This window comes from Dermacentor silvarum, chromosome 10, assembly GCF_013339745.2.
Source record: "Dermacentor silvarum isolate Dsil-2018 chromosome 10, BIME_Dsil_1.4, whole genome shotgun sequence".
Lineage (NCBI taxonomy): Eukaryota > Metazoa > Arthropoda > Arachnida > Ixodida > Ixodidae > Dermacentor > Dermacentor silvarum.
Genome location: NC_051163.1, coordinates 52,736,886 through 52,804,795, shown reverse-complemented (window position 1 = coordinate 52,804,795; position 67,910 = coordinate 52,736,886). Strand labels below are relative to the sequence as shown.

Below are 67,910 nucleotides of genomic sequence, written 5' to 3'. Positions count from 1 at the left end.
TATCTAAAGGCTACGTGATCGCAGACTCACTCAACTTCTAAAAATGAACGGCAATTCTGCGTCACTGCAATATTTGCTAAGTGCATTTGCAGGCCGTGCAGCATACGGTGCAATATGCTTATATACGTGTACAACGGCCAGCGCCCTGAACAGCTGACCAGGAGCAACGCTCCGTGAAACGCAGCGTTTATTTCTGCTTGGCGCACCTTGCCTCTCGCGCTGTTTATGGTGTTGCCGATAACGAACGTACTGTGTGATAAGCGCCGATAACCTTCAAGTGCACGGATACGTTCCATAAACATGGATGCACCTGCCAAATTAGACGTGCGCCGAGCTCTTTTCTCGCTCGCAAATATACGGGGTCGTTTTTTTTTTTTTTTTTTTTTACCATATAGAATTTTTTTTTTTTTACATCACCTGTCGCATATATAGCGTGATTGTAGTACCTTTACTCGATGCAGGATATATTACTCGCACGAGTAATCGAAATGCATAATCGACTTAATCACACAAAAATAACTTATTGGCTTTTTATTTCATTGTTACACCGCTTACGTCACATATTGCAACTTGCACATTGTAGTCTGCGAGCTTAAAAGGCGATGTATCCACTTGGCACAAATTCTAATAAGAATCGCGGTTTCGAGATATGCGTCGTGTCAAAAAGGAATCCATGCTAAAATTTTCCCTCTTCCTTCTTTGTATTTACATTAACTTATTTAATGACTACGGACTTCATATCTCTATCAGTTAACTTTCACAACTCCCAATTACTAATTTAATTCCAATTTATTTTCGCAATTTATGCTGTCAACTATTAATAAAATAGTATTTTAAAAGTAAAAGTATCATCGTCATGATTTAAAATGTCGCATAATGTACATGCTGCGATTTTTACCGAAAATAATTACTGCAAAATAGGTGCTTTCCTCAAATGGTCAAAGCCAACCTCATTGGACTGAACTCACTGGGCCTCGGCACTTTTAGATGCTTTTTGAACGACTACCTCCATTCAAAACGCCTAACAACCTTATCCAGCCTACATATAGAGCCATCGCTTCCCCAAATAAAGGTATTCATATGATATTTACCGATATTGATATGTGTCTTCGCAAAGGTGTTAACGTGATTTGTAAAGCGAGCCGATCACTGGGGCATGCAATATAACTAACCAATAAATGCCCCTAAGCAATATATATATGGAAGCTATCACTTGATTTTGACAACCATCTTTCGATAATTCGCTGCCGCTGCTTCGTTACCACCACCGGAATAGGACACTTCGGACGATGCCCTTGATACCTGCTTTGAGGGCACAATTAATTGAAGATATTGTCGGTGAATCTCGTAGCGGAAACCATTACTCTAATCACAGAGCCACATTACAGCTACAATGCGCGCTACTTTTTCGGACCAGGCGGGCAGAAGATGCAGCTCAATATCCGCAGGGATATCTTGAACGCGAGGACCTGTGCAGGATGATTAGAAATCCCTTCACGCACGAGCAGAACCTAGCGCGAAAGAAGCTACAAAACTAGAAGCAGAGCGCAACGATGTAATTTTTATAACTTCACCACAGCAACATTCGAATACTCGGACGCTCTTCTAATGAGACGATTGTTTGTGATTTTGCGTTCTTCGCCTAAATGGAACTCCGGATAAACGAAACGCATTTTTTGTTCTCTCTTCGAGTTCCGTCTAACCGGAGTCCACTGTAGTCGTGTAAGAGGTCACAAGAAGATGAAGAATTCCTTATAACAGTGTCAGAACGAGGGAAGCATCAGCTTGGAGTCACTTCGGTTGGGGGTCGTTGCCAGTAAGTAAGGGACTAAGGGTTATGCGCTTTTCCCCAAAAATATTCGCATGGCCACCAATTACATACGCAAAGGAAAAAAAATGAAGAACATATAAGGGAAAGGTTAACCTGGGTACACCCACAGCACTTCCGTACCTCAGTTCGCTTATATATATGTATATATATAGTAACAGAATTTTTCAATGGGCCAAGCGTATTTAGAAAGATGAAAAGCACAACTTAGCGGTTATCTTAGGTTTATTTATCCAACAGTTTCAGTCGGTAGACCGACCTTTTTCAAGGGATACAGGAAATTCTTGCAACAGTCTCTTTATATCTTCAGGTGGAGAAGGAACATGCAAAAAAAAAGAGAGAGAGAGAGAGAGAGAGGAAAAGAAAGAAAGAAAAAAAAAACACGAGGGAGAGAGCCGATGGCCAGAGAGATTAATTGTTCAGAACGGGGTTCTTCACGGTGCGTTCATGTCATCAATGGCAGTGGACAGGTATTTCACACGATCCCCGTTGCACGCGCTTTTAAATGACCGACGACGATTCACAGCGCATTCCTGTCAACAGTGGCAGTGGACATGTCGTTGACACGGTCCCCGGTAGATACGCGTGCTGTGTCGTCAAATACATGATTGACGAACACGCATGACATTTTGAGTAAACGTGTAAAAAAGAGAGAGAGAGAGAGAGAGAGAGAGAACCAGCACTAAAACCTGGTCGTGCCAGACAAAGAAAAAAAAAAAAAAAAAACGCTAGAAAAAGCAATGTCGAAAGAAGAAAGATACTGCAAATATATGAATATATAATAACGTGGCGAAATAAGCATGAAAAGAAAATCGAGGCACAGTAATGTGGGTGCATATACTATATATCGCAAGAGGTCTTGAAATCATCTTTTTTTCTTTTACGCAAGAGTGGCAAATTGGGGCATTTGCTAAGTACCTCACGCTGTCCCCGAAATGAATCTGTTCCTCCCAGGCAAATCACTTTGCGAGCGTGCATAAACGCGGGCGCTTATGACACGTCGCTTCCACGGCAATAACCCATTCTGCGTGAGCGGTCATGCAGTGCGCGAGCGATTGCGCAATGCAACGCGCTCTCGAAGCGCGGCTGACGCAAGCACCATATACACGAAGCAGTGCCCATATACGCCACGTAAAAAAAATTAAAAATAAAATAAACTTTTGCTGTCCACCGCGACTCTTGCGCCATCGCTATATACAGCACCGAGGTTGGAAATCATTCTCAATTATGCATTATTTCGACACCGCGTCATAAACACACGTGTACTGTGGATCTTGCGTCGATCAAACCCGCGTCGGTCATTCGTCTTCGACAAAGTGCTGTGGGGCTATTCTGTAAGTGTAATGTCCATTATTTCGTCTGCTGCTTAAGTTCCGATTGGTTGGGCTGGGGTATATACGCGCGTCAGAAAGAGACAGGCGCCCCCAGCCAATCAGCACTTCACCAGCAGACTCCACTAGGTGGAGACTTACAGAATAGCGCCACAGCACTTTGTCGAAGACGAATGATCGACGCAGGTTTTCGAGAACGAACTCAGTCTCAAGCGCTCTCAGAGGATCGTCCTGGCCAAAGTTGTGTGCAATGGCTTCTGCAGAAATAGTATATACAGTTATGGCGCTCAGCACGTCGAGTGTGGTGAACTTGTTCATTCTTAGCGACTCTAGGCTGCTCCTTTCTGCTGTCGAGCGCTGTGCATGGTCGCGAGTTCGACTGACGCCCGATGTGGGATGGCGCATATCGATAAGGTTGGGCTGCAAGTGTTCCCACACACCTAGTTTTCATTAGTATCATTACACGTTAATTAATCCGCAGTAATCCACTGCGCAATCAGTCACTCCTTGCTTCATTTTCTTTTGCGCCTGTCTCTCTATCTGCATGTCTGTACGTCTGTCTGACGGGCGCACCACGCGCGACTCGCCTACCAGCTTGCGTATCAGCCACTCCGTCGGTCACACCGGTTTTCAGCGACCGCTTCATCCATCTGTTGCGTCACAGAGTATCGAACCGGAACTGAACCGAAAAACCGGGTAGAAAACCGTTATTTCTGCTCGATCTAGGATTGAACCGGAACGTTACGATTTTTTTTTTTTTTTTTTTTCACTCCGGAACGAAACCGAAAGAGAAAAAATAACGGTTTTCGGTTTAGGTTGCCCACTTTTTCTGTAGCTTTTAATCCATGAATTACCTACACTCGTGGCTTAACTAGGCTACCTCATTTGTAAATACAAAGCAGCCCTCCCGTGATTTTAAATGTAGCAGCACCGTTAGTACAGTTTTCAGGCTAAGCGTATTGTGTCAGCTGGCAGACTGTGTGTTGTGTCAACGCGACAATATTTGCATCTACTCTGACGCGCTGACTCGCCAGACTATGATGCGTGCAAAGTACCCGAGACACTGGAGCACGTATACTTGTTGCTTGTCCCCAGTACGACTGTGAAAGCCAGACACTGATCTCTTCGTTAGCCCCACTTAACAACAGGCCGTTCTGTGAAAAAAAGTGTTACTGGGCCCTCGAATGGACATATAAATGAAACGAGCCATGAGAGATTGTTTAGTTATAACACAGGCCTAGATTGACTTTGAACACGAACATGTAAATAATCGCATCCTACTGCCTGTCCTCGTTATTACTCCTCAGTCCCCTAGTTTTCTTTTCTTCCCTTTCCCCCTGAGCAGAGTAGCCGGCTGGAGGACACACTGCGTTTCCTCAATGTATTCTCTTTCTCTCTCTCCCTCGATGAAGCTTCGATTCGCATTGATTCCAGCATTGGCGCAATTGGATCTGCATAATTTATTTGTAACGGCGTGCGACCTGAAGAACAAAGAAAAGGCGTGATCTTTCAGTGAAGCTTAGCAGCAGCGTCGAGTTTCTTTTTCTTTTTTTTGTACAAAATAAACTTGTGTTGTTTCATTTAAATATTCTTCGGTTATGCAAATGAACTCGAACCGATTTGAAGTGTTATTTCGTTCACCCCGGAGTTGAACCGGAACTGAACTGTTCTCGGTGAACCAAAACGAAAACCCGAATGAGAGAGAGAGAAAAAAAAAATAGGTTCGACCCCCTGGTCACAATCTCTGCGAGGAGCTTGGGACAGAAAATATTTGACCGGCTTCAAATCCAACTTTCAACTCACCCTTTTCTACAGCCTTGTCAGTTACAGCCAGGGCATCATATTAGCAGAAGTATAATCTGTAACACAGAAGGAATTAAAACAATGGCAAAGAATATGCCTCAAAAGGGCCGTTATCTTTCTGTACAGAAAAGAAAATCGTACTTATCGATGGCTTGAATACAAAGCACGTTATTCGCTTCCGCAATCCGACAACACTTGGGCAAGATAACACCGCACGCGCGGCCTAGCACTGCAAAATTTTATCGGGATTGAGGCCCACTCCATCCTCTTGAAAGGTGTGCACGATATCACAGATAAAAAGTCAAGGCATGCCCTCAGCGTATCCCGAAAATATATTCTTGGCCCATGCAAGCCCAATGTTTAATAAATAGGTTGCCTTGAATTTCCTCCTTACCGGCTTTCTACAAGATACTCAGAAAATATATTAAATGTAGATAAGTCTAAGTACCACGCGAAAAAATACTTTAAAAACATTAAATTATGGGGTTTTACGTGCCAAAACCACGATCTGATTATGAGGCACGCCGTAGTGGGGGACTCCGGAAATTTGGGGTTCTTTAACGTGGATCTAAGTACACGGGTGTTTTCGCATTTCGCCCCCATCGAAATGCGGCCGCCCTGGCCGGGATTCGATCCCGCGACCTCGTGCTCAGCAGCCCAACACCATAGCCACTGAGCAACCACGGCGGGTAAAAAAAAAAAGAATACTTTAGTATAACATATTAAATACTGAATACCTGAGATAGAGTACTAAATACTCAAAGTATTTCGTGCCTTCAAAACTATTTGGTCCTCGCTTCACGCTACCTTCTCTTTATCTTGGTGCTAAACAGTGCAACAAATAGCCAAACACTTAAGACACTGAATAGTAAGACTACACTAGCAAATGCGAAGTGGCACTATATATTGCAATAAATATGCGCAAAAGCAGTAACTATATATACCATTCACCATACGTAACGTATGTTTGAAGTCAAGCCGTGTAAGCACTTCATGAAACGTCGCCTTGGACGTTCTTCCTGGTCAACAAGAACTTGGTCTTCGGTCCGGTCGATCTTGGTCATGTGCCTTGGGCCGGTATTCTGTAGCGATGCCTTATTCTATACTAGTCTTATCATCCACCGCTCACGCCGGCTGATACCATTGATAACGTGAACGGACCGTCGCTCTGACCACTGACCAAGCGCGAAAAGGCATTAGCATCGGTAAGGCATCGCTACAAAATACCGGCCTTGGTGTCCTAGTTAATTTTTCATCTAAGAAAAATGACTACATTGCATTGTAAATGCGGCAAAGGATCAACTAGGCAAGTTTCGAGAACATTTATTGAGTCACAACGGCCCAAGTACAGTAAAAAAAAAAAAAAAAAAAAAAAAAAGTTTGGAATTTTTGACGTCACACTTACGTACAAGAGCTGGGGTTTCGGCGCGCAATTCAAACAATGATACTTTGGCCTTCACTTCAAATTTTAATTATTTTCTAGTAATAAACCTCCTACCACGAAAATAGCAAAAAAAAAAGAGTGTTGAAATAATGCTTCATGAACATATAACTGATTTAGTACCCTTTAGCGTTCCCCTAAGACCTCGATCGGCATCATTCACAACGAAATCTATATAGACAGAAGGTCGGATCACAGCTCAAGCAACGATTACTGTCGAACTGTGTCGGCACTCCCGACTCATCAGTACGCTCTCCTGTCGATGGGGGAGAGAGCTTACCATAGAAAGGCGGTGACGTCTTTGTGTTGCTTGTGTTCCCCCTCGCCTTCCTCCTCACCTGCCCACGAATAAACTCGTCCAACTTCCAGCTTTGTTTACAAGTCTACCCATTGCAAAAGCAAGGACAATTTACTATACTAAATCCAAGCATTTGTACTCGTATACACCGTACATGACAACCAGCTTCCCAACAGACGTCGCGTGCCGTGCCTTTAATAACGTGAGGAGGTTGGACTTTGGTTTGAGTGTAGCTTTTCTTCCTGTATACTGACGCGACGGATAGTCCACGAAGAAATCCCTGCCCACCACCAACACAATACGACGTAACGCAGGCACGTGCCTCACCATCTGGCTCGAAACCGCTGTCTTTGTTAGCGAAGCGGTATGCATCTGGAAGCTCTCGGTCTCGAAAGCCAGAACAGACGTTGCGACAACAAGCCGCTGTGCCTGTATGTACGTTGCGTACAAATATTTGGCTCCAAAACGGCAAACACACGCGCTCGCGCACTCTAGGCATCCGTAGTACCGTATTATACGCGTGTTATGTTCTTTCACTGCTTACGGCAGACGCGCGTGCACAGCCTGTTCCATCTTTTTTTTTTTTTTTTTTTCGCTCATTTTGCGTCTTTTTTCCCGCACTCCGCCGCTATAGGGCGGGAGCCGGCTTCTTCGCACACACACACACACACACACACGGAAACCTTGTCCCACACACGGCAGGATCACGACATCGTCCCGCTGGCTGCTTTCCTGGCCCCAACGGATGCAGAACGCCGTTATGTTTCGCACAGACACGTACACCACACGCACGCCTATCTCCGCGTACGTATGCTAGTGCGCGCGCGCGCGCGCACACACACACACACACACACACACGACGCACAAACAGCGAGCAACAGAGTCTTCACCGGCCGCAGGAGGGAACGTGGCACGGAGGACCTCAACCTTGACCGAGATTTCACCTCCGACCGCTAGGAGGAGAAAGAACTTAACGCCGCCCCTTCGTCGCCGTCGTCCCCCAACCCGCTCTAGCGCGCGGACTGCTGACCTATTTGACGTCATTCCCCGGTCCGTGCAGCAGCAGCGGCGGCAGGCAGGATGATGCAGGTCTGCGAAAGAAACGCTGTCGCGTTGTAGACACGACCGGCTTGGCCGTGGAGTCTGTCCCGTCGAGGTTTGTCTGTCACGCAACCCAACGCGTGCGACGTCTCGCACAAGTTGCGTTACGCAGACTCTATGCATAGGCCTTACTCACGGTCTCCTGCGGGCCCGACCTTCTGCGTATGCGTCATTTGTCGCCGCAGGCAGGTTTTGTGTCTTTGGCAACACATACAGTATGCGCAGTTTGCGTCGATTCCTTTGTGTGGAGTACTCTGCACAGACTTTTTTTTTTTTTTTTTTGCGACGATACCACGCGCAAACCCTTCGTGCACACTCTTTATGAAGTGCTTGTACAAAGTACGTACGCAAGGAATCTAAGTATGGGTGATATTTTTAGGCGAAGCATGTGAACAAAAGAAACTGAGCAAACGGCAGGTCACAGATACTCTTTGTACAAACCCTTTGTACAGACCACATGCAGCGTGGATGGCGTGCGAAGAATGTACGCATGACAAAGTGTGCGGAGCGCCAGATGAGGGGACGGATCCACAGTGTCTGTGAAGACTGTTAGACATATTCCGCTGTAATGTCGAATTTGCCATCTTGGCAGCTCTGCTTGGCTTACAATGTGGCTACATCCTTTCCGATTGGCTCCAGATACTAACATGGCCAAATTCGACAAAATGGCAGAATTTGATGGCACCCAGAACAGCACCACAGTCCACAGGTATATGCTATTGTTTGGTTGGCGATAAGAATGACACGTGACAACCACCGGTAGGGATGTTTTAGTTCATTTTTTTATTGCTATTTTCAACATGCGAACCAAAAGCAATGCAATCAATAGCTCTCGGAAGCGTGGTGCTCAGTGATATGGCACAGGTCCATCTTTAGCAGACTTCCCAAATGGCGGCCAGCGCGCGCCAACTGAGCGTAATTAAAATTAGCAAAACAAAAGCAACTTCTCCAAAAAAATAGTGACACAGAGTTTTAGTACAAGTGTCAGCAACACGTGCTCCACTGCTATTGAAGCACAAGAGTATAACAGGGCTCTTAAGACCGTTCATGGAGCTCTGTACAGAAAGATGCTTCACAGCTGCACTCCCCCCCCACCCCCATTTTTTCTGAATGACAAGCAAATGTGTCTTTTTTTTACAAAGCTCGTAATTGACTCACAGAAAAACAAAAGCACATTTGTGAACGCATATTGACAAAGCAGTAGGCCAATGGCCCCGGGGTGTTGGGCAAGAACGTGTGGAAGGACTTTGACTATTGACTTTTCTTTAATAGACACATCATACAAGTGCAGGCGATGCAATGCGTGGTAGTAAACAATTCAGCAATTTATTTCCCAGTGGAAAACGCCCACAAAGCTCGCACATCAGTGGCAAACTGAAAAGTGAATAAACGGTTATTTCTCATGATGTCAGCGACGTCACGAGAAATAACCTGTGACGTCATCCCCCATGTGCAGCATGGAAGCAAACCAACAGCCCCACGGCCGCAAAAGTTACATTTTTTTTTTAAAGCTCTGTACAGACTCTGCACTCGATGACATTTTGTCCCGTCTATAATCATCAAGCATGCTCTCCACAGCTCCTTCTAATCTCGCAACCTGCGAAACTGTATTTTCCTAGAGTTCAATCTTGACGATTGTCGCACCATCTCCGTCAGTGTGAGATAACTAATCACCGCTGCCAAATGTTGACGCCTGGCACAAGTGTAAATTCGTTCTACGGTCCCGTGGGGGCGGAACGGTCAGCATGCTGCCAGCATGGTCACAGGTGATGGCTGAAGTAAAGCTTCGTACATGATGCAATCGAAAAGAGCTCCAATTAACCTGCAATACTAGCAAGAGCAGCCTTATGCCTACTTGATTTGCTGGCACTTACTGTACTAGCTCTCAGGGTAGCGCACTTAACGATTCATCTCATTGTCACAGCGAGTCTGTTGCACAGCAACAACAGCTCAGCATGATTATAGTACATAAGTGGCACTGAAGTCCCGTGAGAATTGGTTTCAGCTGTGGCTAGTGTTAGGTACATTGGGTGACCTCTTAATGTGCCTTTCTGCACTCGTTTCAGGGGGTTGCACTCAGTTAAGACGGTGAAACACACTGGTGCCCACAACATGAGCTGACTAGCAACAGTTTGAAGTGTATTAACGTGAGGATTGCAGGATGTGAAACTAAAGAATAAGCAAAGAAACTACACTCGACTTCCATGCTCAGCTGCCATTACGAATCAGGAGTGGGCCAGCTTATCTAGCAATGCAATTACACAGACTCAAATCAACTCGTGAGGCACCTGAAAGTTCACAATGCCAGCAGCCTATAGCCATCTACAGTTTGTGCCTCTTGCAATGAATTCGATAAAGTTTTTTTTTTTTTTCTGAACAAAGAAACACGGGACAGCGCATTAAGGCTGTGATGCTTCATGAAATTTGTGTGTATGGTCAAAAGAATATGTGGTCGAGACCAACTGATGCAACAACTGCACAACACAGCAGCTAAGTCTTTCAAATGAGCTCATTTTGCAAGCAAACAATGACTTGTCAACCTCAGTAAATGCAATTTCCCTCTTTTTTCAGCAAAGTGCCTTCAATCGAACTGCAAGATTGTTGTGCTTAGAATAGCTACAAGGCCTTGTACTCGTATGCCTCTTGAAAACATATTAGCAAGGGGGAAAATATAAAAAATAAAACAAGCAGATTTGGCATAACACTGATATCCCACTGAAGCAGTTTTCCACATCTTGTTGCTCCCTACTCAAACACTGATTTCCTGCCCAGTCTAATAACGTAGAGGTACCTACAACTAATTTAAGTTGAGTTCCTATGACCATTCCGAATGGTTTAAAAAAAATGAAACATTGCTCTCAAAATCAGGGTGACCACAGCGGCGTGGAGGGAGACAAATCACTGTCTCTTTGCGGTCATCATGTAATCAGTGATGGCAGCTACACTTGAGGAAGAAGCCATGCTAGATCTCGGATGGGAATTGCTCAATGAAAAGAATTTACCCAAGATTGCATGCACTGAACTTCAAGTCCTTGCTTCAGCTCGACAATTTTCAAAAACACTCGATGTACATCCCTGCCATGGAGTCAAGCATGACTCAAGAATCGGAGGCTTGAATGGGCACAACGCAGGCAAGTAAGCTTGTTTTCGTCTCCTCCAACGTAGTGCACTTGCAGACCTCAATTGTGGACTACAGATCACTAACATATATCTGCGAACCATGTCGGCTGTTAACTACACAATGGTGCACAACTGAGAGTCATTGTAAGTAGCATTAAATGCTAAAGTTAAGTAATCCATTGGTTAGGCTAGTTGGGTTTCTGTACATAAACATATTGTGCTGTGTAACTACAAGGGCAGACAGACAATTATCCTGTCCCTCGTCTTTGTCTACTCTGGTAACAAAGCAGCTCAATATATTTACGACAACGGACTATAAACGTTTGCTCTAGGACTGTCAACCTGAGAACACCAGACATCTGTGTGCGTGCCCAGGTTAAGAAGCAAGAAAAGTCGCTAATGAAAACTTAGACGTGCATACTAATAAAGGTGCTGCATTTTGTACCAGGATCATTAGCAAATAAAATTGAACAATTTGAGGAGACTGGCTGCTGAAATGCGTGGCTTCAGCGATCAACGAAAACCATCGCTTTTCGGATGCAACTTGCTACAGGCCTAAATTGGAAGACGTCCCAGTCACACTTCTGGGGGAACACAGAGCAGAGGTGCAAAGTTCTACAGCGAATATCATGCTTTTGGGACGACGAGTGCGGAGAGAAACTTTGGCACTACTTAAGTACACGGCACAGCTGCAGCCACCCTCCCCAAGCACATTTTGCTGCACAAAATCGAGAAAAATCATGGAGCTACCATTTGCACTGATCACGGAGCGCCTGCCCCTTCCTCCAAGCCACGACAAAGTACATTTAGCCGGACCTTTTTCTTAAACTAAGTGCAACAAACCATGTAAACAAGCATCCTCTGATGAGACACTCGTCAAGTGCATAGCTACAAAGCTGGCAAGAATTAAGGAATGAGCGTGGCGACACGGTGCGTTAACTCGAAGTGTACAGTGTGGCCTGTATTAGTAATTTCAATGCGATGGCTTTGAGAAGGGATTCTTTCTCACAGCATTGAAAGAAACTAACAATAAGAAAGGCTTGTGCTACTCACATGCACCAGAATACATTCTTCACACACTGCACACATACACACACAATACACTTAGAATGTTCCTAAAGAACTCCCGTGCCGACATCAGCTGTACAAGACACAATCACACATTGTAGTTGCAATAAATGCCAGTGTGTAGCTATGAAAGAAAGAGGCGGGCCTCATTAAATAACTTATAAAACACAGCCGGCATAAATAAAGACGCTTTGTGGGACTCCAAAGTACGGCGTTCCATTTGGTGGGCGCTTCTGACTGGCAAACTCACACGGCAACATTACCTTGGCAGCTGCACTAACTAAACTCAACATGCTGCTCGAGCGCTGCCAACTAAATGGCACGACCTTGCCATGTGCCGTCCATCGTTTCAATTCGACTAGGCCTCGTTAGCTAAACGCCACCGAACAACCAACACAGCGAAATCCTGTACAGTAAAAAGGTAGACGCACGTATAGACACGGCGTTACAGATATGTTCTCGTATGCACACAGCATAACCGAGAAAGGCAGAAAGTCGAGGTTGACCTGAAGCAAACCTTTCTTTTCCTGCCTTGCATGAGACGTCGAGCGTCATAAGTACACCACAATATGGCCTAAACAAAACCAGTGGTGCCTGTAGAAAGAATCGTCTGTTCGAGTGCTCATCTCAAAAGTTGCGTGATGCAGGCAACAAAGAAGGAAAGAAAACAGAAAACTTGTGTGATGCCACAGTTAAACCATCACTGACTTTGCACTCACTTCAGCAGTATACTTTCACAATACAAACTTCTTTTGACAGTGAACTCCTGTCGATTAGCATTAGGCTAGTGTATGTACAAAGAAGCGAACTCTGTTTTCAACAAGCAGACGGTTCATGGGATTCTATCAAACAGTGGTGTTAAGCTTTCACTTCATGTGTTTTACACAAACAGTTACAATACAATAGCATAAGTAAAGCAGTACTCTGATGACTTATCATTCTGGGGTTGCCTCCCACAACACCATAGAAGCTTAACTTTCTCCTGTCTAGGTCTTAATAAAGTAAAACCCAACAATCCCGTACCGTTCATCTCCATTATTCAACCAACAGCTGCCAGAAGAAGCTTCCACTAGAAAAGTTCTCAGCGATTTGAACAGGTCTTTTCTTTGACAGCTGCGAAACATCCTAAGCTTTTTTTTTCTTCTACGAATACTCTTGTTACACATTTACAAACACACGCAGCATGAAATTTACATAAGTTACTACAGACAAGCTTTAAAAACACATTAATAAAATCTAGTAGCCAGAGAGCTGCATGATTGAGGTGTCGGTTGTGGCAACAAACCACTGCATACGTGACTGAAAAGGTGCACTTCCGATGAATCTTGAGAATGTGGCATGAAACATCTACAAGAAGAGTATTGATAAGTATGGTTTGGACAATGCTCAATATGAATCAAACGTAGACACCCCACAAGAGGTTACAGCATCTACATATGCCTTCCTGGCCTAATGGTGACTACTGCATGAAGGCGACGATTGAAAAAAATAAATAAAAAATTGACACAACAAAATAAAAAAAAGATGAGAGTTGAAACACAGTTGAAACACAGCGTGACGTCACACAGGTGCAGCCTGCCCTAATGACTCAAGAAACAGAGTAACCGCTATTCCTTGGTAGTCTACATCTTTACACTAAGCTTGTAGTCTGCGCTTAGAACACCAAATCACGCTTTTCATACCGCACAATCCTCTGAAAGATATATTCTTTCGGCGCAACTTTGGGCTCTCCCGCAACTTTAGACTCAAAGTATTTGTGTGTTTCTTTAACTGAAAACACTGCATGCCCAGCGCTTCATTGCCAGGAACAGCATGTGCGTCTCAGCATCCCTTAGTGTCGAGAAAAAAAAAGAATGATGCAGTGGCTAACGATATAGACGGGAGCGGCACAAGCAGCACTTGCTCGTCCCACTTCTGTGCATATCGTTATCACAATGTTTTATTTTTTTTTTTACGTAAATGTTTATCGACTAGCCCAACTCTCAAGTCTGCTTCCCTTACTGTTCCTGACAACAAAGTACTGAGCACCCAGCGTCAAAGAAAGGCAATTTACACAACTAAAGGCTCATTCACACCGGCAACTGACAGTGGTTACGCGACCGAGTTGGCCACAAATGGTTGTTCTTCTCGAAAAGTGACTATTTTGGGCCAGTTGCTCGCTGCTCAAATTTCCAGTCCTGGTACTGCAGTAGCAAAACTGCTTAACCAATCAGATGGGCAGGAACAGAAAGTCTGTATATGCTGATGCCTATTTCACGTGGCAATGGCATTGCACACAGATGTGAATGGCATATCGCTGGACATTTCAGTGTAGTGAGTGGCCGGTGACACTTGCCGATGCAAACATCAGCCACCTTGAGTCACTTTTTGGTCGCCAGTCGTAATCAGTCGCGTGACCTCCTGAAGTCACCGCTGTGAATGAGCACTGAAGAAGATTATAGTTCCATAACAAGATTACACCCTGAAAGGTGCACACCACATTTAAAGGTGTACAAGTCAGTTGCACTCTCATTTCACTCTATGAGGTGCTGCAGCTACCCAAATGCAAGCGCTGCATCTTCTGCCCCTTCTCTGAGCAAGAATGCCACCACTGCCAATGCTGCTTTTAAAAACAATCCTAAAGTTGAATGCTAAATTGGGTTTGAGTGGCAAATTACAGCTCGAAATTCACTTGGTGCTTGTTCTGTAAAAAACAAAAGACTGCTAAGGACAATAGGAGACTAATGTAAGGTTGAAATTCCTATGTTGATGATGCCACAGTGTGATGTCACAGTTTCTGTGCTCGCCTTACAAATTTCGCTCGCTTTTCTGTAATAAAAGTGCCCCCCCCCCCCCCCCCTCCCCAGAAATGCCAGGTTAAGCTTACTTTTATTTCTGAGCAGCAAGTTAATACTCGATTCACATCAATATAACGCAAGATTTTTTAAAGTATAACTAGCGGCTTTAGAAAGCATGTCACATTAAATTTGCAAGCATGCTCTGAATACAGTGAAGCTAGTATTGTTTTCAAAATTTCGCATTTAGACAAACGGCAGCAGGAGGCTTCAGCATCAGACCACCGAGTTTCGCAGAAAAGCCAAATTCAATGGCGTAGCGACACTACAGATGAATGCAACAGGATGTGGAAAGAAAGCAAGAGCTCAAAGCAGTCCAGCATTTACAAAGCCCTAACTATTTGGACGCAGTGGCCCAAAGCACATGCATTCCAAAGCAGCATGTCTTTACATATAGCACTAGCCATTACCCACAGCCCATATTTCTCATAAGGTTGTGATAAATGTATTTTGTTTTAAACCTACAACTATGGCTATGCAAAATTTTTTTCACTGAGTTGCGAAAAGTCGACTCTCACATCATATTCATGGTGGTGTTATAGCCATAAAGGTATGGTGTTTTTGTAAAGGTAAATGGTAACTGTTGGCCCATACAGAATGTTGCCAGAGCCTGTGACATCACAAAGGGTTGCTTCGAGGATTTGAATGCACATTACCAACTTGTCTATCATTTCCCCGTCGCTTTCCTGGCATCACTGAATCCCTACAGTCTGAAAATAGTCACCAGTTTGCAATGTCTGCAGTCAGTACAACATGGCAGTCCCAGCCTGATGCTTTAGTGTTCCTTTCCCACTATTCAGGACAAAACTAGGCCTCTGCGAGTCCTTGTTAACGGCAGACTTGTTCATGGCACTACCTTCTCTCGTCTTCAGGCGTCGTCGTTGACGATGTGACCAGACCAAAGCGATCGAAGGTGCACGGAAGGAACAGCGACAGCAGCAGCAGCAGCAGCAGGGGGTAGGAGGGGGGGCCAAAGCATCCACCAGAAGCGTCCAACCCGCAAGCGAGGCGGAGGCATTCCAAAGGCATTCACTCTGCATGGTTTTGTATGCGCCGAGCTGCCGCACAGGTGGGAAGAAAGGGGACGTAGCAAAAGACAAGCGGTCCCAGCAATTTATCACCTCTGCACGCCACCCTGCGAGGATGAAGAGAGCGTGGAAAGAAAGAGTGGAGGAGGCGGGGAGAGGTGGGAGGAAAAAAAAAATAAAAATAAAGGGTCAGAAAGGTAAAAAAGCAGCCGAATGCAAGCGAGATTTTCAATCAAGCACTTACACGGCACAGTGTAAACAAAAAACCTGGAAGCCCATTACTGGTACAACACGGCGATTCTTTTCATTCAATTCCATTCCTTACTTATAATCCACCGATCATGGCCAGCCAATCACAGTGATAACGTGGGCAGCTTGTGCAACCCTCACAATGTGCAAAAAGGAAAAGAATTTGTAGATTACATTATTGTAGCCCACATTCACTTAACTTCCCCTAATGGCCTTGGTCGGCGGTGTTCGGGCACCCATCAGCCACGGAAGCAATCAGCATGATCATACCATCAACCGCGTTGACAGCCAACTGAGGGCAGCCCTTGCCTAAGAGAAGTTTCGTGAGCGCGGGCCCTGACTTGCATTCAAGAGAGTAGACAGTTTTAGCATTAGCCAAGAGACATACACCTAAACACCGGAAGACGTAGACCAGCAAACAGCACCAGTGCCATGTTTGAAGTGCACAGAACTCTTGTTTGAATGATAGCTTGTATTCTACTCCTCTGCTGCTGTAACATGTTCTAGCTATATAATTATTAACATGTTCACTGCAATGTGGATCACGGGTGGGTCATGGCACTCATTTTCACTGTACGGCTGTGCAGGGCTTTCCTGCAATACGCAAGTGATGTCATTGCTAGAAATCAACGAAGAGAAAAAAAAATTCTTGTTGCCTTTGGTCTGATGCATCATGGCACCATCTCTCTGCCCCTTGAGGAAGTTTCCTAAGAGCACACAACTCCCTGGTGACTCACGGTTGGATCACGGAGCACCAGAGGAATACGACAAGTGACCCACCGATGGGTCATGGCACACAGGAATCGAGACATCAAAAATGCTGCCACAGTGAACGTGTTAAAGATATTTCAGTACCTTTTCTTCATCAAAGAGACTTGCAATGAAAGCATGCTTTCACTACACTATGGTTGAAGTACAGCACCGCAAGATCACCACCAACACTGTGGCTCTTGGATACGTCCTCTAGCATTGAAGCATATGTCTCTGCTAGTATCTCAACTGTATGCAATACTCTCTAGCTTGTCGTCCTTATGTTCTAAAATCGAACGAACATGAAAAAGCATATTCAACACGGCACGCAGTGACTGCTCGGCAAATGAGGCTCGAATTTGCGCTCGTGGTAACGCTGTCCGCACAAGAATTAGGTTTTCCTTTTTATATAAGACAACTGATGTACACAACTGGAATTTTAACCCACACAGCAATGGCAGTGAATCTTCATCAGGCTTTGCCTTTCATTGTTGCTACATTTTCTGATCCTAGAAATAAACTCTCAGTAATGCTAATATGCCACAAGCTCCACTGTACAACCATATTTTGAACTACGCCTGCTGAGATAGGAACAGGCTAATGGGAGGGTTCTTAGCTGGGCTTGTTATACCCCTGTCACACGACAGATCTAATGTCATTTCCAACGAATGACATTTGTTGGGGTTTAATGTCATTTTCACCACGCGCTGTCACACGGCGAGAACTAATGTCATTTGAAAATGATGACAATGACGATAGTAAAAAAAAGAGACACAATAATAGCGTCGTACCTAATTTAGTGCGATGATTATCTTGTGGTATGCTAAAATCCGTTGCAATGAGTGATCCTCCCTTTCACACCGTGTTTTTGGATCACTAACTCGTCGACACTGGCAACTGAGTCGAGTCAAGCCAAGCCAAAGTTCAGGCAAACAACATGGAGGAAAGCATTACGGGCGCTACCGCTACGGTGGCTAGAACTACCGCTGTCTGCTGAAGAAGCACGAGAACGGCAGTTGCGTGTAATCGCTTCTCTGATTTGCATGCGGGCCAGACATCGCAACGACGAAAGGAAGCTGAACCTCGAGTTGGAAACGCAAGAAGCGATTTCTAGGGAGTACTAAGAGCGGCTGTGCGAAACTCATTCACATAGCTGAGTGTGTGGGTTTCCCCTTCGGACCACTGCGCGCGGCTCCTAATGTCCACATCACAGTCTTCTTGGTTTGGTGTCATCGCAAAACACGCACGTGTTTAACCAAGCGGCTCCTGCGAAGTGCGCGCTGCTGGCTACGGCTGGCGCGAACAAACACGACTGCCACAGTGCCACAGCCAAAGCCAAAGACGGCCGCCTAGTCACTGGATTGAGAGTAGCTTTCGGCAATTATGCACTGTGGTGTACTTAAACGCCATGAAAGTAGAACATTATGCAATAAAAATTGACAAAACAAGAGTTATTTTTGTTAAACAATAAAAAACCATGCACTGTTTGCGAAGCTGATTAGTAGGCTACTGGTGTTGAGACTACACATTTGGTTCCAAAACGAACCCGAATGAGTTCGGCGAACTCATTCGTTTGCAAATGTCATTTTCAACGAATGCCATTACATTTTCCCGTGTGACATCAAACAAATGACATTACGAGCGAATGTCATTCGTTGGAAATGACATTAGATCTGCCGTGTGACAGGGGTATTAGTTTACATACATTATGGCGAAACAGTACAGACAACGGAACATGTGAAAAACAGGACCATGTCCTGTCCGTTTTTCACACGTCCCGTCGTGTGCGCTGTTTCACCATAATGTAGGTTAACACCTTTTTCATTTAACACATTGTAACAAGTTAATGCTTCAGGAGTTGGTAGCAGGTTCTTTTCTTTTAAGAAAACATTCGCTATTCAACTCGATATTCACAGCCAAAATTTTCTGAATACAGTCATACCTTGATATAATGCTCAAAGTAAATCTAAAATTTCGTTAGCCATGTTTCATTTCAATGAGCATTCTGCTGCCATAACTAAACTGAAAATGCAAGATTTCAGTGAGACAACATCGGTTGCAGTGAAGCAAATAATTGTTCTTTCAAAATATGTATTCTGGCAGCACAAAATGGCAAATAATGTGCACGTTTACAATTTAAAGTTGTTTGCGTGCCATGTATAGGCCCAGTGAGTTGCTGACAAGACATCAAAATTGACAGGAGACCTTTGCTGGCTTGTCGGAGGCATCACGCTTCCAGTTCTTATGCAATGACCCAACCGTGACATTTTTCCCCCCCGCTGATATTAGCAGATATGCTTATAACAAGTATTGGATATAACCAAGGTATTTTCGTCTCAGACACAACTACATTATAACAAAGTTCAACTGTATTCTATTTGATTCTATTAGATGACTTCACTAACTGAACACTCCTAGTAAATAGCTTGTGATGCAACCAAAACCATGCCAGTCACTCCACTAACGACTTAATAGTCACACAGGCAACACAATCAGTGACAAGTAACCTTGCTCGCTTTTCACTTTTGGTTGATGGTACTCTTGTGAACGTGCATAAAATGTCACAAAACGGACACGGGGAATCACTAAGGTGAAGCAAACATGTTATCTAAAGATGCCATGCTGTTATCGGATGCACACACACATAACAGAGAAAGGAAAGAGTGAATACCCACAGGAAATCACTGGGTGCTGCATTGCTGATCAAGAGAAAGTCTAAATGCTACTCCTGCCCAAGCCGTTAACACTTCGGATTTTATTGCTCTTATTGGTGGGTTTTGTCAGAAATCAGGTGCACCGATGGCAGTCGTCCGCTCATTACTAAACACATTAAAAGGTGATTTTTTCTACCGCAAGGCATAGCTCAACAGGCTAAATTCTGCAGTTCCACAATGGGTCTACCAGGTGTAACTGCGAAAAGTGAAAGACGCGCAGTTCTTTCTCCTATTTCTGAAAAGTGCACTGGTAGAGAAAGGTAGTGTCACTCTAATTTGCTGCAATGAACTGTGCATTTTTACACCATCTCAAACTCATTTTTAACAAACCATGCGATTATTGTTTTTTTCAGGCTTGACGTGACAACGTATCACTCGATGCTACACCTGAGCGCAGACAAGCCAGCACTCTAAGCAGGAGACACATTTACGCCTACCTCCATTAGCGCTGCCACACCCAGTATAACTGCGGGAAAATACCGTATTTACCCAATTCTGAAGCAGGCCCCATTTCCAAGAAGAAAAAAATCGACCCAAGAATTGCCTGCACGTTACAGTGAGACACAAAAATCAAAACTGTGCTCGTAGCATTGGCATCAGCCCACTGCCAGAGCCAATGCTATAGCCATCATAAGATGACAATACAAATTAGCAGTTTCACCCGAAGGCAACGCATTGAAAGCGATAGATCGCAAGGTTTAGTGCTTAGCTGAAGGTGTCTCGGAAAGCTGGCACGATGAGGAGCACTGACAACGGCATTGCAGGTGTCAAATCTTAATGCTGCACAAGATGAGACCCAAGGAAAACCGTCGGCGTGCGTCAGTGCCCAAGGAAAAGATTTGCCTCCACATTTACTGCCCCTTCTGCTCAGACCAGTGTATGCCCCGTGGTGCGGTTTGCACACAGCTGCTTGGCAGGAACGTTAATGTGTATGCGCACAGTGCTCATGCCAGCCACGCGTGCCAGAACGTTGCCCTGGCTCTATCAGAGCCGACTGAGCACGACCTGACCAGTGCGTCCACTTGGCTTCGCTTGGCCACAGCCAGATGCACTACGTGTCTTTGGAGAGCTTCGAACCCTCCACGTGCAGACTGCACATGCGCATCAATACTGTGACAGTACGGCGATGACGACGGCAAAAAAACGCACTTTGAGCATCCGCGTAAAGACAAGTTATTTTACATGTCGAAGCTAATGGCAACAGAGAAGAGTGATGTGCTTTTTGTCATTTCAGAGATTTGCGCATGGCATGCTGCTGCACAAGCTAGCAAAGTGGTTGCTCTGGGCATTTGCCAACATCCTGTTCTCAACAGCTGAGAAGCCACTGATAAGGATTATCAAACGTAGCAGATGGCAAGGAGGACGACCTACTGCAGTTCACTCACAGCAACGAAAAGCTGTATGACGAACGATGGTAATGGACATTAAGTCTCATAAATTACCGTTCTGTGAAGGATACATTTTGCACATTTCATTTCTCACTGAAAAAATCGTGGGCATGCAGCTTTTTCCATGTTATAAAGATATTGATGCACATTTTTTTCGCTTTAAGCATACCAAAATTGGTACGCAGTAGATATTGAAGGCGTGTTAGAATCGGGTTAATACGGTACAATCTCTTCACAGTGCCCTAAAGCATCACCTTGAGAATGTGCAAAGGCCCAGTGACAGGCTGGCGATCCATGCTTCCGTGCAGAGGAGAATGTGAGGGGCCCTCGAAGGTCATGTGCAGACAAGACAGCAGCGCTCGAAGAAAACGCGAGACCAGGGGGCCGTTTCGAGAGCCACTCCGCGATGAACTTGCCACCAGCATTCACACGCATGCAGGGTATAACAAGAATCATGCACAGAGGAGACTATCTACTAAGTTCAATACACATCCTGAACAAAGCTGTGCGCATTGCCGCCGATTAGATATCGAGCACAACAGAAAAGTTACAATGTGTAACACCGGTTGTCAACAAATTTAACAACAGCTGTCAAACATCACACACAGCACAGGTATCCCATATCGGATAAACAAAAGAAGGCACTACAGTCACCGACCGATAATTTGGACTCGATGGGGACCGCCAAAACGCCCGAATAATCGGGAGTGCGCAATACTGCGTTCGCCCAAAAATCAGTGACTTTATTTCACAAGTGGCCAAAAAAAGGTGTGTTGTAGTCTCGGATCGTCAGTTTCGGAGATACCTGCAATTTTGTCTGACAATAGCGCAGGATGCATTGGCGTCTAGGAGTGATGGCATTCTTGGCTCAGTGCCAAGCATGCTATCTTATCCTTGTGTGGAAACGCTGACACACCCAATGACACATCTGGTGTTAGTCACGGAAAATATTTTAAAAATGAAAGTGTCTTTCGAAAGGATCGTTCAAGAATGTGGCCCAAGTACGTCAACGTGCGTTCCTGCACACGAATACGCCTGCCCTTGCCCTAGACATTCCGTGGCCGTGGTTTCCTAGCAATGTGTTTTATGCTATTCCTTTTCACGCTTTTCGTCAGTGGTCAGAGCGATGCTCTGCACTCGTTATCAACAGGATCAAGAGTGGACGATAAGAGTGGCATAGAATCGAGTGGATGGCGTCGCTACAAAATCCCGACTCGTATTTCGACCATTGTCATGCTGTCGCTACAGATAGACGAAAGTATATTCAATGCATGCACCGAATTCTCATCGGTGATTACTAGCTGAGATGACCTTCACAAGATAAGATAAGAAGTGTCCACAGACGGTCAACCCGTTGACGTAAGGAAACCAATTAAGGCAGGAAGCATCAGGTGGGCAGTTTTACAGGAGCACTTTCAACTAGGCGCAAGTATTTTGTTTTGCAGAGAGATGGGCGAAATGACCAACAACCATGCCAGTGACGCCTTGAAACATAAATATCAATATTTCTGCTTGACTAGGTGGCCATATTAGCACACAATCCTGCAGTCGGAGTTCGGATTATCACACAACACACTGTAAGGTATCCGAAATTTTGGTCGTGCTTATACATTTGGCCTATGGGGCGGCTAGTGGCGGTGCTGTGGGGCTGTCCGAATAATCAAGCATGTCTGAATTATCGGTGTCCAAATAATCAGTCGTTGACTGCACCACTGTCGTATCATGCTTGTGAGTGCACATAACACTAGCAATCCAAAATGCACACTTCCATGCGAGTGAATAGAACAATTTGTTATTAAGAAACAACACATTATGTTCTCAAACAAATTCACGATCATCACTGCCATTCATCAAATGATTACAGACACAAGTTACACACACAAGGAAGGTTTTCATTCTGCACAGGCTTTCTTTGTTCATTTCGAAGCTGCCGTCACTCGACGAGAAAGTCCACATGTCGCAACAACATTAACACAGTCATAACCTGCTCGCTACAGCCTTGCAACCGTCTTTTTCGAAAAGATGTATATATTTCAACAAGGCAATGAAATGGGCTAGTTATCCGCTTCTCATTACTAGAGCCAGTACTACTTCACAGACACAAGATGTTGCACATCCCTGTGTTACTTGCATCTGTTAAGTACTCAGCTCACATATCAGAAGTGAGATATCTACACTAAAGGCACTCAGTAACAAAAAGAAAAGCATACATTAACAAAAGAACACAAGTTGGTGTGGCAACTAAACAAGGGCATATGCCATAAGAACACATAACAGTAATTATTTTTCGAAAAGTTTTTTTTCTTCTTCTTCTGTTCATCAATTGAGAACGGTTGTGAAAACACATGTAACCCACGACTGTACTTGGCACACTTCTACTGGTCATGAGCTGTGTTCAACGTGTAAAAGTAGTAACAAAAGCCGCAGTTCCCTCTCTCCTGCAATTCTACTGCGAAAAAGAGTAAGTCCTGTGCCGCAAAACAAAGCTGTTGTCAGCACAGAATATAATATGGCACATTAACAAAAGCCGTAAAACCGGCCTAAAAAGAATGTCAAACGAGGGCAGTCAGAATTACACCTCACTACCCCGTAGAATGCAACTCTAACGGAGCAAGGAAAGTCTAGTAGTCATCTCATCTCGAAAGCAGAACCAGTGTGGCAAGAAAATTACACACAAAAAGGAGGAGACAAAAGAACAAACACCCTTGTCATGAAGTAACAGCATAAAAAGGACAAAGCAAGAAAATACACTTAAAAAAAGGAGAGAAAGAAAGAACACCCTTATCACAAGGGTGTTCTTTCAAGTTTTCTTGTCACAAGGGTGTTCACAAGGGGTCACAAGAACACCTTGCCTAACAAGGGTGTTTTTTTTCCGTGCTCTCCCTTACTGTGTTTCGTCCCTATTTTTGCTGGCTCTGCGTGACAAGGTGACCACCTTAGAGTCTACCTTACAAACACCCTGCCTGACGCATCTACGATAAACAGCTGTGCGAAAGATCGTTAGACAGAATAAGGTTGGAAACCTAATAGGGAAACTAAAAAGAAGGCATTGTGCGTTTGGCTTTTCAAACTTCGAGCGCCTTCAGCCAGTACACGAAAAGCCGTCCGGCAATGACTAACGCCAGCGACACTTACATGATTATGACCAACCAGCGACACGAAGATGAATGTGCGCATTGACAAGCTCTACAGACTGTCAAAACAGAGAGCGAATTGCCAGTTCACTAAAAGCAGTTCGATGAGACCCAAACAGGGATGACCAGACGTGAGGTCGGGCCTCTCTCAGCAGAATTGAGGAAATGCAGTGGACCAACAGTTGTGCATCCTAATGTCCAAATGCAGTGGACTAACCCTAATGGCTGCAAGCATGGTTTGTATAGTAGTAGAAGCCTGATTAAACCATGATGCTTTTTGACACGTGTCACTTGCCGTATCAACAGAACACAATAGACCACTGGTCAGCTGGTCAGGACAGTGGCTGCAGACATGACATCCCACATACAAATTTGGCTTGCTCACGTTTGGCACAAAGTTATTATTCCAAGGCAGTCCATGCAAAATTGAGGCACATAAAAAGTTATTTGATGATCCTTGGTTTTGATTTCCTGCAGCAGACACTAATTGAAACATTCACTACAATTCTGTTATAAGTGCAGTTGCATCAAATTTAGCTGCCCACTTGGCAGATCATATAGTCATGGCTGTTGATACAGAAAAAGGACAAAACAAGAACCTTTTACGGAGGTTCTGAATGCAGCTTACCAACAAAGGCAGCAACTACTTTGCATCGTCTATTCAAGAACCTTTTGTAGTTGTTTCGACACACCTTGTCATAATGAAACGGTAATTACCCTGTTTACTATCTCAGGCAGTTGCCAAACTTCGTGGAAGATTGAGCAAAGCAGGAGTAAAGATGAAAATGTGGACCAATACACTTCCAGGAGCCTTACTTTCTGCAAAGACCAATGCAAAACGAATGGCAGAAACAGCCTGCAGACTTCCAAGTACTCTGTAAGGGTACTTAGTGTGGAGTTGCATCACTGTTTTCCTAAAGTAAATGTTCGTTAGGTTTGTGGTCCATTGTTGCCTTTCCCATCTACCAAGGCCAACAATTTGACGGATGTCACAATGGAATTAAGATGCCACACATCTACAAGTTTATTTGGTTGCCCCGTAGCGAACCATCTTGCTTGTCCACTGCCACAACAATCACGAGCCACTGAAGAAGCTACCTCAGGTCGAAAAAGGTCAATATCCAGCACAAGAAGGACTCTGGGATGATGGCTACGATTTGTGTGCCGGGAACAACAGGCCCTTAGCACAGTGGGAACACAAGAGCCGGAAGACAGAATTCCTAGTGAGGGGTCATGCTACCTCTGCTCATTTTTCATGACTAATATGAAAGGTAAAAAAGGTACTGACTCTTAACATACCCTGTAACTAACGTGATCAATGACGAATTCTCTTCCAATGTCAGCCAAAGTTAATTAGAAGAGACTACAGCAAATGTTTCTACACGCTGAGGATGACAATTTGTAGGGCCAAAGCAAGATGCAAGACATCCGCGATTCTCTATGAACTGCCCAACACAGAAGATCTAACAGCGCCCCCCCCCCCCTCCCGCCTTTCGAAAACAGACACGAAAAAATGCCCCTAAAACTTACCGACTTCATCATATTCTGAAAGTTAGGATGCCCAGTCAGCAGCTAGCTGTTATCCTAATGCTTCCTCACAATCCACAGCTATTAATGTTGATGGTTCTGCTCTCCACCCTATCGAGGGCTGATGATTGAATAGGAAAGAAACTGAGGGACATCTACAGCCCTCTAGGAACCACCGCGCAGTGGACTGTTCGGCTTATCCATTGCCATGGAGACCAGAAGGCTCTGAAAGTCGGCTAGTTCGGGTCCAATCAGATCCAGGCCCGATGCAGAAGCTGTTGCAGGCCCCACCCTCTCTGTTGCCGACGTCATCATGCAGCGAATGTAACGGGCGGGGCTCGAAGTGAAGCCACCACCCACCTGTGCTGTGTCTGGCACCGTACGAGGTGGCACGGGAGGTTTCGGTCCCAGGTCCTTGCGCTGTAGCACAGGCTTGTTTGGTGGCACAGGGGGCGGGGTGGGCCTCAGAATGGTCCCGGTCGCCGACGCTATGCCGGCTGTGCCTGGCGTCGTCGGGCCTACTGGCTTTTTGACCAGAGTTCGGTCGGGAGTGGGCTTTGGCGGCACCTGTCGTGAGGAAATGGCACGTAGCATTTTCAGCATTGTAAAGTCTAGAGATTGAAAGTATACACATATTCACAGTAAACACAACTCGTCTTTAGGAGCAATGAGCCGAGAAAGGTAACGTGGAGTTGAAAGCTGCCAGGAAAGCTGCCAGCAAGGATTGAAGTGACAACTTGGTTGAAAAATTCTGACAATAAGAGGGGGGAGGGGGAACAATATAAGAGCTCTGCCAAGGTCCTAATAAAAGGACCTGGCTGTGCTGGCTTCTTAAGCTCTTCCATTTCAAATTGTAACTTTCATACGCTAAGACACCCAAGTGATTGCATCTATCAACAATGGGTGAATGAACAAGGGAAGCCAAAGCCTGTAGCCAACGTCTCGACAAGGGGACTTGACCTTGCTGGGCCCTGACAAAGACAACTCCCCTTGATAAAGACATTGGGGGATAGAGAGGCCTCGCTGGTTCGATGTTTCGATAAGAGGACTTTTCTCCTTCGCCAATCAAAGGAGCCTAAGCTTGGGGTCGTGCACAAAACATGAACGGAGGCACAAATTGCTTCAGGAACACCATGCAAAGGAAGTAGACAAAAGCTCTCAAACGCCAAGCCTACATACCTGTGGCACGGTCGGGGGTGGAGCCTTGGTTGCCGAGGGTGGGAGCTTGGGGCCGACTGCCACGCCCCTGGGTGGGGTCGGAGTGGGAACAGCCGCCCTGACAGTGGGTGCAGGTGCGCTGGCAGGGGTAATGATGGTGGCACTGCGGACCCCCTCTCCGAGGGGCGGAGGTGCGGGTGCGGGGGGTGGAACCAAGCGCTCCGCCTCCTGCCGTAGCCGCTCCAGCTCCACCTGCTGCTGGGCATTCTGTGCCTTCAGCTCAGCCACCTGTAGACGTGTGTGCAACCCACTCTAAGCTCATTGAAACTCCCAAAGTGTTGCATGTTTTATTGGTTCATGGGGCCTTAAAGGGGCCCTGAGACACTTTTCTGACTAATCATAGAATGGCCTCACTATTAAAGGGCATCACTTCACGAATCTCCTGGCAGAAATTTTTTTTCAAATCCTTCAATTATCAGCAGAGTTAGGGGTAGTTATCACACTTGACGTGTGGCTTTCTCTCTCCTTTCCTCTCCACCAGCCCGCTGGAAGACACACAGGGTGCACGGCAAGGAGTCAAGACCTCGCCTAGATGGTGGGCATTTTTTTTTTTTTTCTGTTACAACATTACTTCCAGTCCAGGTGTGCACGGCACTCTCTTGACGTGATATGGGCGCTTGAGGCCACTCATCTCCATTGCCAAATCAAATCAGAGTATGCGTTGCCAGACCAAATGAGAGCACGTGATTGTCAGAGCGTTTCCCCGGCGAGAGGTCTTGTCGGGGCACCCCATGGCGGCCGCAGTATTTGCGCTATGCGGCAGAGGCAGTTACGCACAAACCATGTGCATACTATAGCAGACCGCAGAATGTTTGCTATGTGCACGACAGAGCTGGAGTGCATGCTCTAGTCTGGCTGTACTACGTGGTGTGGACCGACTTTGTCGTGTACCAGCTTGAACAATGGATAGTTGCCAAATTCAGATTGCACATTGAGAAGTGCTATCAACAGTGTAATACGAAGGAATGTCTACCAAGGCATCTAGCCAGGAGTGAACTTTTTTGGTTTTTTTGAGACACAGACATGTGTATTACGAAGCTGTATGTGACCAGGATCCCGGGATTTCTTGGTCTCCGCAGCCTAAAACTGCACCAATCACAGCAGAAAGCGCGTGCCGCTGGGTTCCTTGCAGCACCACCAGATGGCGCTCGCCTCCACACATCCGTGGCGCCAGCTGTGCGGCGGAGAAAAGCAAGAAAAAGAACCAGAAAGCTTGCCTTTGTGCATAGCGTTCGCCGCAAGCATTTCCCGGTAAAGATTACGGTTGCATAAGTTGCAGTTGCCGGGAAGCGGCAACTGTAGCATCCGAAGCAGGGAGTGTCGTCACTACACTTTCATATGTAAAAGAAGAAACCACCTAGCAACTGATTTCCTTTGTGTTCTGATAGTGCTATGGAAAGGCCACGCATAGTTAGGGTTCCCAAAGAGCAGCGTGAACACGATGAGCGGAGACGGGAACAGCAATGTCAATATGCGCAATGACGTCATGCTCAGACTAGGCAGGACGCAGCAGTTCCTGCCCAAAGCAAGTCAGGCACAGTTAGGATGCCCGAAGAGCAGCGTGAATATGATAAGTGACAAAAGGAACAGCAACGTCAATGTGCACAACGGCGTCGCACTCAGGCTCAGCAGGACCCAGTTCAAGGCTACGTCACATTGGTCTATCAGATCAGGTGATACCACAGCTTCGTTGGCCAACCACCTTCACAGCGTGGATTGGAGCCAAATTTGTACATTCCCTGCTGCATTTAGTGCAATAATACTTGGCTCACATGTTGACAGGAGCCTCGTCTACAGATCGGCAACTTTTTCTTAGTATGTTCAAAAAGTGTTTCAGGGCCCTTTATTGTCACATGTGTGCAACCCATTCCAGCACAATCAAGCTCATAAAGCATTATTTGTTTTGTTCGATTCACGGGGCTTAATTTCCCATGGCGACATTAATCTCATAGAGTTTTATGTAGGGTAAAGTGAAGTTGAGAATGGCCAACTAGGATGGAACTGGCAGCAAGGCCCTAATACAGTCACTGACGAATAATTTGGACATGACGAGGACCGCCTAAATGTCCGAATAGTTGGAAGTCCTAAATGTTGGATTCACCGGAAAATAAGTGCCTTTATTCCACAAAAAGCCAAATATGCTTGTCAATGCGTTCCTGCACGCACATACGCTTGCCTGTGACATGATCGGTATATATTTGGACCATTTTCATGCTGTTGCTACATCTAGATCCCTCGGCAAATAGAGGTTGATTGCAGTGTGATAGCTTAAAAACTGTGGGTTCTTTGCAACAGTCATTGTTTAATAAGGTACAACAGTCATTAGTCATATAGCACTCCCCACCCTTATCGTCATCAACGCAGTCACCAGGCATAGCGTTGGTGCCACTTGAAGTTGATTCTGAGCAACAAAAATCAGTTGCCCAGGACAATGTCACTTGTTAAGATGAGGAACAAAGGCTCGAAGCGCAGAACTTACATTGCTCACATGATAAACCGCAAGTGCAGTCGTTACAGTGGTTAGTGGCTTGGCTTGTGCAGCAATTGACGCGCAGCTAATGACTATTAGTACAACTACGCAAAGCCTAGTTGATCAGTTGCAAGGAGGCACCAGCGATAGAACTAGAATTTACGGGCAGCATGCCGACCAAAGCACGCTGCGCCTTGTCGTACAAAGTGGTGCTCATAGGGACGGTGTTGTTGCCAACTACTGAACGCGTCTAGTGAACCGCAGCTCTACCTCAACCATTCTGGAGTTCGTGGTTCAGAATGGCCATGTTCCAGTGCGCGACGCGCTTCACTTCAATGCACCTTTAATAGATAGCGACTTCAGCGCCGCTGCTACTGGCAACACAAATGCGTCTGGTAGAGATGCGCAGTCACGCCACTCAAAAGCGGTTCTAGTCAACGTTCTAGCAGAGGTTTTAGAGGTTCTAGTATCAGCGATATGGCCGGTGACTATACCAGTGAAGAATCAAAAGAAAAGTTGTGCTCGAGCTGATCAACTTGGTGGCTCAATTAGCACATAGTCGTGTAAGCATAGTCTGAATTACTAAAAGGTTCACTGTTAAACACAGACGCTGTCTCAGGCTACTTCTTTGGTTGCTGTTCCTAATTTATACACTTTCTCAGAATCATCAAGCAGCTGTAAAAATTAAGTTACAGGGCTTAACCCTTTCAGTGTCGGGTATTTTTCTCCGATACTATAAAATGAACACAATGGCTTACTTTCTGTTATTCAGGAGGAAAAAGGTGACACGGATAATAGAGACCTACCACGGTGGCTCAGTTAGCTAAGGCATGGGTTCTCAAAGGGGGTTCCGCGAGCCACTGATAAATTTTAGTGGCTCGCAAGCCACTGAGCCACTGCCAAGTGGATATAAGACGGCGAACGCAAGGTGTGCTCGATCCAAAGAACCTCCATTGCCCATTCCCGAGTGTCAAAAAGCACCATCGCATTGTGTAACAGGAATGCACAAACTGCGCAATAATCCGCAGCAGCTTGTAGCCACCCAGCCTCCGAAAAGGGGCAGCGCGCCTAAGTTCTTGCCCTTGAATCTTGGAGGCCGTAACTTACCACCATGCTCATTTCTCGCGTTTGTAGATCAGGGCCGATAGCGTGCGCGCTGATGTATACGTCGGAGGATTACAAAAATAAATGCGTACAGCACTACAAATGCACAACGCAAAAGAGCAAGAACGGCGCTAGCGTCCAACCGAAATGAAGCGGCGGAATCCGCATCGCCAGTTGTCGTCAGCGGAAATTGTACATGAAACGTGTCTGACAGCAATGCCGGAATGCTTCGGCATTGCTGTCATGATAACTATCGTTAACTACTGGCATGATAACTAACGCGTGGCGTGGCCTCACTGCGAGCGCTATATAACCAGTCACGAGATGACGAAAATTTAAGCTTCCGCACTGCTTTTGTGCAAAATAGAAACACGATTTCCTGATTCATTCAGTGAATAAAAGCGTGCTGACGTAGTAAGCATTTGTTTATTGTTACCTTGATAGCCTCGATAATTCGACATTCGGTTAATTTGGGCATTTCTTTTCAGTCCCGTGCAATCCGAATTAACGAGGTTTTACTACTCAAAGCAGAGTCGGCACTAATTCTAAGACCTCTCGTGCTGAACTACTATAATTAAGTGACCCCATGCGATAAGCACTGAAAACTGTCATTCTTTCTTGGCATATATCTTGATTGCAATGCTGTCTTGTCTTGGCTCATAACTATTGCACCCAGTTTGGACCATGTGCGTTGCACGTCGCCGTCAAAGTAGCCTGCCAAATGCTACCGTTGGCCCCAAACATGGTGCGCGCTAAGCCTAGCCTCTCTGTATTATGAAGGGGGGGGGGGGGGGGGAGGGGGTTTCTTGGCCTTTCATGGAGCTTAGCAGGGTTCCCTCGGACCAACATGTTTTAGAACCCCTGAGCAAAGGCGTTGTGCTGCTGTGCACAAGGTCGCGGGATCGAATCTCGGCGGCCACGGCGGCCGTATTTTCAATGGAGGCGAAATGTAAAAACGCCCGTGTGCTTGCGTTGTAGTGCACGTTATACCCCTGTCAAGCGGGAAAGTTAAGTGCACTTACGGAGAGTGTCACTCGGTTTAAGTGCACTTTGCCAAATCTAAACGGCGCAAGCGGAGTGTCACTCGCAGAAGAGTGCACTCCGGTCGGAGGGCGTTCACGAAACGCACTTTGCTGGTCGAGTGCGTAGCCTCGCCGCCAGCGGTTTGAATGGTACAGAATGCAATGCATAAAAAAAGGACACAGAAGTTCGTTTTAGTTGTTGAACAGCTAAACACAAAATAATTTGTGTTTAGCGAGAAGCGAAACAGCACACTAATGAACAAAATTATCGTATACGCAGCATCGTCGCACGCCGCCATGTTGTTCTGTATTGGCTAGGTATTCGTCTTGGCCGGCATTGACTTTGCAACACCTCATAGTAAAAGAAATGACGTTTTTGTTGACAAAAAATAGATTAAGTTTGTTTTTATTTATAATACCACGTAAAACAATCACTTTTTAGAAGTTTTTCTTCTTTTTTATCTACATATTCAAAAAAACGCGCTCGTGTCTGTCGCCATGTTTCTTTACGGCGAGTGCACTCCGTTTTCCCGTTTAGCACCGCGTAGCCTAAAGTTCACTCAAGGTCCCGAAGTGCACTCCCCGTAAGTGCACTTAACTTGCCCGCTTGACAGGGGTATTAAAGAACCTCAGGTGGTCTAAATTAATCCGGAGCCCTCCACTACGGCGTGCCTCATAATAAGAACTGGTTTTGGCACGTAGAACCCGAGAAGGAAGAAGAAAAAACAAATGCACTCTTAGCATGCTTCTCACTGGAGAGTGGAGAACGTACGTCACAGACATGGTGGGACCGAAATGGCAGAAACGTACCGGCACGTCAGTGACACTGAAAGGGTTGACGTACCGAAACTGCCCAATAGGTCATGAGGGACACCGTAGTAGAGGGCTACGAATTATTTCTGACCATCTGGAGTTGTTTAATGTGCACCCACAACATGGTGCACGAACGTTTTTTACATTCCGCTTCCCCATCGAAATATGTCTATACGGCTGGGAATTGAGCCTGCAATGTGGTGCTCAGCAGTGCAACGTCATAACCATTCAGCTACTGAGGCAGTTAACAAGGTTGAAATGGTGCCAACTACAACCTTGATATTTGCACCTATGAGGGCAGCAACGAAGCAAGGTGAAATAGCAGGCAGTGGCTGTTGTGAAGAAACAGTCACTGTCCAGCACTCCGCTTGCTTCAAAGTGCTGTTGACCTCTGTTCAGGTGGACAGAGGATGGACATTTGGTGCAGTGTGCATTCACAACTGTACTTTCAACCAAATGTGACAACGAAATGACACAAGTTGAAATACAGACTGAACAGGTCATACTCAGTGCTACAGTGCTCAGCGATTCAAATGCCATACTCGGAACACATGGTTGCAGGCGTTTTTTTGCGCCACCAGTAAGCACTGTAGACACTGACCTGACATGTTCACCCAGAGCTCTCTGGTGACACAAAAAGCACCAGCCGCCATGCCATCCAATTTTCACGTTTTAATCACTGAGCACTGTACATGCAGCGCTGCATTCACAAACTTTTTTTTTGGCCACTTGTGGAATAAAGATGCTTATTTTCTGGTGAACCCTTGCATAAGCACGCAGCAACACAATGGCACCCTTTTTTGGTTACTTGAGGAATAAAGACACTCATCTTTCGGCGGATCCCTTACTTCTGTTTACCGATTGTTAAGACTTTCAGGCGGTCTCCTCCGAGTCCAAATTATCCGTGGGCAACTGCATGCGACTGCTTGTGACTATGGGAGTGAACAATCCCACTGCAAGAATGGGAACGCCGACTCTTTTTTCTTTGCTATTTTTCTCCCTTTCTTTCCCTTTCCCCGAGTGCAGGGCAGCCAATCGGGCACAAGCTTCGCTCAACCTCCATGCCTTTCCTTTCCTCTCTGCCTCAACAGGAGCAGTGTACAACAAAAAACACAAACGGAAGACTAGTGAGATTTCTTTGCTCACCTGCGTCTGGAAGCGTTCTCGCTCCAGCTCGAACTCCGCTGCTTGCCGCTCCAATTCTTCCTCCATCTGGAGCGACCGTTTACTCTCCTCTTCCAGGCCTTCCACCATCTCAGACGACCGCGCCTTTTCGTCCTTTAAGCCCTGCAAAGAGGTTCACAAAAAGGCTTCATTAGGTGCTCCGAAGTGCTAGAATAAAAAAAATTAAAAAATAAAAAGAAGCAGTACAAAGGACAATGAGAAAAGATGCAGTGCTTTTTGCACCTTCTTTCACTGCCTTTCACAGTTTCAAGTGAAGGGCAGATGAGGTCAGTCTAGGATGGGGCGCAGTTAGTACTGAATGAATCAGGCTATTAAGGCAAAAGGTATGTAATTTACAATATACAGTGAAATCTCGATGATACGAATCTCACGGGGTCACGAAAAATATTCGTATTAGCCGAAATTCGTATCATCAAAACACAATGAAAACTAGCTAAATTAAAGAGTCGGAGGTGAACTCACTCAGGCACGCGCACGTAAAAAGCATTTACAGTATAGATAACTTATAACGCAACTGTTTATAGTGCAGAAGTGGCCACAACGCGGCCTTTTCCGACTCCCGTTTACCCTCCCATAGAACTCCATGCATACGCATACCGCTTACAGTGCAGCCGCATGAGACGAAATACCGGTTATAACGCGGCTTCCGCTGGAAAATCTCGCCGACAAGGGCGGTAGCGAGCACGCTTCTCAACGAGGTGCGCCCACCGACAGGAAAGGAGATCAACGAAGGCGATGCGGAGGAGGAGCATGAGACGTGGAGCATGAGTCCAAGGGCGATAAAATCGTCACCGCGCGCCGTATGTGCGAGTGAAAGCGCGCCTTTCGCGCGGGGGACGCGTGCCTTCACGCACTGACAGCGAACGCACAGCGGAGAGCAAACGCGACTTCCGTCACGGCCAGGCGCGCCAGTCGAGCTCGGCCTAGCCCGGCCCTGCTTCTATCGTGCGAAAGGCCAGGGGGTATGGGAGGGAGGGAGGGGGGGGTGGCGACGCTGTGCTGCGGGGCACCAAATGCGTATCTTGCAACCGGGTGCAAGCGTAACTGGCGACGCAATCTCCCACCGAAAGGAGCAAAGCGGGGACTGGGGCTTCTACTCTGCCAACAAATGTGTTCGTGTACTTTGCGCCTGTGCCGGCTGTCGGGGTTGTAGCACGCACCGTATCTTGAAAGCGATCTCCACACGGCTCTGACCTTTGTATGCGCTGTGCTTACGCCGCTCAGTTTCCGTTGAAGCGATAGACCGCACGAACCTTCGATCGCTGCGGCGGCCGCGCGCAAAAGCAAGAAAAGCGCCACCGCGTCAAACTCTTCAGGCCCAGTCGCGGCCTCCGCGCTGTCCGGCGCCGCATCCGTGCCTCCGCACCAAAAGAGAAAGGGAGAAAGCGCGTGACTGCGCGCTGTTCTTTTTCGCGGCCGTCGGTGGGGCGCCATTTATTCGTATCAACCGACGCGGGTCGAAAATCGATTCGTAACAACCGTTCTCTAGCACGTTGCAAAGTAATGGGGCTCAGCCGGGACCACAGAAAAATTCGTATCATCTGGAAATTCGTATTAGCCGTGATCGTATCATCGAGATTCCACTGTAATGATATACAGGAGCAAGATGTGAACCCAAAGAATTAAGTTAAATTGCGGGGTTTAACGTCTCAAAGGTGCGCAGTGGGCTATGATGGTGTCGAAGAGTCCATATTATTTTAGCCCCTGGGGTTCTTTAACGTGCTCCCAAAGCACAGTACAGAAGTGTTTTTGCATTTCCACTTTATTGCAATGCGGCAGTCACGGCCGAACATGAGCCCGCAACCTTGTGTTCAGCAACACACAAGGTTCACGGTGTCGAACTTTGGCATTTGTTTTACGGAAAAATAAAGCACTTACTACAGTGTAGACCGCTTATAACGTAAGTCGCCGGAGTCGTGAATATCTGCACTATAAACGGTACCACACTATAACCAAAACAACAATTTTCAAGTCCTGCACGTATGCAAAACATGTAGACCAAGCAGCCACGCGTATCCGAGAATGGAAGTGTGCGACTGGGAGTTTTGCATCAGTTAAAATTTACGAACGTTGAAAGGTTAATGTCCAAGTACCCACAATCTTCGCATGAAGTGGATAAAGTAATAATTAAAAAAAAAAATGTCTCAGTTTCGCCCGAAAGGTGAAGCATCAATTGCTATAGCAAATTAGTAGAGAGCTATAAGGAGTAGGGATAGTAGTTCTATCGGCTGCATAAACTTGACACATTCACTTACTAACTGAATTAACAAGCGTGGTGTCAACGCGCACAAGCAAACATGAATAGACTCGATGATCGCAGACAACCACAGTCAAAACGCGGGCGTGGGGAAACGCGGTCACCGCAGCGAGCGAAGCTTCCTGCGGTCTATCGCTTCAACGGAAACTGAGCGGCGTAAGCACAGCGCATACAAAGGTCAGAGCCGTGTGGAGATGGCTTTCAAGATACGGTGCGCGTGACAACACCGACAGCTGGAACAGGCGCTAACGCATTTGTTGGCAGAGTAAAAGCCCCCCCCCCCTCCCTCCCATGCTGCCTTCCCGATTTGCTCCTGTCGCGTGGGAGTTTGCGTCGCCAGTTTCCCTTGTGCCCGGTTGCAAGATGCATCTGGTGCAGCAGCACAGCGTCGCCCCCCCCCCCCCCCTCCCACGGCCTCTTGCGCGACGGTCGCGTTTGCTTTCCGCCGTGCGTTCGCTCTCTGTGATAGCGTGCGGCGACTATTTTATCGCCCTTGGACTCATGCTCCACGTCTCATGCTCCTCCTCCGCATCACCCTCGTTGATCTCCTCTCCCATCGGTGGATGCACCTCATTGAGAGGCGTGCTCGCTACCGCCCTTGTCAAGCGTGCTCGCTACCGCCCTTGTCGGCGAGATTTTCCAGCGGAAGCTGCATTATAACCGGTATTTCGTCTCACGCGGCTGCACTGTAAGCGGAATGCGTATACATGGAGTGCTATGGGAAAATTAACGGGAGTCTGAAAAGACCGTACTATATCTGGTCCTGCACTATAAGTGGTTGCGTTATAAGTGGTCTATACTGTACAATGTTCCCATAATGCGTTATTGGCCATAACAATTCAATCGCCGAAACGAAAAACACGGAATCAAGGGGGAAAAAAAATGCAAGCCGCCACTCCCATTGCACTGCCAGCCTAACACGTCTCTCTCCCGTCTTCCTTCCACCGCTCTGAAACACAAATTGAAAGCACTGGCGCCCTTCGTCAGCGCTCTCAACTAGTGTTTCGGAGGGATGACAAGCGGGGCACACAATGTTGGCAATGCGATGGGAGGGGCGGCTCGTGTTCCTTTCTCACCCCCCCATGATTTCACATTTCTTTTCCTTTCGGCGCAGACACCTACAAGCCAGATTTCCTTGTTAGTAAAACCAATAACGCAGCATGGGAACAGTGTAGTAAGCGGTTTATTTTACCATAAAACCCATACAAAAGTTCACCGGGTGGCTGCTCAATGTTATACAGTTGAAACCCGCAATAACGAAATCGAAATAACGAAAACGAAATAACGAAAAACGAGCGAATTGTGTCGAAGGCATTCAGCACATCCTGCGGGCTTGTTGTTTTCTCTGGCTGCTCCGGTCGTTGCTCATCGGGATCGCCCGCCTCGCACACGCTACTGACGATGGCTTCATCAGTCACTTCCTCGGGCACGACGACGCCTTCGTCCGCGTAAACGAACTCATGGACGCTGAGGCCATCGGGAATCTCGTTTGCCACGGCACAAAGTTCGCCCCATGCACTGGTCAGTGACGGCGGCACTGCGCTGTCACCGTCATCAAGTGCGCCTACAGGCGAACCTTCTTCCGGCTCCGCTGGATCAGCGCACGATGCCTGCGGTGTGACAAGGCCGGCGTGTGTGAAGCAATTGGTTATCACGGCTGGACTCGTCGCAATCCATGCGGCGGCGATCATCTCTAGCGCCATGAACATGTCCACGTCAGTGGGGCGCTTCATCTGTAGATTTAGCAGCAAACGCTGAATCAGCCTCTCTCTGTAAGCGCACTTCACGCTGCGAATAACACCCTGATCGAGGGGCTGCAACACCGAAGTGCAGTTTGGTGGAAAGAAAACGAGGCGCACGTTTCCGAGCTGCACGTCGACGTGATGGGCGCTACAGTTGTCGAGAAGAAGGCAGACCGACCTGTTTGCCTTCCGCATGTCGGCATCGAAGGACTGGAGCCAGCTGCTAAAAATGGCCCGCGTCATCCATGACTTCAAGTTCGCGGTGTAGCTTACTGGCAGCCTGCGATTCCCCTTGAAACAGCGGGGCTTCTTGCTTCTGCCAATAACGAGCAGCGGCCGTTTATCTGTGCCATCCATATTGGCGCACAATAAAATCGTCACGCGCCGCTTGCTGTGTTTGCCACCATGGCACTTCTGGCCTTTGAAGTCCAAGGTCTTGGATGGTAGCATTTCATAAAATAGTGCCGTTTCATCGGCATTATAGATGTCTGAGGGCTTGTACTGGCTGAGCAGTTCCTTGTTGCTCAGCAGCCACGACGACGTTGTCACCGAGTCGACGGCTGCTGCCTCCCCGGAGATGACTTTGGCTACGATGTCGTGGCGAGCTTTGAAACGGCTCAGCCAGCCGGGACTCGCCTTAAAGTTGTCGTGGCTGAGCATACAAGCGAAGTCCAGCGCCTTCTGTTGCAGGATCCTGCCAGATAAAGGCACCTTGTTGGCACGCTGTTCACAAAACCACGCGAACACCGCCTTGTCCACGTCCGGGAACGCTGCAGCCGCCACGGTTTTGTTTCTTGCACTCGCGCCGTTTTCAAGCGCACCAAGAATGGAGGCCTTGTTCTTGAGAATCGTGGACAGCGAGCTGCAAGCAATGCCGAATTCTTCGGCGATGTCCATTTTTTTCCTGCCCTTTTCCACCTCACCGATGATTGCAGCCTTATCTTCCAGCGTGATGAACTTCCGCTTTTTCGTTGGAGGCGGCATCTTCGCAGGCAGCGAAATCGGACAAAGCAATCGCAACACACAGTTCACGTTGCACCAAGCCACCAAGCGACCAAGCAAACGCTCGACAAATGGCTCCACACACGCGACCATGTGCGCGCAAAGCCGACAAAGCCAAGCACAGAGCCAAGCCAAGGAATGTGGATTTTCCCCTCGATTTGGCTACGTAGTCCACGATAACGAGCAGGTGTTTCGGCAAGCTATCATCATCATCATTGTCGCCAGCTTTGTTTTTTTTTTGTAAACAATGATGGCGGCTGCTTCTCAAGTGCGCTGTAGCGATAGTTTTGCACAGTTTAAGTGTAGCATGAATGCATTTCAGCAGTTTTCGAATGTAGTTAATGTTGCGAGAGTAAATTATTTGCGCACTCGTGTTTCAAAAATTTCGTTAATGAGGGACTGCGGTACGAATATCTTTCGTAGTCGCGAGTTACGAAATGCATTGACTCCTATGGGCGTTCGCCGGTGCTCCGAAAATATTTCGTTGCGGTGAGAATTTCGTTCCCTCGGGATTTCGTTATCGCGGGTTTCGACTGTATCTGATATACTCATAAAACTAGTACAGTAGAACCCCGCTGTTACGTTTTCACGGGACCGTAAAAAAAGAACGTATGAGCCGGGAAACGCAAGCGCCGGGAAACAGGAAAAATTGAGAAATGGGAGTAGTGTTGAACTACACAGAATATTATTTTAATTCTTACGTGTGAGAAAAAGTAGTTTCGCCCGACAGCCGAAGTATCGATTGCGATGAGCTATACAAAGTAAGAATAGTAGTTTTATCGTCCGTATAAACTTGTAAACATTCGCTTGTTAACTAATTAGCAAACATGGTGTCAGCGCCCACAGGCAAACATGAACACATCTCACTCGATGAGCGCGGACACACGCAGTTAAGCGCCGCTGCAGAAGCGAGCGAAGTGACCTTCGTGCTGTTTATTGCTTCAATGCAAGCTGAGCGCCGAGAACACGCAGCACGCACAAAGCTACGAGCCGCGACGCACCTGCACTGCGTAGACTCTGCCCCCACGCAGATCGCTTCTAAGATACGGCCCGCGCGACCGTGCCATAGAATAAAGACCGTGCGCCGCCGCGCAGTACGATGCCAGAGCACAACGCTGCCCGCTATCCCGCCCCCCTCGCTCCCTCGCCGGTGCCTCGAGCGCAACGGATAAAGTAGGATAAAGCCGCGCTTCCTCCCTGCTTTTCTTTCTTTCGTGCGCGAGACGCGGTCGTTGGCTCCCCTCGCACGCTTTCACTCGCACATACAGCATACGGCGCGCACCGTATGCTGCATGGGCGAGTGAAAGCGTGCGAGGGGAGCTGATGACCGCGTCTCGCGCACGAAAGAAAGCATGCGGCGCGCGTCGACGGCGTTATCGCCCTTGGACTTTATACGGAACATCTATGAGCCAAAACCAACTTTAGGGCCGCAACGTGTCATAGACACCATCTTTAGATAGCAAATGCGGATCTCAAAGGCCATACTTTTGCTGGCGGAAACCGAAAATACGTAATAACTGTTGCCCCCCACACTTTGGGCGGCCAATGCCATCGTCAAGCAACCAAGCCAAGCAACATGAAAAGTCAAAATGGCCGCTCGGGCCGGCGCGGTGTGGCAGTTCGCAACGTATGATGCGGGAACGGTCCCACAGTTGCGACGTAACAGCGGGGTTACCAGTGCATTGTGTTCTATGGGAGCTGTGCCGGGACCGGCCGAAAACGACGTAAGAGCCGGGAAAACGCAGCACCCGGGAACGTAACAGCGGGGTTCTACTGTATTGTCATATAATTGGGTTCAACAGTAAAAATGCAAGGAGTGGGCTACTAATGAAAAGGGGCCGCAGGGACTTGGCAATAACGACAAACTGATGCAGCATAAGACATTTCTGACAGAAGAAGATCCTAATTATGAGGAAGACAATGTAACAAGTGGGAGTGTGTACAGGGAGTGGAAAGTGTGACAAGACTATGAGTGCTCAAAAAATATGCGCTCACCTGAAGAAGTTGGTCTCCCCGTTGCCGTTCCTGGATTAGCCGCACGATTAACCGCTTTCGTTCGGCCAGGAGAAGCAAGACCATCTGTTTCTGTCGATTTCGCTCCATTTCGAGCGCCTCGTTTGCCTGCATCGTGGATTCCGGAGAGCTTAGCAACAAATTGAGCAGAGAGACTTTGGCAAACATTGTCCAAGCTGAGGTAACATGAGAGTGTTTCTTTTTGTTTCTTAATCAAGACTTACAGGAAGAAGTCTAGCTATGGTTGGTGCACGAATGCAAACATTAAATGGACTACAATTGGTCAGAATGTGTTACGAGACGTTGGTGGCAATGAGATGATGACCACAATTTATAGTGATAGAATCTAGCACACTGTTCACGATTTAAGTAAGACTTGTAATTTTAAATTGGCAAGGAAAAGCTCAAAAACCAGTAAGTGGCGCAAACTGGCAGTAAAGCCTTGGCACTTCGAATGTAGTGTACGAGATTACTGTACGTAAGTCGGCTATTATTAAGTACAGCATACTTACTGCTTAAAATTGCTGTTCATATATTATTAGACTTCAGCGCTTTATTCTACGCGTATTACAAAGTAAAGAAACGTCCATGCTAACGAGCGGCGCTCACGTCCCTCAATGCATGGCGGCGCACTTGATTGCTGTTCTATGCTGGCGAGATTCTGAGCATGCATGCAAGCTAAAATCCTTTGTTCCAGCTAACTCAAGTCTTCGAAGACTACGTGCTTCAGAAATCAAAAGCGCATACATGACGCCAGCAACACACTGAACTATGTATCACATGTAAAGCGGCCTTTCCCTTTAGAGAACTTAAGTTGGCTTGGCTAAAAAAAACACCCTCAACTTGTTAATGACCACATTTGTTGGACAGGAAACCCCAAGAACATGTAGCTATTGTTGTAGAAATTATTTAACACTTTGGAAAACATGAGTTGCAGGAACACCGACTTGATAAACAATACTTTCTCACAGCTACGACCGCGCTTGTCATCTACCTCCCACCAATGCCAGCGTATAATCCCTATCACACTCACCTATCACTGTTTCCAGCATGCTTCCAATGAACGACTACATCTTCACTGCAGATCGAAAAATTGATAAAAAATTGTTCCACGATGTTTTCCACGTTACCCACTGCATGATTCAACATTCTGACCGGTAAGCTTTTCATTGCACTAAAAAAAACTGGGCACCATAAAAATTGGCTGTCAGTTCATTTAAGCATTTCTAGCTAAATATGTTTACACGAAAGTTAACCTGTGTTTTCTTCATTGATTGAAACTACACCTTTTGCACTCGTGTAGGCTATGATGAATTATGCTCTTAAGTGTGTCGTCACACTATCTGCAATTTATCATATCAGCCAGCCAGCTAGGCCGCCTTTTAACTTAGCTTTAAAAATACGGTGCTCTGTAGCTGCACTCTGCTCCACTCGGACCAACTTTCCTTCGCTCCTAGTCATCCTCCTTTCCCCTGTCATACTTCCCTATGCCTGCTCAGTTCCCTCTTCTTTCAAATTGGTGGCGTTGTGCTGATTCGGGAGACAGCCCATCCGGGAGACAGTTTCAGGCCTACCTCCAAATCGTTCGTTTGCATTTACAAACAACGAAGATAATAACAATCAGTACTGCTACCATTGCTACTACTACTGCTACTACAATGATAACAACAATCTGTCTCACCTGCTGGAGGTCCTTCTCGAGCCTCCGGTTCTCCTGCCTCTCGAGGTCCACCTCGTGGCGAAGGTGCTCCCGTTCCTTTTCTAGCAGAAAGGTCACGTTGTCGCCCTGGGCCGTGTCTTGCGCCCGCTTCCCTTTCTCCTCTTCCAGCTCTCGGCACAGCTGCACAATGAAGAGCACACAGGACACCCGTCAAAGGATATATTAACAGGACATTTTGGACTTCTTGTTTTTGCTTTAAGTGAAGGTTCTAGGACCTCGAAACCCTAGAAACACCCTGGTAAGCCTCAAAGCAACCTAAATGACTTACTATAACTGCTTTTCTATGGCCACTTTAGGTCTAATTTTCTAGGAGGAGTACGGGTTGTGACGTCACGAGACAGAAAGTGGTCACGTAGGAGAAGGAGGTGCACAAAACAAATAGCAGCGTTGCAGACGACCGAGCGAGTGCTAAAATGTGATGCCACTACACATACACCTCCTGGAAAATGAAAACGGTCATTGAAAAGCAGTTATATAGTAGATTACTTAGGATTGCCAGTATTTTTTTTTCTAGTCTTTCGAGGTCCAGGACGTTCATCTAAAGCACAAACATTTAATGTCAGCCCTCCATTAAAATGTAGCACCAAATGAATTGCCATGTGAATAGACAAATTGATGGCCTTTCTCCATATACCCGATCCTTCCATGCACACAACATGTTTGCTGCTGCTGTAGGCAGTTTGAAACAACTACACGAACATCCCATTGCCGCTTTAGACACCCAAGTCAAAACTTCCAGCATTCTTGCATTCTCAACAGAACACGCAGTGCAATGGAAGGGGGCAGGCCACACAAAACACAAAAACAATCTCATTGCCAACTAATGATATCATGCTCACCTGTCTAATGGACCGTTGCTGAGAAGTGCGACACACAATGCGGCGAAGTTCCAGGAAAAATTGCAAAAGAAGGAAGAAATCTTTCACAAGTAAAGAGACTTGACAAATATGACAAAATATGTTGACAAAACGAGTGTTTTTTTTTTTTTTTTGCACAACATGGAAGCAAACACGTCAAGAGTGGGAAAAAAAAAAAAGCTAGTACCAGCTGACCACTGCAAAAGAAAATGACAGGCACTTGTTATAAGGTCTCTTCGATTTGGCTGCACTTTCTGTGCTAGTTCATGGAGTGCAGCACTGTTGTCCTCGATTTAAGAATTCAGCGCGCACCACCTGCACCACCCTCTTCGATTTCACTTTGTGCAAGGCGAATTCAGCAGGGTTTCACGGCTCTCCTCCGCTCGCTACATTGGAAGTTCAGGTGTCGCTGCACGCTCTCTGTGGCAAAATATGTGGCGCAGCACCAGTTGATTCATGATGTGCAGACATCAATATCTCCCACTTTGGTTACAACAGTTACTCTATCTGGCATAAGAATGTGACATGCAAGTTCGAGGCCCGAGTAGATGTCAGGGCACGTTAGTAAAGATTTGTGATGTGTTAAATTGCTATCGATTGCGTGAGCTTTCCTCTTGGCACGCGGTTTTCTGACAAAAGAAACGGCCTACACAGCCAGCATTCCGTTCGCACGACGTAGTACTCTCACGACAGCGATTATTGCAATAACGAAAAAAAAAAAAGACCCTCCCTTTGTTAAGTGCGCATTTGTCGAAAAGGCTTTACTGCCTGCAGCAGGCAAAAGGGCTAGTTTGTTGCTGCACTTCCCTTTCGATTTGCAAGAGTCACATGGTGCCATGCTGCTCATGCACAACGTAAACTTGCGTGGCACCACACACAGCCCTCTCAAGAACTAGTTCAGGAAGCGCAGTCAATTCGAAGAGACCTTTTTATTTTTTTCACAATAGCTGCATATCCTCAACCCTTTTCTCTAGGATATGTGATGTCACACCATTACGTCTGCCATTTTGTTATGAGCTAAAAGAAAGGTGGTGCAGCGACATCACTGAACAACGACCACTGCCGCAGGGTGCCACGCTGGATTTATATCGCGCAAAAGTGAAACTACAGTTATCACTTGAAGAGACTTGTCCCCCGCTTTAGCAGTGACAGAAGCGCACCATGCGTCCACTCTCGAGTACCAACCTTTGCACAGCGCTGTTCCAATGCTCGGAGCTCGTCTCTGTTGCGCGCCTGGACCCGGCGGTGCAACGCGATGAGTTGCTCCAAGTGGTGCAGTTGAAGACCGTGTAGAGCTCGCACCGAGGTCATGTCGAATCGCCCATCGTAGGCATTGAGCACGTCCCGTTGCAGGGCTGCCCAGGGGTCGCTGCCCGATGCCCCGTTGGCGCCCGCCTTTCGCGGGTACAGTAGCTGCTTCACCTGCTCGGCCTGCATGTTTAGAACAGTGCAACGGTTCTTAACCATTTCCATACTGCAAGAAATGACACAAATTGTTCCAAATTTTCCAAAATGCGGCGTGCAAGCAGGAATGCTTCCAATGCAAGCATTCTAGCAACGTATGATAATGCGTATACAGAATGCCACTAACATTGATAACTGCCACCATCTAGTACCGAAAACAACTAGAAACAAGCAGTGGATGTACTTGTCATCGGTTCACACTGTGAGGTATTTTTTTCTCTTGATGACTATACTAGTAATCAGCTATATTAGTACAAATTCCCATGACAATACTTGTCATCAGTACAGAAAGAGTTAATCGAAGCTGAAACGATATTGTGACTAGGCACAGATGGTGTTAGCAACCCTTCTGTCCATCTTACAGAGAAGGAACTAAGTGTTTCTTGGGAGGTGATGGTATTGCGCATGTCACGTGGTTGTTTAGTGAATGTGTAAATGTGCGACTTGTGGCAATAAAGCCTTGCTGGCAGCAGTTGCACCTTCTGTTTCGTCCTTCTATTGACGTGTTAACCCTGCACAAGCATCAAAGATCATGTACTACCAACAAGCCCATATTTCCACCTTTTTTGAGTTCGTCCCCAGACGAGAAAGCATTCCCTCCAAAAAGAACAAAAGAAGTTAACCAGTCTAACTGAAGGACCCAGTGTACAAGACTATGGTACAAATAATGATGTAATGAACCGAAACACTTGGAGCAACAACAAATTCTAGTATTCGTAAGTTATACAGAGCTGAAGCAAGGGTGCAGAGATAATGCATGGCACGAAAGGGTGAGTTTGGAAGAACCACATTCAATTTATGCCGAAGGTGCAAATAGAATGGCTAAGGTGAACTTCAATAGTGTGAGGTAGCTTGTCGAAGCAATGAGTAAAGCCAATAACTGTGCCAGCAAGATGACCACAAAGGCTAAATGTTAGTGGTAAAAGAGAAAACATTGTCTACTAAAGAAAAGTGGGGTCAAGACACTGAAGCAGCTCTCTAAAAACCTTGAAGCTAAGAAAACAGATTTAGTGTGAACATACATATATTAGCCTCAACCTGTTCAACTGGATTGCAGGGGTACAGCTTCAAACAGCAATGCTGGTGGTACCACCTTGTGCCAATGTGTTGAACTGAAGTGTGCGGACTTTTTTTCGCATTGTGCACTTGTTTCGTCTTCATACCTCTTTCTCTTCTGCAATCCTTCTGTTTTTCTTTGCTTTCTTTCCTTCTGACATTGTAAGAGCAAATTACCAACCTTGCCACCTGACATATAAATGTTTCTGCTGGTATGTAAACTCCTTGATGTTCTTGTGCTTTTCCCCATCAAGAAGCCATCATGCAATAGAAGAATGCTCCCACACATTGTAGTTGCACACACTGCCACAAGATGTCGCCCCACGCATTTCCGTTCTCACCTTCAGGCTGTTACTACATCTATAACATTAATATGTGTGACTTAGGAGGGCTATATTTTTTACCTACACTGGCTACATAAGTGTAGGTAGCAGTAGGAAGTCGACATTTTTTTAAGCTGTTGTAGAAAAAGTGTAGCTCTGTCCACCAACACGAAGCCATTTTTTATAGCAGTAGTGTAGCATGAAAACTACACTTTCTACACCGCAGTTTCGATGAGTGTAGGTAGCAGACGACAAACAGGCTGGCATTGCAATCGCGTGGTGCCATTTTTGGCTGCGACTGTCGGCGCTGATATGGCGATGATAGTGAAGGTACACCACAAGGATGGGCAGTGAAGTGCTGGCGTGACCACGTGTCGCAGACGGTCACAGAGGAAGGTGAGCTAATCCTCCAAGAAGACAAAATTATCTTACTCACGGAATGTGCAGGCTGTTTCAGATCTCCCACTGTATTACATGCATAGACAAGCTGTCTTCGTGTGCTGTGCACTCACGGTGTATTTAGCTACAGTTTGTCTAGATTTGTTGCTGAAAGGAAACTCGAACATTGGCTTTTAGTTTCAGGCAAGGGCATATACGCAGCCAGAATTCAGCTGCTTTTTGTCTGCTTATGCAGAAGCCAACACTCTGTCTGCTCTGATTCGCTACAGCCCAGTGCAGCACACGACACAGCCTTTGCCCGACACAACACTCGTCTGCACGAGCCTGCACGAAGTGTAGGTAAAAAAATTGCCCTAATGCTAAGTATCCCTAATGCTAAGTATATGCTAAGTAAGAATGGCCAAGTAGATGTGGTACCAGAAGCACCACTCTCTCTCAGATATCCATTTGCTACAAGCCTTCAAGTGGACACAAACATATGTTGCGCAGCTACCTGAAATAAAATAAGTTAAACAGGAAAGAAATATCAGCTAAATACGAGGAAACTTGTGGCTGCAAGGCCAAACCAACACATCTAAACCAGCCCAAGGGACCACCCACCACAGAATAATCCAACAACCAACAGCACAACACTCTCACTGTGTTTTCGCTACTCTGTGGTCGATTCTTCCTAACCTCGTAATGTATCTACGCTACAGCCAAGTCATACGTCGGGCATCCTCGAGCTATTTGCATAGTCCTTAAGCTAAAATACCACCCAATACTTTTTTTCCTCAGGAATGAACACTACGCATGTAAATCATAGTGACAACAAGTGGAACAGAAAATGACAATGGAATGATGAGTGATTAGAGGAGAAGAACATGTATTGGAAACTAAACGTATATTGATGGCATCCACACTGATGATAGGAAGTAACAAGAGGACGTGGCCACGACATACGACAAGTACATTAAGCTGATATGCAGTCTACCAGAGTAATTGAGTAACTGAATAAATTGGTGGAAAACGAGTGGCCTAGAATCAAATGGAGTGAATATTATATTATGAAATCTGGGTAAGCATAATTGGTAGGCAAGATTAGAACAAGGCAAAGATAACAGCAAAGTATATGAAAAAGTCTTTATGCTACAGCTGCTTGGATTTGGTTTAGGATGATGATGGTGTTGAACAAACAAATAATACTTTTTTTTTTTTTCATACACAATGCAAAACATTAAAAGAGTTGGCATATTCATGTAGATTACAAGGTCTTAGTGTGGGCAACAAAATTGCGCTGACTGGCCTCGTGTTCATATTTGCAAAGTAAGCAACATGACCATGTGGCCAAGAAGAGTCCCATAACTGGCAACTATGCCCGAGGACAGTTCAAAGCATGATCACACTACTGACTAAGACAATCCGGTTATAAAAGCAGAGGAAAAGAATCTGGTATCCATTCATATAAGCATAGCATGCCTAGCACGAGCTGATCAAAAGGATATATGCCAGCAATCTGTGCGTGACTGCTACGTCACATGTTACGAACGTAAAAGGACAGCATTGCGTGTAATCTACATGTAACTGTTGTATCATCTGTTACACATGCAAAAGGACAGTGTTGCGTTTCCATGTCAACTGTTTAGAGAGACACATGTGGTTGGGAAATTTCAATTGCACCATTAATACCAGTGTCGCACGGGCACTTTCGATCACGATCGAGCATAATCGGGATTAAATTTCTCGACTGCGATTGGCTCATTTTCCAAGCTCTGGAAGGGAATGAATCACGATTGAGAAATTGAATCCCGATCGGGCTCAATAAGGATCGGAAGTGACAGTGTGACTGGGTTAAAAGAATAAGTCACTGATATCAATTATTAACTCTTGACGTTTAAGTAAACAAAAGAGAGTGCAGCAGAAACACTGAAAGTGATAACTGTCAGGATTTCTCGCGCACTTCTTTGCTCATAGCAGTTTCAACTGCCAATAATATGAAACAGAACTTGCCTTCAGTACAGCAATCACAATTTCTCGAGCCTGAAGTTCACCCTCAAGCACGCTGAGTAGCTTGAGGAGGTCGGTTTTACTTAGTTCCATCTTGGGGTGCCTCTGGAAAAACAAAGAATGAAAAGAATTATTTCCTGAATACACACAAGGCGGAATCATCAAAAGTCTACATGCTAATGTATGGACCCAACCACCTAATATCATTCCCTGAAGAAAGAAACAGAATCAGTAGCTTGACAAACAAATCAATCTGTACATAAAAACAGCCTCACATTTCCCGGTGAACAGAAATAATGAACACGGTGTACAGGGAGAGAGAACATGACCACGAGCACTGGCAAGTCCTTTTAGTGACAGCAGCTACTTTTTTAAGCGTTTGTAGGAATCAAGGAGCGAGATAAACTTAGACTGATAGATGAAGCAATAGCATATTCGAAACAACGACTGTCACAGAGCTTTACGTATCGGTTAAACTCGCATCAAAGAGAGTCAATGCATATTCACCCCCGGCACCGGACGAGACATTTCCCAATGGTGTGCGATTCACTGGCATACGAAAACGGACACACACACAGAGATGAACGCAACTCCGGTACCGTGGCCGCCGCTCATAAAAGCGAAGGCGATATGCCCTGCTGTGATAGGATAGACGGAGAGCTCCGATGGCGCGAGAGTCGAAGGAACTCGATAGAAAAAGAAATAGACCGTTCCGGGTCGTGTCGTCGATATAGCTCCGGGAACTCGAGAAGAAAAAAAAACAAAAGAAGAAAAATTCGGTCAACCCAAACACGCTCACAAAAGAGCGCTCACTCACGCCCGCACGCGCGGGTGCGTTCATTTACGGGCAAAATTGGCGTTGCCTGCCGCGGCTAGCCGTGACACTATTTTCCACATGCGCCGACGAAGCAAGGCCCCCCCCCCCCGAAAAAAAAAAACCGCTGCCCCCGCGACCGAACGCGCGGTTTCGAACGCATTTTGTTTTCTTGTTTTTCCAAGGCACGCGCAAACACGGAGACATCAACACGCGACGGTCTCCATTCCATCGCGCGTGCCGACTGAGAAGAAAGAATATGCACGCGCGTTTCGGTTCGACCACGGGTGGAATCACCGAAACGAGGCGGCCCAAGGCTACTGGCGTTGCTCGAACGCTCACGATGCGAACCGCGCTGTCACGCAGGGTCGCCAAAAAACGTGGGTGCCGTTTCTAGCGCTTCGCCCCCTGCCCCCCCCCCCCCCCCTTTTTTTTTTTTTTTTTTATCTTCTTCTAGGGAGGCGCGATTTCTTATTCATAGCGAGGCAATGCATACAAAGTCTCTGCGCTGCTCTAGCGCATGACACTGCATACTACTCATGGGTCCGCGCGAAGCGTAGAGCGGAGAAGGATGCGCTCGGGATAGGAACGGATGAAACGGGGGGGCGATCGTTGAACCGATTTACCTTGAGCGTGCTGCTGGTCAGCTTGTCAAATCCCTCGTAGGAGCAGGCGGCCGAGCCGGGCTGGGACTTGAGCGCTCCGCGACCCGCCATGTCGTCGCGGAAGGGGGATACAAAGCGCCTCGGCTTGTTATTTTTATTACTCGCCGACGCTGCTGGCGACGGCCGCTGTTTCCGCGAATCCGGAGACGACTCGCCGACCGACTGCGCCGGCCGATGTGGCACCACGGAATTGCCGACAGTCGCTGCCCAGGAGCGGCATCCAAGCGGGCCAGGTGATACGGATCAGCGAAGAGCTTCGCGTAACATCGCTCGCTTTGCTCGCTACGGATGGCTTTCACTCGGCGCCATCTTTTTTTGCTTGATGGCTGCTGTCCGCCGCCATAAAGACGTCATGCATCACGTGACACAAGATGGCGATTGCAGGTGGGGGGGGGGGGGGGGGGTCTTGGAGTTTTTCGTAGCTATTTTTTCTTGCTTCGCTCAGACCGCGCGGCAGCTGTCACTTGCCTAAGTTTCTCACGTGATTAGAGTTTCGACAGCAGTGAGCAAGGACGCGTGTCTATACCGCGCTTGTTCACATAGGGCTGCTCCCACTTTTTCTTATGCCCGAGAACAACTGAAACAGCAAAAAGTGGATAAACAGTTTCGGTTTCGTGTTTTAAAATTCACTTTGTTATATCTACGAATAAACATAAGTGTCGGTCGCTTTTTATCGAAGGGATGACTTGAGAAAGAGCATAGTCTGACGAGCTTAACGAATAGGTCATTCCTATCACGACAGACCTCAGTCGATTTTCTTGCAGTGCTTGAAAGCCTAGTGGCGAAGCCCACTTTACACACAACAGTTTTACGAAATTTAGTGCGTATTTTAGACAAACGCTGGGCTTTATCGAACAAACGTAGTTGACATAGTTGTATAGGTAGTACTACACTACAATGTAGGAGTTCAGGTGACTATCTCAAATATAAATAGCGTTGACTCCGCATGAACGTTCGGTCGTCTACAACGGAAGAGATTCTCAGCCTTATTAAAGCTTGCAGGTTTCCAAATTTCCGATCTTGTGACATGCCGGAACCTTGCAAGCAATCTGTCTTATTCCTTACTTCGCATTTTTGGCACCGCTATATTGGTGCGCGTTACTCCGGAAGCTTCTTCGACGTGATGAAATTCAAGGGAACTCTCGTTGACGTCACAAAGCCGAAAGGTTGCGCGGCTGCGGCTGGCTGGACGTACACACTTTCTCCACATCAAAATGCACTCATTCACTGAAAAAAAAAAAAAAAAAAAAAAACTTTTATGCTTAGCTGACTTAGGCGACGCTTGCTATGTAAAACAAAATTATTAAGTTTCACAGAAACCACTACTTCTTAAGCCGTGACAGAAACTGCACTTTAAACGAGTTGTATAGTTGATTTCGTGACACCAGGTGACGCGACAATTTGCGAAAAAATTCAAATAAAGGAGTTTTTAATGAACTAAATCATGATGTTATTTTTCTATTGTGTTTTAAAAAGCATAGAATACGTGAGGACTGTCACTGCAGGAATATATTTGTGATGAAATATTTGCATATTTCTGGCTGTTTCTAACTTGCGAAACTTTTCTCGCATCATATCGCCGCTGGATCGCGGCTGAACGCTTCCGCTGCGCCAATGCTTTGCTAAACATTTCTCACATGACTGCTTACAAACGAGTCCTGCTTTGCGCGAGAGGTCCTAGAAGAGCGTAATCGTGCTTTACGACCGTCAACTGCCGCCCAACGACAATACCGCCGCCGTCTGCATCATTCTTTTTTTGTTGTGGTCACGTGATAAAGGATCAGGCGATAGCCGTGACGTCATCCGCTCGTACCAGAGACGAGCCCCCCCACCCTCTCGCTCGTCATGTGTAGGATGCGTTGTTGATATGGGGAGCTGCTAGCTCCCTGAGGTGCGTACGCAATTATTAGCTAATCATGGGGAATAAAATATCCCGCCCGACTCGACCGAGCTGACGAACTCAACGCGGTGTGGATTCGGAGACGTCGTTCGCCTGCGCGAACGGTGAGATTCGCGATTATGTTGGCCCGAAGGACACATTGGATCGCCCGACCCAACGGTTACTGCTGGCGTAGGCCGTCAAGCAGGTGAGCAACGTTTGTCCTACGTATTTGATTTCTTCGTACACTAAGACGCAGGAAACCAGCGGTAGTTGTTGCGCAGGCGAGCGTCCGTAGTCGTGAGCTGCAATTCGCGCACAGCTGACGCGACGAGTGGCTGCAAATTGCCGTTGGTTTCGGATAGTTTTAGTGAGGAAAGGAAGGGCATATGTGTTGCGTGCGTTCGTCACGTAGCTGTTACCTTATCTTGAGCTATCGCGCGGCTGCCGCGCACGTTCTGTGTCAAAACACAAGAGCTGAAGGTGCGTAACTTCGAGGATCTGATCTAGAGGAATGCTTCACGATGGCGCTTGGCGTACGTGACGGAAAGTCAGGCCTGCCCTGACGGCTACGGTGTTTCGAGGAAGTCCAGTTTCTTGCTCGACGTTAAGCCGCGATCCTCGCGATCAAATCTGGCGCTCGTCTATGTAAGCAAAACAGCTGCAATCGCAGCTGTGCATATATCGTACGTGTCCGCAGGTATAGCGTCAGAGTTGTCGAGCTGCGTTCAGTGTTGCGAAATTACGCTATGATACCGTCAAGTTCCAACTGTTGCAGTACGAAAGCGTTACAACCGCCTCGATCACTGTGAGTTATATCACCCTGCTTATTTTCAAATTTCGCGCATTTCAGGTTGAAAAGAAAGCCTGGCTTAACGCTGGCCCGCCAGAACAGCACTTCCAAGTCCATGCCAAACCCATACTGGATGTCCAAGCTCACCAACTCGCTGGAGCGTCTTCAGAGCAAGACGCGCCTCAAGTTGAACGCCCGCGTGTTCGACAGCATAGCTGCATTCAGGGATACTCACTTTCAAAGGATGGTTTTACTGTTGCGCAGCAGTGCGTCGATACAACCTAGGTTGCAAAACAGGGCAAGTACCGGTCTCGAAACGCAAGAGGCATTGCAGAGCTCTGCAGACAACCAAAGAACAGACATTGAGGATCTGAAGCAGACGCCCTCTGAGACTCTTGGTTCGTGGCGAGAGCTTCTTCGCAAGGCCATCACACCGGCGCCAGTAGCTGAAGACCACCGAACAGTACGGCTGGGTGTGCAGCAGATGACGAACAAGGACCTGTCATCTGGCGACAGCGTGGTGAAAGGAGAGATAATAGTTAGAGACCCCGCGAAGGATGACAGCTCCTGGCAGGAGTTTGCGAAGGCACAGGAGTCCGAGGTGAACAAGATTCTGTCCGAATTGGAGCTGGGGGAAGACCAGAAGCCCAAGCCGCAGAAGGAGGATGTAGCTGCTGCAGACGCTAAAAGCAAGGTTCCTGCTCTGTCACAAGTATGTGCATCTCTTTATCTGTAACTGTAATCGACTCTTGGCTTTAACAGCAGCCAATACTGTTGATAGCATAGACGGAGCGCCGCTCAGTTCACTGACAAAGCAAAGTAGAAGAATTGGAATAAAATTGTGGCATTGCCAACCCATGTTTGCCATTTGCTCATAAGTACACGCAATGTTTGTATATCATAAGGTTCATGCATGACATCATTGCTTAGTTTCGCAGTGCACATTGTTGTTTTGGAGATGTACAGGTACAGTCTGCAGCATTTTATACACTGTGAAATCAACTTGAAACATAACGGAATGAAGTGCAAATGTTACTACTTGAGTTTGCAATTTGGTATTGATATGTAAACTATTGCTGAATGTGGCATTATAGATGAGCACTCATTTTGGGCTGAGTAATAAAATTTGCTTTCATGAGTGAACTTAAACTCAAAAGAGTGTGCTTGCTGTTTCACACTAATTGTCGCTGCTTGTTTCAAGCCACTATATTGTACAAACCACAGAATTGTTCGCAAAATGTTGATGCTTTATCATTAACAAATGTTTTTACTCCATCCCACCTGGAATATTAGTAGCAAGCAATGTAATTGTTCAAAGCTGTTAATGAGAGTGAAGATGTGTGCTGGGTTAACAGACACGAGGTCTGCTGAGGTTAGGCATTTAGGCTACAGCAGCGGTTAGTGTAGGCCAAGCAACTACTGAGAGAGTCAAGAGCCAAGTGTGTTGATTCACTCAATTTAATTAGTTATTTCCCAGAGCCTGTCACCTACTTCACCTTGATCAGTGGCTTCTGTTGTTTGCTTTTGTTTTGTTTGTGATTCACGTATAAACAAAAAATTTCAATCATACGCGTTGCTCTCTGTTAGGTGGAAATAGATCGAACGTCACGCGCCCTTCTGAAAACAGTTGTGGCAGCCTCATCACCGGCGTCCCAAGTGGCACGACTGGAGGAACTCAACAACCACATTCTGAGCTATCCCAGCAGTCTGTGCATACTTGTTAAGGTGAGCCAAATCTTTGATCAAAAGTGAGTTACAGAACAAAAAACCGGCAAGGACACTAGATAGTAGATAAATTGAACGCACTGCGCTTTGTGAGCCTTATTCACAGTGTGTTTTCTAGTGTCCTCGTGGTTTTCTTGCGCTATAACTTGCTTTCGACAAGACGAAACAACAGGTCCATATTGCAACCTTTCGTCTGTTTCTGGTCTCCAATTTCATGCGTGAGCTCCAATTCTGAACTTGGTAGCTGCACATTAAAAGAAAAAGAAAGCGTCCTATGAAAATCTAAAATGCAGGAGCGTTTCATTCTTACATGTGCTCACTTGTATACCTTACTGCTGGAATTTGTCACTTAGCAACCACCAAACTGATTTATATTAAACTTGTTAAATCCCGGTGACCACTGTTAAAAAAAAAAAAGTTTAAATCTTAGTGACCATTCGGAGCAGAGTCTTTATTCATATGCATTCACAAAACGTTGTAAAGAAAGATTACACAAAGCAATATAGTGAGTGCAGAAAGAAACTAGACTGCAGATCAAGTCACCCATTGCTGACAGCACATAGCAGTTCTTCAAATTTTGTTACATCGAACCTTGTGGCAATCACTAAATTAGCACTAAGCTTTGAATTCATTCACTGATTTTACGCGGCATGAATGATGACTAGCATGAAGCAGTGACTTCGCTAACCCCGTAAATGTCCTCTTATAATACCACGAAGACTACTTGGACCAGGCCAATTTGTGCACTGTGCGTTTGTGACTTCCTTTCATTATTGAACTAACAGCACGAAAGCAGAACTTGGACACAAACGACAAAACAAGGCCCTTCTCTTCTCTTGTCTCCGTGTTCTACTTCCACACTTACCTGTAGCGGTAGCCCTGTAGTGTTGCACTGCTGAGCTCGAGTTTGCAGGTTTGATCTCAGTCGCGGCAGCCACATTTCGATGGAGGTTGAAATGAAAACATTTGTCGCGTACTTAGATTTAGGTGCACGTTAAAGATACCCTGATGGGTCAAAATTAAAGGCGTGCCTCATAATCAGATTGTGCTTTTGGCACGTCAAACCACAGAATTTAATTTAATTTACTTTTACACCCAGCCAACTAGCCCAAACCTGCGCCTCACTTTCCTTTCATCGCGCTAATCTATGCTCGACGTTTCCCCAGGAACGGGCCATCGCTCACATTCTCCGAATGCGGGAGTACTCCAACAACAGTTCCGTCGTGTCCACGGCACGGGAGACTCTGGCCCTACTGGGCTATGTTGATCCGCCGAGGGGAAGGGGCCTGCGTATCCTCTCCATCGACGGCGGAGGAACGAGGTAAGCCTTTCTCCTGTGGTCTAGAAATTTTGGTCGAAGGTACACTGGAGGAAAATGCAAAGCTGAGCTAGGCTAGTGGTGTTATGCTGCTAGTACCACATGTACCATAGTAAACAAGGTGCGATATCTTCGATTTTGGTTCTTCTGAGCAGAACTGCTCAGCGAGCTAATGCGGCGGCATGCCAGACCGTTAGTCCTGGATGCTCACTTGAATGCTCACTCTCGAATATTGCCTTCCACATTGTTCACACCATGTAGCCTACCCATCGTACGTACTGCTTGCGTAATCCCAAGAACGTATCACAAGGAAACCGTTTACATCAGCCAGTGTGTCTGAAAATATGCACACACTAGTCAGAGTAAGTTTAATGATAACAGGAGGGGTAAGTAATGCTACTGCAGGTTTAATGTGTGACAAGGGATGAAATAAGGAGGGAGAGAGAAGGAAGAAAATATACTTACACACACAAGCATGTACTCGTACGCAAGCTCGGGAAATGTGTGCAACAGTGAGCACCATCAAATGAACACGGTGGAAAGTGGAGCTATATAGGACCGGCAGTGAACAACATATTATCCATCTCTGTCCCCCTGGTGGCACATTTCATTTGAGAATATAATTTTTCTAAAAAAATGGCATCTGATAGCTTAGAAGCGTAGGTAATGAATTTTTCACAGAAAACCACAAAAAGTTTACAGTCACTTTTGCATACGCTAAAGAGGATGAAGGAGAAAGCCTGCGTGCTCGCGGGACATTCATTGAATTACTTGACATTCTCATTCGCATGCAGCTGGGCCAACATAGCAGAAGGGGTCGTGGAACCACAGGCATGCACATTGTTAAATGTAAAGCTTCCTTTGCGGACCTGGACGGGTTTTGACGCTGCAGTGATTGGACAGTGCAGAGGAGGGTATGTGGAGAGGAAGAAGGTATGTGTAGGGTGAGGTGCCAATTGATCAGCTGCGTCAGTGATGACGTCGTCCCCGCCGTTGCGAATGCACAGCTGCAATCGGTCGCGTCTGAACTCTTCAGAGATGGCTCATGTCAAATCAGTGAAGAGTGATGCGTCATGTCAGTGACACAGCAACTGAATTCCATTGCCGTATCAGTCATCTGCTGGCGATCATCAGAAGCGCCATCAGTTCCGGAGCGCCACGGCAGGTGCCACCACCAGTAGGCCGTCTCGCACGTGCTGTGCAATCGGGCGTGGTCGGTGCGGTCAGTGTGCTGGCACTGCTCAAATAAACAAGTTTTGTTAACTTGATGCTTTCCTTGCTTCGACAACAATCTGCAACTGGTTTCTGCATAATTTTCTGTCAGAAACTCTCGATGCACTACACGTGTGAGAAGATTCGTCTTCTCCAGAACTTCTTGTGGATTGCCGAGTGGAAATGATCGTAATTTGGTTGTCTCCCCGTTCCATTGCAGGGGCATTCTGGCCATCGAGTTCCTACGACAGCTGGAGCTCTGCACGGGACGACGGGTGTTCGAGCTGTTCGACTACGTGGCCGGCGTGAGCACGGGCGCCATCTTGGGCTACCTGCTTGGCGGCCTGCACACTTCCCTGGACCGGTGCGAGTCCCTGTACCGCAACATGAGCCTCGAGGTGTTCACCCAGAACGCTTGGTGGGGCACGGGGCGCCTGGTCTGGAGTCATGCCTACTACGACACCTCGTACTGGACTGATGCCATCAGGTGCGTGCAGTAGCATCGCATTATTATAGTTGATGGTGCAAGTGGGAGCCAATGCTATGCTGTCCCACCTTGTGATGAGAAATTGAAAGTCATAATAAACTAAAACACTTAAATTCACGAATTAACTTTTTAGTTACTTTATGGCACATATTGCAATTTACTAATTGTAGCCGGTGAGTTTGCAAGGCACGGGTTTCAAGATGGAACGAAATTTATCGCCATGAAATTCACGATAAAAATGCGGGCAACACGTATTCCACTTATTTTTGTAACGAACTGAAGTTTTATGCATTGAAGCACAAAAGAAATGGAACACTTATGTATTTTGTTGCACACCTTGGAAATGAATATGTCGAAACTGGTCGTCCCAGTGGTCGTTCCAAAGTGGATATTGCCTTGTGAACTCACCGGTTGCAATTAGTAAATTGCAATATATACTGTAAAGTAATTAATGAAAATGTTGATTTGTGAATTTTTCATAGTCAATTATTCTTTTAGATTTCTTGTACAAGTAATGTCTGCCTCTGAGTAATTCAGCACAATGACTAGAATTGTGCTATCTGCCACAGACAATTACAAAAAATTCCGTTATGGCCTAAAAAAAAAAGAACACCCAGTAGTTAATTGCTTCATCTTCATTACACCGTGCTGTGCAGCCTGTCTCTCTCTCTCTCTCTATATATATATATATATATATCATGATTCTTTTTTGTTCCCTTGTTCTACCAGGCGGGTCTTTGAAGACAAAACGCTATTGGAAACGACAAGAAATTCGTGCAGTCCAAAGGTAAGCTATATGCAAAACAAAACGTATTGAATTTCTTGATATTGTATTAGAGGTGGCAGCACTAATGGCATTGCATCGCCTTTGCATTTGCAGAGTTTTTTTCTGCACACTGGAAATTTATTTTATGTTCAATTAGGCTAGCCTACCCCAACTCTCGCATGACTTGCAGAGGTCGTGAAATGCCTCCAACTAGGCCTCACTTGTCTGGTAGGGTTCTGAACGTCACTGTTTCTGCAAAGCAAAATACAGTCAGAGAGCTGAATAGTATATGGGCTGAAAGCCAAATTTTCTTACTGCTGTTTAATGTATTAAGTTGAGCTGTATAGCTCTACACATGTTATGTGCTGTGTATAACTTGTACAATGTAAGTACAGTAGACAGCCGTAAAGACAACTTGAAGGGCCGTGAAAATCTGATCCGTCTTGTCAGAAGTTAGTCTTAACAGAAGCAGATTACAGAACTCAAGTTTTGAGTTTCGTGCAGTATTGTATGTATCATCATCAACAAATTAAATGCGAATGTGAAAGTACAAAATATGAAATTTCTTATCAGTAGTAACTTTACAGGGCTACATCTAGTCACCATGTGTCCGGTCACCAAAAATAGTGTAATCCCAGACTGAATGTGCTAGCCAAAATCATGCCAACCTCAGATGAAGGGGTGAAAGTGAAAACAAAAGAACTCATTGTAGCTGGCTATAGTTTGGTTGCAATTGAACTGTCCATGATTGCACTTTTGGAGATGAACTGTATAATGCAGTTAATGAAACAGCTTGTTGCCAGCATAATATTTAGTGTTGTGGTAGTTCATTTTTTTTTTTTTTTTTCGTGCATTGTGAGCCTTGCAACATTTACCAGTCTGTTACCTTGTTAAACATTAGGGGCTGCTCAAGCTGGCCATTCAGGACCAGTATAATGTAGTAACTGACAAAACGCGAGAAGCAAAATAATTGAAATGGAAACATTACATTCTCTCAGCCTAGCTCCTTTCCGGGCTGTGCTTTGGGGAAATGAAACAAGCTAGTTAAAACAAGTTTGGAACTACATTGATTTCGCAGGTGGGAGCCATATCGGTGGCAGTGAATCAGCCGACTCTGAAGCCGTACGTCTTCCGCAACTACAACCTCCCACACCGGGTCGAGTCGCACTACTACGGCAGCTGCAAGTACAAGATGTGGCAAGCTATCCGGGCCTCGGGTGCTGCGCCGGGGTACTTCGAAGAGTACGACCTCGACGGCTTCGTCCACCAGGTCTGTGCTTCCTGAGTCACTGCCTGTCTACATCCAAACCTTTTGTTGCACAAGTCTCATTAACCTGTCTCACTTGCTTTGCATTGCACATCTGAGTATGTACCATGGCCACATTCCAACAGAAGAGTAATACAAGAACGCTCTTGTGCCAAGCTTTGCGCGCATGCAAGATAACCTAAAATAGTCAAATTTCATCTGGAGCCCTTCACCGTAATGTCTGCCATAGTCCCTGCGCTGCTTTGAAATGTGAAACGCAATCGTTCAATCGATAAACCCATCAGTCAGATTGCATGTAGCCACGCCATCAACGCAGAGTGTCAATGTCGCCCGCCATTTCACGTCTCGCAGGACGGTGGCCTGATGTGCAACAACCCAACGGCCGTGGCGATCCACGAAGCCAAGCTTCTGTGGCCCAACGAGCCAATCCAGTGCGTTGTGTCGTTAGGTGGAGGCCGCTTCATTCCGGAGGTGACGGAGCAGAACCAGGGGTTCACGTCGCTCAAGAAAAAGATCCTCAAGGTCATCGACAGTGCCACTGACACTGAAGGTGTGTTTCCTTGGAGCAGCTCGGATGACTGAACGTACCACAGAGTGCAAATTAACGGCCATATTTACGAATGGACCTCGACTTTAAGCCCTTCTTCGAGTCCCACTGAGTGAAGTGTTTACTCCAAAAAAGTTTGCTCCCATTGGGGTGGATCTTTTCTCCAAACAGTAATTGTCATCTGTGCTGCTTGCATTTCCTTTCTTGAAAACTGTGTGCTCGCTACTTTCCTGTCAAGAATGCTATGTCACACTAATAACACGTATGCTGTTTGCGGTTTGAAAGTCCTGGGTACGCCGCATTAAAGAAAAGAAAGACACGCAACATAGATGACGATTATTGTTCGGGGACAAAGATACACGCCAAAGAGTGCAAACTTTTCTTAGATTGTAGAGCCTCTTGAATGAATAGTGAACAGCACTTATCGCTCATTGGTGATTCCTATGACAGGCAATAGAGTAGTGGCAACAGAGTAGTGAAAGGAGAAGGGATGGTCAGAGACCCGGCAAAGGGTGACGGCTCCTGGCAATAGTTTGCCAAGGCACAAAGGTCAGAGGTGTACAAGATTCTGTCCAAAATGGTTTTGATGTCTACAATGAGAAGCTGCTTGAGAAATGCACCATCGTTTGACTGCATTTGACTAGTTGCCGAGAAGTGCCTTGTTACAAGATCACTGCTAAATCTTTGTGCAGCGTCACTGAATAGCAACAACTGTTGTGGTTCAGCTGCAGCATTACCATTCACTTTATTTAGTTGAGGTGGAGGCTCAAGCAGAAAAGCATTCTGCAATACAGAGGGTAAAGGTTGTACACTCAACCACAAAAGTTCATGGACCGTGTGATCCGAGAAATAGCTGATTATTTCCGTAGCCTCGGAACGCAGCCGGGTATATTTGGATTTTCAGCCTGTACCAATGCAGTCAAACCTCGATATAACAAACATGGATACAGTAAAAGATCGTTAATTCAATTTCGTGGGGATGCTACGAAAAGTTGAATTGTACAAAATTTGAACTAATGATAATCTGAGAAAGAGTCACTCAGTTAAGGCGCGTTTATAGTCTGACGTTTTCAGCGCGTGGGTGAGCGTCGCTTGTGGCCAGTCTCGCTGCGCCAGCCCGAAATGCCGTTCCCTTTATTTCGACGCGCGCACCTTTGGCTGCCCTCTTCGGAGCATGCATAGAACGATCCCCAACCCACGTGCCACTTTGAACGACTGTCTGGCACCATCAGCGAAGTGGCCTGGGCGCATTTTAAAGCACACTCCACCGCCACCGCTCGTTGCAGGAACATGTGCAAAGAGCCAAGCTGCGCGGCCCGCAGCGGCGACACCAGCTGTGGCTAACGTGCTGCCACACACTAGCACTTTCCCCATCCACGATCGCGTGGAGTTCAAATTATCGATCGGTGGCAATGCGGATTTCAGTGTGAATTAGTGGGATGCGTTACATATTGCTTTCTATACATTGTTGGGCGGACTGCGGCGGCTAATTCAAATTATCCGAAATTTCGAATCAACGAGTTGTAAATTAATGAGATTTTACTGTATAACAAAGTAAATCTTAAATTTTTCTAATATAACAGTGTTTAACTAATATAACAGCGTAATTGAAGTGCTTTAGCTGAATTACTCAAAGCAGTGCATATTACTCACATGAGAAATTGAAATGCATAATCGACTAATGCAACAAAATTTTATATATTTAAAAATACAGTATTTACTTGTGTGAGGCCTGCATCTCCCACTTTGTGTGTGGCCATCTTCTCCAAGCAGTAACCTAAGCTACTGTGTGAAAAAAAAAAAAAAGTTTTGGTTGCATCCACTGTAATCATTTAACTTAAGAGGCACCATGTAGACGTCATGCCCAATGCAAGGTCTGCTGAAGGTTTGTTCTTAGTCTGAAAATTGACCTTTTTTTTTTTTTTTTTTTTCAGCGGTTCACACTACAGTTCAAGATCTCCTGCCTCCAAACGCCTACTTCCGTTTCAACCCATACCTCTCAGAATGGATCACTCTGGATGAAAACCGTGCTGAAAAGTTAGACCAACTCAAGCAGGACGCCCAGATGTACCTGAGGCGCAACTCCGAAAAGTTCGACTCCGCTGTCAAAAGTCTGCTAACGAAGCGAGGGCCAATGCAGAGGGTCAACGACTGGTTAAGGATGCAGCTGACTATTAAGTGGTGATAGTCGAACGTTACGGGCATTCAGCACTTATAAATGTAAGAACTTTAGAACAAAGGAATATAGCGGGAGCGAATGGTCTCTCTTGCATTTGGCAAGCAACGCAATTTGTTCCTTTTTTACTACGGTATTTTAAAAAGCTAGGAGTGTTTATTGTAAAGGTTAGGCAAGTGATTCGAGGAAATATTTCTCCTTGACTTCTTAAGATGAATGTATTGGATGCGTGCGTGGTTACCTATGGAAATTATTGTTGGCGTATTACAGTACGCAGCTTGTATGATAACCCTTCGTACAAATAATTGATCGAGTACCACCTACAGCACCACTATGGTGCTACCCTGACTTGTCAATTATGCACATTTTCACAACCGCGATCGACGTACGTACTTACTTCCACACAACTTCGTCGTAATTTTGTTATGTAGTGGGGCAGCCTGCCTAGCACAGATATGTTACATTTGTTCTCTGCAAGCTTTTAGCTGTATATTATTTCACTCATGCTTCGCTAGTCAGCCTGCAAGCCTCTGTCAGTTAGGCATGCATTGTTGTGTGCAAACAGACAAGTTTGTCATTGGGGACTCGACATCGTCCTGCCTCGTAACATTGTAAATAAAATGATGTTGATTGTTTTCTTGGTGTGTGTGTGTGTGTGTAATTTCTGTTGTCACTCGCATAGACCAGATTCTCCATTTGATGCGCGAAAGGATTAAAAAAAAAGAAAAGCAATGGAACTTGGAATAGGCACTACGTAGAACACAATAACATAACACATACTGCATTTAGGTCTGGCTCAATTTACCATGCTCGATCACCATCAAAAGTGACATTGCTCACGAATAGCAATCATGCACATCCCTGAAATGATGCTGTCGAGGCACAAACAGCCTTGGATGTCTCGCAATAAATGCTGCTGTCAGTAATACGGCTTCACGTACAACACTGTGCCTTACTGCAGTTGAAGGCATAAAACGACAAATAAGGATGGTTCCATGAAATTGGTTACTAACGTCAAAGAACAAAAAAATGGCAACGCTTTCAGTAAATGGATTAGTAACTTTCAAAGTGTTGCATTGCCCTCAGAGAATTAAAAAAAAGACGGATTAAATCGCCTAATCAACGCGCATTCTATATTTTTTCTTTGCATAGAGGAAGCTTAAGTTTGTTGGTGAATAGTTACTTTATAGGCTTCGTCTAGAAGGGAGCCTATATATGATTAACAACGAAATGTGACCGGATTTTTAGAATCGACAAAGGGCTTGCTGGTATGACCATAAATACCATTGCATGACATCACGAAAGCGTTCAATGTAGCACTCTTAGCAGTAGTTCTGTAACACGGTTGTGTCGATGTGGTAGTTACTCTACATTCAATGCTTTGCCCAGAGACTCGTTAGGTAAAGCCCCTCCATTACCATCTTCACTGGCCGTGAATACCACGGAGGTCGACAAGGAGGCATGGAGGAAGGAAAAAACTTTCGTTCCTCTATGGTGATAGTTCCTCCATGCATGGAGGAATGATTCAAACTCAGCAAGCGTCACATCCGGTTTCTGCTGCTTTTCTCACGCGGCTTCCGGTTGCCTTCCGCAACTTGTGGGGGGGAAAACAGACATGGCAGCCAGGAAGATGGCCGCTTCCACGGTGGTGCAGCGAAACCTGCCGTACCTGCGACAGCAGTTCTTGGCCGCGCTGCAGACGTGCAGCGCGGTCGTCAAAGTGCTGAGCCTGGCCGTGTTCCTCTGCTACTTCCTCTCCTACAGCCAGGTCGCGTCGCGGGCCGTGTGCGTCACGCCGGGCTACATCATACCGCCCAGCTTCTGGATATGGACCGCGTTCACGCACGCGTTCTTCGAGAACAGCGTCTGGATGGTGATCGCCGACATCGTGACCGTCGGACTGTGCGGCAAGCTCATCGAGCCCCTCTGGGGCGCCATCGAGATGCTCACTTTCTTCGCCATCGTCAACACGAGCGTCGCGTTCCTCTCGGTCGCCTACTACATTGTTCTTTACTCCATCACCTGGAACCCGGACTACCTGTTCGCCGTGCGAATCCACGGACTGGCCGGTTACTGCGCCGCTGTCATGGTCGCGGTCAAGCAGATCATGCCCGACCACGTACTGGTACCGCTGCCGTTCGGCAAGATCCGCAACCGGAACGTTCCCCTCACGGTACTCCTGGCATCGGTCATACTGTGGGCATGCCAGGTGCTTCGAGGCACCTACCCGGTGATGTTTGCCTCTGGCGTGCTGTCGTCGTGGGTCTACCTGCGCTTCTACCAACACCACAGCAACGGCAGCAAGGGTGACATGGCGGACCACTTCACGTTTGCTAGGTGCGTTTCTTTCGCGAAGCCCGCGGTTGGCCTTCCGAAATATGCGGGCTTGTGACATATGACGGTGCGTGGTGATGACACGACTAGGGGGGTGTGGTAGGCGGGCGCCGTTCGCGTCTTATCTGCCTGTAAGCAGGTAAAAGCATCGACGTTTGTTAGCCGTCTTGTCTAACGGATGCATTTTCTTTTGCCGGGGCTCGGGAACTGAAACGCGGCTACAAGACGACGCGCTTGACTGAACGCAGCGTCTGTTTAGATGCGCCAAAGCCTGTGTCGCACAGATATATCTGAGACGTGCAGGAAATCTTGACGCTGAGCGGAGCCGAACGTACGCTTATCTGCGGATCTCTAGTAGGAGGTTAAGCGGAAACTGTTTACTCAGCTTGCATATATAAACAATCTAAAGAGCGTTTCACCTGCGTACACATGTTAATGTCAATATTGAGTCGATTGTGACATATTATAACAACAGCTGCTACATTTACAGTCTCGCTTATAAAGAAATCCCATGCGGAGGAAGTTGATAGGATTGCTTAGGGGTCTCCCACGGTTTCGTTAGCTTCACTGTGTAAGCAAAGGAGATAGTATGCAGGAAGGCATGCCTATGCAGCCTTTAGTCATGCTGTTGACTGTTTGTGTGTATGAGGTGATTATGCTATCTCTTCTTTGCCTTCTATCTTCTCATATCTCCATTGCTGCTGTGTAGGGTCAAAGAATGCACAGATCTGATTAGCAATCCTGCCTTTTCTGTCTTAGATGTGTTTATCTTAACGTAAGTGGCAGCATATGTGTAAACGCAGACTAAATGCTGAGCATGCAGTCTTTCCCCATCTCGCAGTGCTGCATTTCACATTGGCATGGTAACATAGGCAACTCCAAGAAACTGATTCCCACTACATTTCCATGTTTGAGACAACCAATTGCATGTGCATCGTGGGCAACATTCCAAGCATTGGCAATACGCATAGTTTGTTTATTTTCAAGGGGTTTAGCTCAGTTATCGGTGGACCATAGTTTTGGCATGTATTTGTTTGTGAAACGCTCTGGCGATTTCTAGATAACAAGCAAATCTACTCTTGGGCTGGAACGTAATGTGAATAGGAAAGGAGACTTATCAAAAGTTCAAAACGCCTCTTATGCACAGTCATTTAGAACCACGACATGGTTTCATAACATAGCAGCGTCAAGACATCCTGTCGCCCCAAAACTCTACAAACACACTGTTGTCACACTCGTTGACAAGCACAGAAGAAAAAAAAAAAATTCCATCTTGCTTCATTTTTACTCATGTTTCATAACTGCCTATATTCCATTTTTTACTGAGCAGCCAACGCTGTCGAAGCTAACCAAGCATCTCACTCCGTGCAATTTACAGTAGTTGTTCTTTACCTGCTTCACGTTCCATGGTATTGTATTACTTCACATATTACAACTACAACTTGATGATGCAAGCTTACATCAAATCACTTGTTATTTGTTCACTTTTTTGCTCCCGGTACGCAACTTATGTTTTGGTCGCAAGCGCAAGCAGTGTGCAGTGGCCGCAGAAATGCATCACTCCGCTTGCTCTGTGATAAATAGGTTCAGATCTGCAATGCTGCCATGTAATAATTGCGCCATCTTTTGCAACATAAAAAGTGTGAGACTTTTGTCTTTCATTCATACGTTGCATGCTGTTTTGGTTCGCGAATGCTAGCAGCAAGGGAATTCTCTCTAGACTTCAGAGTGTTACCTTCTATTTTAAAAAAATGAGTATATGTACCTCAAGACTATTACACTGAAATGCTGTGTGCTGTTGCTAATAGAAAAAAAAAAAAAAAAAAAAAAACTGGTCTTATGGTCAGAGTCAGTGCACATATTCTTGTATGAAAGAAGAATGTGCTTCAATTCACTAATAAGTAGAGAGGCAACAGTCACAATGCTACACTGAATTTAAACCTACATTCATTTAGAATTGAACACTCGTGTCTTCTAGGTGCCCATTATTATGTGCCTTGCAACCATTTAAACTACGACAAAAATATTTGTGGTTGTTTTTCTTGAGGGAGAAGGGGGTGATATTAGTCAACGTCATACTTAAAGGGTACCTGAACCACCACTCAGGCTTGGTGAAAAAACACAGTCCACGAATAGCATACGCTGTAGTGAACATCTCAGCTAAATTTTGCAGTCGTGCGCAGCACGTGGAGCTCGCAAGCAGAGCACGAAGTCGCCTTTCTGTCGAGCACTCTCGTTTCAACAGAAGCCTGTTCCTCGGTCTTTTTCTGAACGCTTTATTTCATTGTAGCCATTGGGTCTCACTGATTTCGATTAGTTTTTTAACACTCGACTAGCTCCGAACCACTTGAAACTTAGTCAGACCACACGCACGCTTGCCAGCACTAGCTCACTCCTGGCCACTCCTGGTTACGCGCCTTGGCAGACTTCGTTTCGTATTGAGCTATTGATAGCGCTTCGAAGTGTGAAAGTTGGGTGTGGCTACTATCCGTCGGTCAAGCTGGTGCAGGACAAAGCCGGTCCGCACCGTGTAGCATGGCCAGACTGGAGCATATGAGCGAGAGCATGCACAAAGCACACATTGCACATATACACTACAGTTGCATGTAGCTAAAGTCTGCTATGCATCGTAGATACCAGCGGACGCCGCGGGGTTCTGCTACGAGTCCGCTGACTGAGCGCACTTCGGCTCGCTGAGAACAACCGCGTTTTCAAGTGTGTTCTCCCCTCGCCCCCCTTTTCTTTTTCTCCGCCAGTTTCTTTCCCAATGTGCTCCAGCCTCCGATCGCTCTGGTCAGCAACCTCATCTTCAACTTCTTCGTGAAAATCAAGCTGTGTAGGAAGCCACCGCGAAAGTACAACCTGTCCAGCGGGTCTGCGTCCACCGTCACCATCAACCTCCCGGGCACCGATCCTCAGGATGCAGAGCGAAGGAGGTATGTCCTGGAGTTTCAATAGTGTCATAGTAATAACCTGTGGGGGTCAAAAGGTTTTAGGATAACAAACTCGAAATAAACCCAAGGACATAAGAGGGGGGAGTTGTCATCCATCCACTGGAGATCTATTAGGTGGAGAAAAGTTCATGAGAGGGGGGAAAATGGTCATCCACCCGACTGTAGAACAAAGCTACAAAGGAAGCCCGTGTGGGTTTGCCAGAAAGAAAGCTTCGCAGTTGAAGAAAAAGTCATCGTGGTCTGGGGTTTTTTCTTTCAGAGATACCTGTATGGGTTTCCTTTGTAGCTTTGTGCTGTAGTCGGGTGGATGACAATTTTTTTCTTTGGGTGACAACATGGGCGAAGCGCCACTTGAACCACTGATGAAGCGTGAAAATAAACGGAATAGAATTGTTACATTATCGCCACCCCAGTTTTTATCGTTGCGATTTCTTTCCGTGATGCACCTGCAGTCTGTGCGCGTGTGCTTACATATGTATATATCCTTGGCTTCAGGTGATGAATAAACTAGTTGTGAGTAGTGCTCAACCATGCATTCTCTCTGTGTGATCGTGCTAGTTTGCGTCATTATGCCTTGCCTACACATGAGCGAACGAACCAGGCGAAGAGTTCTGTTAAGCTTGTAAAGTGCTTGCGCTTAGGCTAATCTACAGGCACTGGCTTTGGAACAATACTGTCAGAGTATGCGATACTGTGATGCTCGGCACAGCTGCTGCCAAACTGCTGCT

General features: G+C 46.2%; 4 protein-coding genes across 4 annotated transcripts in view; 2 read left to right on the top strand and 2 right to left on the bottom strand.

The window, feature by feature from the left end:
- Positions 1 to 14,841: 14,841 nt before the first annotated feature.
- On the bottom strand, positions 14,842 to 50,078 carry LOC119431294 (CTTNBP2 N-terminal-like protein). The gene is made up of 9 exons (XM_037698766.2): positions 49,686 to 50,078; positions 48,249 to 48,350; positions 44,203 to 44,448; positions 42,122 to 42,280; positions 40,423 to 40,548; positions 33,388 to 33,528; positions 26,794 to 27,060; positions 25,618 to 26,181; positions 14,842 to 15,959 (listed from the first exon to the last, which is right to left on the bottom strand). Exons 1-8 carry the CDS (start codon positions 49,773 to 49,775, stop codon positions 25,780 to 25,782), a joined length of 1,533 nt encoding a protein of 510 aa, XP_037554694.1. The 5' UTR covers positions 49,776 to 50,078; the 3' UTR covers positions 14,842 to 15,959; positions 25,618 to 25,779.
- On the bottom strand, positions 36,977 to 38,970 carry LOC125940502 (tigger transposable element-derived protein 6-like). The gene is made up of 2 exons (XM_049656720.1): positions 37,604 to 38,970; positions 36,977 to 37,167 (listed from the first exon to the last, which is right to left on the bottom strand). The coding sequence occupies exons 1-2, from the start codon at positions 38,518 to 38,520 to the stop codon at positions 37,098 to 37,100; spliced, it is 987 nt and encodes a 328-aa protein (XP_049512677.1). The 5' UTR covers positions 38,521 to 38,970; the 3' UTR covers positions 36,977 to 37,097.
- Positions 50,079 to 51,510: 1,432 nt separating the features above from the next.
- LOC119431293 (calcium-independent phospholipase A2-gamma) lies at positions 51,511 to 62,509 on the top strand. The gene is made up of 9 exons (XM_037698764.2): positions 51,511 to 51,811; positions 52,457 to 53,108; positions 53,984 to 54,121; positions 55,288 to 55,442; positions 56,872 to 57,138; positions 57,868 to 57,925; positions 58,983 to 59,174; positions 59,523 to 59,721; positions 61,653 to 62,509. The coding sequence occupies exons 1-9, from the start codon at positions 51,744 to 51,746 to the stop codon at positions 61,901 to 61,903; spliced, it is 1,980 nt and encodes a 659-aa protein (XP_037554692.1). The 5' UTR covers positions 51,511 to 51,743; the 3' UTR covers positions 61,904 to 62,509.
- Positions 62,510 to 63,454: 945 nt separating this feature from the next.
- LOC119431296 (transmembrane protein 115) overlaps positions 63,455 to 67,910 on the top strand; it is a 10,103-nt gene continuing 5,647 nt past the window's right edge. Inside the window, exons 1-2 of the mRNA XM_037698769.2 lie at positions 63,455 to 64,231; positions 66,985 to 67,164. Coding sequence (XP_037554697.1) covers positions 63,510 to 64,231; positions 66,985 to 67,164 — 902 coding nt within the window. The 5' untranslated portion in view covers positions 63,455 to 63,509. The remainder of the gene's footprint in view (positions 64,232 to 66,984; positions 67,165 to 67,910) is intronic.

Bases quoted from the DNA above. Each gene is read 5' to 3' on its own strand.
- LOC119431294 (XM_037698766.2), bottom strand. From the start codon at position 49,775: ATGGCGGGTCGCGGAGCGCTCAAGTCCCAGCCCGGCTCGGCCGCCTGC. The intron at 42,281-44,202 runs GTTGGTACTCGA...TTCATTGTGCAG, and splicing joins TGGAACAGCGCTGTGCAAAG to CTGTGCCGAGAGCTGGAAGA. The intron at 40,549-42,121 runs GTGAGACAGATT...TCCACGATGCAG, and splicing joins TCGAGAAGGACCTCCAGCAG to GCAAACGAGGCGCTCGAAAT.
- LOC119431293 (XM_037698764.2), top strand. From the start codon at position 51,744: ATGTTGGCCCGAAGGACACATTGGATCGCCCGACCCAACGGTTACTGC. The intron at 57,139-57,867 runs GTGCGTGCAGTA...TTGTTCTACCAG, and splicing joins TACTGGACTGATGCCATCAG to GCGGGTCTTTGAAGACAAAA. The intron at 59,175-59,522 runs GTCTGTGCTTCC...CACGTCTCGCAG, and splicing joins TCGACGGCTTCGTCCACCAG to GACGGTGGCCTGATGTGCAA.
- LOC125940502 (XM_049656720.1), bottom strand. From the start codon at position 38,520: ATGGTCGCGTGTGTGGAGCCATTTGTCGAGCGTTTGCTTGGTCGCTTG. The intron at 37,168-37,603 runs GTCGGTCTGCCT...GTGGCAAACGAG, and splicing joins GACATGCGGAAGGCAAACAG to ATTCCCGATGGCCTCAGCGT.